This window comes from Rattus norvegicus, chromosome 12, assembly GCF_036323735.1.
Source record: "Rattus norvegicus strain BN/NHsdMcwi chromosome 12, GRCr8, whole genome shotgun sequence".
Classification (NCBI taxonomy): Eukaryota; Metazoa; Chordata; class Mammalia; order Rodentia; family Muridae; genus Rattus; species Rattus norvegicus.
The window spans coordinates 29,388,470-29,460,558 of NC_086030.1; the positions used below are offsets into that span (position 1 = coordinate 29,388,470).

General features: G+C 44.2%; 1 non-coding gene and 1 pseudogene across 1 annotated transcript; both read right to left on the reverse strand.

The window, feature by feature from the left end:
• Positions 1-27,834: 27,834 nt before the first annotated feature.
• On the reverse strand, positions 27,835-27,953 carry Mir6322 (microRNA 6322). Its single transcript, NR_106694.1, has one exon. It is a non-coding gene; the product is annotated as a microRNA 6322 (primary transcript).
• A 19,694-nt stretch (positions 27,954-47,647) lies between these two features.
• Positions 47,648-47,971, reverse strand: Rps29-ps4 (ribosomal protein S29, pseudogene 4; annotated as a pseudogene).
• Between the last annotated feature and the right edge of the window lie 24,118 nt (positions 47,972-72,089).

A 72,089-nucleotide genomic window follows, 5' to 3' on the forward strand; every position in this document is an offset into this window, starting at 1 on the left:
TTCTACAACATCATCCATAGGAGACCTCAAAGCCTGTCTACACCGAAATGCACTTCCTCCAACAAGGCTACACCTACCACCTACTCCAACAAGGCCACACCTCCTACTAATGCCACTGCCTATGGCCAAGCATTGAAACACATGAATCTATAGGTGTCAAACCTATTCAAACCACAGGGACCTACTTCCCAGACACTGTGAATGTCTGTCTATGAAAGGAGGGGAGGTGGTACCCAAGCCTCTGAATGATCCGTCCCAATTCTTAGAAAAGACACGACGGTCATCCCTTTCATTAATCTGTCTCTTACTTCATTATTTCTCTTATTGCTTTGTTTTGTTGGGTCTAACATAACCTGCTCTAATTTTGAATTCACTGTGTAGCCTAGGCTGGCCTAAAACTCCTGATAAACCCACCTCAGTCTCCAGAGTGCTTGAATTACACTACCCTGAAGATATATTTTTCCCTTGATTTTATCCTTTATTGAATATGAGCTGACCAATCTTCTTCCTCCTCCTCCTCCTCTTCTTCCTCCTCTTCTTCCTCCTCCTACTCCTCTTCTTTGCCTTTATTTCTCCCCCAAGTCTATGCCTCTGACATTGATTTTTCCAGGGGGGAAGAGCTTCCAGACCTGAGTCTAAATATAACTTCCTTTGGGTTTCTTTTTTATATAATTTCCCTCCAAGCAGAGCATCCACATTCCCTGCTCTCACAAATTCTTTGGCAGAGGCACTCAGGGGGAATCTGCCTTAGAAGGCAGAGTATGGAGCAAATGAGAGCTGGAGGTGGTGACACTGTGGATTATATAACCCTTCCTTCCTGCTGCTAAGAGCCCAGGCAGGAGGACCGGGGATGCCAACTTGGCAGTTCCACTGTGGGCCCTGTGCCTGCCGGGGAAGGGCTCCAGAGTACCATCTGGGCAAACTCGGCAATCGTGGCCTCCTCCCAGAGCCTTCTCTGTTCCCAGTCAGATGCTTCCCTTGTTGAAACCTCAAGGGTTCTCAAGGCAGGGTTCCCTAGGCTCACAGCAATGGTTTGTGCTAGGGGTGGGACATGACTCAGTCAGTAAAGCTTCTTGAGGCACGAGCATGAAGAACTGAGTTGAACCACAAAACTCAAGACAAAGAGTCAGTTGGGGTGGTGTGCACTTAAAATAGCAGCACAGGGAATCAGAGACAAGAGAATTGCTGACCAGCTAGAGCTCACTGACCAGCCTGCATAGGCGGATCAGCAAATACAACTCTGAATTCCATGTGTAAACATACTGTGTGCATGTGCTGCATATGTGCACACATACACACACACACACACACACACACACACACACGGAGTGGGTGTATTTGTATTTGACCTTTAGAATCAGAAAATGTAGGGCAAGGCCTAGCAGTATGAAATTAGCAAGCTTTCCAGAAGATTCTAGAACATGGCAGCATGTGAGAACCATTACACAAATGGAAACCCTTGTCTACATATCTAGCCATACATGTAACTAGACTGGGTCTCGTTCCATATGAAACATTCTTGACTGTGCAGTTAACCCATATCTAAAGAGAGATTGGCCAATAGCTGGAAATGGTCAGAGACACCTAAGGGAACAGAGAGAAAAGTGTGGATCCCTACCAGGTATACAAGGACAAGTTCTTATCCCAGCAGAAACCACGAAAGCAGCACCTCTCGATGGGACAGAACATGGGGAAGCCAGAACTGCGGCCACTCATGTCAGTAATGACTCAGACATCATCTACAGCTGACTTGTGCATCCCTTTCAGTCAGGACTGCCTCAGGAGCTGGTAGGGATACTGAAGTTTGACTACCTTGGTACGATGGTTAATACTGAGTATGAACTTGACAGGATCTAAAATCATGCAGGAGGCACCCCTCTGGACATACCCACGAGGGGATTTGTAAATTGAATTAAACTGAGAGGGGGAGTCCCACCCCGAATGTGAAACAGATGGACTGGGGTTCTGGAATTAATGAGGAGAGCTAAGAACCAGCATTCAGCCCTCTGCTTCCTGACTGTGGACACAATGTGACCAACTGTCTCACTCTGGTAGTGAGTGTTTTCCCTACCATGAGGAAGTGTAGCCCAACATGGTGAGCACAAGTCAATCCTTCCTCTCAAGTTGCTTCTATCAGGTGTCTTGTCTCAGTAACGAGGAAGCGACTAACACATTCAGTTTGACAGAAAGCACCATGTTTTTCCAAGGGGAAAGGCTATGAGGAAAGAGTGGATGGATCTAATCTAATCTTGCAGGTTTACCAACCCAAGGGCCTTGACCCCCACAAGTAAGAGCTCCTTAGAGCTCACCTAGGCAAATATATCTGAGCAAGTGAAACAGAAAACCCTGAAAGTGAAAAAGATCCCCAAGACATCACAGAAACACTCCAAGGAAACAATGTTAATTAGTGAAAAATACGTGGGATGCATTTCTCTGAAAATAGACGCAGTTCTAAAAGTCAAGGGAAGAAAGCGGCTGTGAAGGGCTGCTCTGGAGTTATTCCTGTTAGATTCCTGGGTGGTTTTCCTCCACCTAGATTCCTTGGGCTTCCACAGTCCTTAGAGCCAACGGAAGCCAATTCCTGTGGACTGGAAGTGTGACTCAATGCAGAAAGCACTGGCTGAGAAGTGAGGGCCCGAGTTTGAGTCACAGCAGTTCCAAAAGAAGCCAGGTGTGAGGATGCGCATCTGTAATCCCAGAGCTGGGGAGGCAGAGACAGGAGCTCTGTCAGCCCTAACTACTTGGAGAGGTTCAGGTTCGTGAAAGACCCTGTCCTAAAAAACATAGATGGCTCCTAATAAAGAACACTTAAGTTTGTGCTCTGGTCTACACATACACACACACACACACACACACACACACACACACACACACACACACCACACACACACACACACACCACACACACACCACATATACACACACCACACACACACATGTACATGTGCACAACACACACACATACACACACATGCATGCATGCATGCACATACACATATATGCACATACACACGTACACACATACAAACATACACACACATACACACATGTACACACACACATGCACATATGCACACATACACATACACACATATGCATGTGTGCATGCACATACACATATATGCACATGCACATGTACACACATACAAACATACACACATACACACACACAGCACACACATACCACACACACACACCACACACACCACACACACCACACACACCACACACACATACACACACCACACACACACCACATATACACACACCACACACACATGTACATGCACACAACACACACACATACACACACATGCATGTATGCATGCACATACACATATATGCACATGCACACGTACACACATACAAACATACACACACATACACACATGTACACGCACACACATACACATGTGTGCATGCCTGCACATATACATATGCACATGCACACGTACATGCATGCATGCAGAGTCGTCTTCAAGGTTCCCTTTTTAACATACAAGAAAGCTACAACACAGGACACAGCACACTGGAATCCAGTTCAATAAATGAGCAATCCCAGACCTTAGAGTTCTTGAGGACCAGGTGGGAGACAAACTCACTAAATGGTGAGCCTTCCCTTTTCCCTGCCTTTGGTGGGGCATGCAGGACCCACTTGTTGGTATGTGGTCCTCCCTTCTTCCCTGGGGCTGTTGGCCACCAGCACACAAGGACAAAGGGAGCAGAGTTAAAGGTTTGGACAGTCCTTGAGCAGGACAGAAATGACAGACTTATCTCTGGGATCAGCTCCAGAGAGGCAGCTCAGCTTTAATCAGGGTGAATCAAAGACGATATAGTACTTGGGAGTGGGGTAGGGATTTCTGGGATGGGTATGTATCACTAGCTACAGCATGGGGTACTGGATAATGCCTCGCTTGCATGGAGAGACATTCCAAGAATTCCAGGTGTTTGCTGGGCAGGTTTTTATCAGGAGAAAGGAAATAGAACCTGTAATCTCACCAAAGCTACGTGACATTCTGCAGGTAGAGGGTGTGGGAGTTTTGGGCTCCCCGGACAGGGCCAGAGAAGGAGAAGCCTTGCTGGTAAAGGGGGTCTCCTATTTGTGCTAAGCTCAGAGAGCCTTCCAGACAATGGTAGACTGCAACCTTCCTTAGGAGGGTTGCCCCACATTGATACATACCTACAGTCACCATATCTCTGAAGTGAAAGTAGGAAGACTGCAAGATCATAGGAACCTACCTTAGGTCTGAGAAGATGACAGAGAGGCTTAAGGGTTTGCCACAGAAGTGGAAAGACCAGAGAGTGCATCCCCAGAACTCAAGTCAATGCCAAGCGGAGCATGGAAGCTTCCTGTAATTCTGACCACAGAACAAAGAAAGGGGAACCCCACAGCAAGCAAGCTGGCTAGCAAGACTACCCATGGGCTCTGGACTTCAATGAGAGGACCTGCCTCAATGAATGAGGTAAAAAAGTGATGGAGGATGATTCCTGACAACAACCTTGAGCCTACACACACACACACACACACACACACACACACACACACACACACACACACACACACACACACACATTTAATCAGAGGATAGAGGGTTGGAGAATGGCTCTATGTTTAAGACGACTTGATGCTCTACTCACAGGAGAAAGAGAAAAAGGGGGAGGGTAGGAGAGAGAGAGAGAAAGAGAGAGAGAGAGAGAGAGAGAGAGAGAGAGAGAGAGAGAGATATTCATTGTAGATGACCTATTATAGCTCATAATCCTAGCACTTTGGAGGCAAAAGCAAGAGGATAGGGAGTTCAAGGTCATCATATATCTTCAGCTGTAGAAATCTGTAAATGTCAAGTGGGTGTGGCAACTGCCTATGATTCCAGCCTCAGACGAACATGCCTGTGAAGCTGTATTAGTTAGCATTCTTGCTATGAGGAAACAGCTGACAGAAACTACCTAGGGGAGGAATTTTTATTTTGGGTGTTTCACAGGGTTCATTCAGTCCATCCAGGGCAGGTAACACCCTTTTTTTGACCTCTGAAATCACTGTGGTTGTGTGTGTGTGTGTGTGTGTGTGTGTGTGTGTGTGTGTGTGTGTGTGCGTGTGTGTGTGTGTGCTGTTAATGGATGTAGAATGATTGTAATACTATCCCAGCAGACAGCAAGAACCCCAGGTCTCTGAACATTTCTACCTTCCACATAACAATCTCTGCTATAGCTTACTAAGAAATGTTCTCCATGAGACCATGACTTAAGTGCTTGCTCATTGGTAGTACAGCTGTTTTAGGAGACTGAGGTTGACTTGGAGAAAACATTTCCCTGGGGAGATATTTTATCTCTCATGGCTTCCGTCTCATCTTCTGCTCCCTGTCAGCCATGAAGCAAAACATCTTCCCAGTTCCCCCTGCTTCTACCACTTTGATGTGAACTGCTCCTCCGTGCCCTCCCCTCTACGGCGGACTGAACCCATCGAAACAGTGAGGCAAAATAAACCCTTCTTCTTTCGGGTTGTTTTTGCCTGCTGCTTGTCTTGTCACCACACAGAGAGAGTTAACGACTGCAGATCAGGGAAGTGAGATGAAAGGCAAAAGGCATTTGTTTTAAGAAAACAATCGTATTTGGATTAAAGTGCTATGAGGGTGAGGCGGGGTTTGCAGGAACGCATCAGAATGTTTAAGGTCGCATGTTGCACCAGTAGACCAGTAGAAATCCAGATGTGTTTTATTGGAGGGAGCCATTTTCCAATAGCCCCAAAACAAGAGAAAGAAGTTAATAGCTACCTTAACATGTAATTATATCTTAATATATAGACCCAATTCCCACAATCCCCAGTAGTTTCATTTAGTGTTGGAGAACCCTATTTAGCACACACTGAACCATTGCTCCTAGGGAAATAACACACAGATCTACATCTCACAGAGATCACCATCTGAAACTCTAAACACAACTCATGCTGGTACATTCTACTTTATTTTACAAGTGAGAAAATGAGTTTCAGGAGGACTACGTGACTTCCCTGAGGCTCCTCTCTCACCACTATCAGATTAGACATTCAAACCTTGTCAAGCGGGTCCCAGAGCTGAGCCTTCTACCTATTCCGATCCCAGCTTCCAGCCTTGATTGTAGAGGATCTGAAGCAAGCAGAATACAGCTTTGTTTGCCCTTGTGAAAGTCTGAGAACAACTCTAAAAATACAGAAAGTATTGATTTGGGGAATTAAAATAAACTTCAGCGAGTTGTCAAATTTGCAAATATAGAATTTTCCTTTAATGGGGGTTGACTGTAATGTATGATCCTAAGCCTTTCTATTAAATTATCCTAGGTAGTACCTATATGAGGTCCATTTACATGTGTGGGTACGAGTGAGTGTGAGGAAGCCAGAGGTGGACACTGGCTATCGGCCTCAATCACTCTACGCTTATTTTTTGTGACAGGGTATTTTGTCACAATTTTGTGTATTGAATTCTGGGTTTGATGACTTAGCTAGACCCAGTGCTCTGTGAAACCCAGAGCACTGCCTCCTGCCTCCACCTCATCAGTGACAGGATTAGATGTACATGTTACTGCACACAATCCTGAGGATCAAAACTCAGGTCCCTATAGCAAGACAGGAAGGTCACCGAAAGTGTCCAGCATGGGAGTGGATACAGCTCCGTGGTCAGGAGTACTTGCTGCTCTTTCAGGGAACCCAAGTTTGGCTCCCAGCATCCACATCAAGTGGTTCACAACTGCCTGAAACTCCAGATCTACGGGATCCTGGGCCCTTCTGGCCTCCACCAGTACCTGCACTCCCACACACAAACCCGTAAACATATACCCAGAATTCGAAATAGAAGTAAGAGTCTTTAATAGGCATTGCAAGATTCCCCCCCCTCTCTCCCTCTCCCTCTCCCTCTCCCTCCCCCTCTCCCTCCCCCTCCCCCCTCTCTCTCTGCATGTGTGTGTGTGTGTGTGTGTGTGTGTGTGTGTGTGTCCATGTTGCTTGGAATACAACAAAGGGTCTTTTGTATGGTAGACAAGAGATCTATCACTGAGCAACACACACTCAACCTCACCCTGGAGGACTCTAGGAAAGTGTTGTATTCAATGAGCAACACTTCAGAGTTTGGCAAGAAGCTCCTAAATTATGAACTAGGCTATACTCCTTTCAAAAGAGCAAGTCACCACTGACAGAGGCTCTTGAAGTCTTGCTCTTTCCAATCCATGAAAGTCTACATTGTGCAACATGTCACTCGTTTCTGCTTTCAGGAACTCTGAGCAAATGCATTTAAAATACAAAGTTTAGTGTGTACGACCATTTTCATACAACTGTACTGTGACCTCCTCTCCCATAGCCCTGCCCTGTAGCTTTCTGTTTAATTATAATTACATATCTGTTAATCTTCATATTCTTTCATTCTCCCCCTCTCTCTCTCATAGTTCAAGACTGCATGCCCCCATCCCACTCTACTCCAGAACCAGCTTCTTAGATCCCATATACAACTGAGATTGTGTACTGTTTGTCTTTTGGTCTCTGAATTATCTAGCCCAATTTATATAATGCCTCCCAGATCTGCCAAAACTATTCATCTTGAATAGTATTCTACTATGTATTTTTACATTTTTGTTTCTTTCTTTGTGTGTGTGTGTGTGTGTGTATGTGTGTGTGCATGTGTGTGTGTGTGTGTGTGTGTGTGTGTGTGTTATTGTCTACTTGTTCAGTCTCATTGTTAATTGTATTGTCTGGTGATACAGGCATGCAGTGGTAAGTGTGTTGACATCCAAGAAGAACTTTCAGGAATTAGCTCTCTCATTCCAACATGGATTCTCGAGTTAAAACTCTGGTCATCAGGCTTGAAGGGCAAGCACTTATTCCAGATGAACCATCTCTCTGGCCCTTATTCATTTTCTCTGTGTGGAGGTCTCATGTAGCACAGGCTAGCTTTGACCTTTGTATATAACTGAGGGTGTCCTTGAACTCATGGTCCTCCTGCTCCTACATCCCAGGTGCTAGGATGACAAACTTGTAGCGCTATACCTGGATTTACCCCACATTTTCTGTATTCTTTCATTGATACGTGGACGTTTTGACTGTTATTAGTTGTGCTGTAATGAGCATGTGAGAAAGGCTCTCCTCAACATTCTGTGTCCATTTACTTTGGAGACGTAGATACAGATCTAGTTGGTACATGTATCTGACATATATCTGTATATCACCCAGGATACAGCAGCCAAGATAACCAGCAACATCCCAGGGCCATGCCATCGTAGACACACATGCCCTACAAAAGGGTAGAGCGAATACAAGACTTAGCACAGGGCTGGGATGATGGTTCACTGGGTAAAGGGCTTACTGCACCAGCATGAGGACCTGAGTTCAAATCCCCAGAATCTATGGAAAGCCAGATCTATTTGTATCCCTATAGTGAGAAAAAAAGGCAAAGACAGGAGAATCTGAGTCATTTAGCCCAGCTTGCTCAATAGAGAACAGAGACACTGTCTCAAACAAGGTGAGAGATTGAGACTCAAATCTGAGGTGTTCTCTCATCTCCATGTGTGAATGCATCCCAACACACACATCTCCATGTGTGTACACCTACCACCACATACATACAGGCATGCGTGCACAAAGACCACAAAATAGCAATACAGAAACCTCAATTATGACATTGTGTTAATAAAGTAAAATGGCCATCCAAGGCTGGAGAAGCTAGGGACATTCATTCACCTGTGTGTACCACAGAACACCCCCAATGTACACCCAGCTGCCGGTGGTCCCATCTAGTTCCCACTTCTCTGAGCCTCCAGACACGTGCTGTGAACCCACATGTACTTCTGACTAGACTCACACCGGCTCTGCTATTTAAATAACACCTGCCGGCTTGCCAAAGCCAACTGCTTGTTTCCTGTCCAGGTCCCCTGCACAGTCACCAAATGGAATGACTGTGCTCAGTTCTTGGCTCAGGCAAGTACTCGGCGTTCTGTCTCTTCCTCCCCAGCCCACAGGAATCCCACGGAGCCAGTCCATCAGAGTGGTGCAAGGAGGAGGTCTGTCTGAAAATCCCACCCAATTCTTCCTCATTCCTCACTCCCTAAAAAATATCCTGATCACCCACATTCAGTCAAGTCTCCTCCATCAGACTTAGGTACACTGATCGCCTGCACAGTCAATCCTCCTCCATCAGACTTACCTCATCACCTGAACTCAGTCAAGTCTCCTCCATCAGACTTACCTGATCACCTGGACTCAGGCAACTCTCCTCTATCAGACTTGTTCATAAAAAGAGAAGAGAACTATCTAGAAAAAGAAGAGGAGGAGGAAGAGGAAGAAGAAATTCCTAATGAATTATGAACATCTGAACATGGATGTTCATTCACTCATTCAACAAAATTTCTGAGTAGCCACTCTGCGCTGCGTGTAGAGAGCACAATATTGGGGAAGAGGGGGACAAGCATTGGGGCTGACTCCTCCTTGATGAGTAAGAATCTTTAATATGCAAGCATGAGGACCTAAGTTCAAAACCCCAGGACCTATAAAGATGCTGAACATGGTCATGCTCTTGTAACTCCAGTATTATGAGGGATAGAGACAGGAAGACCTCTAGCCTATCGCCAGGTACAGTGAGAGACCCTGTCTTGAGGGAATAAGGTGTAGCTTGACAAAGCAGAGTAACGGGTGTGCCCCTCTATCCTTATATGAGCACACCCACCGTACACATAGTCACAGAAATGCATCAACCCAGTGGTGACTCATGAGTGCACTGCCAGCTCTTGGGAGGCTGAGGCAGAAGGAGCCTTGTGAGTTCAAAGCCAGCCTGTACCGGGAAAGGAAGAGGAGCAAGAAAGAGAAAGAAACAATGAACAGAAAAGAGGAGGCAGAGGAGAAGGAGAGGGCAGAGGAAGATGAGGAGAAGGAAAGAGGGAGGAGAAAGGGGGAGCAAGAAGGGAAAAGAGGAAGAGAAAGACAAAGCAACAAATGAAAGAAGAGAGGAGAAAAAAAGAAAGAAAGAAAGAAGGAAAGAAAGAAAGAAAGAAAGAAAGAGAAGAGGAAGAAAGAGGATGAAGAGGGTAGAAGAAGCAGAAGGAGAACAGAAAGAAAGAAGAGGACAGCTAGGAGAAGGAGGAGATAGAAGAAGAAAGGGAGGAAGGAAAGCAGGGAGAGAGGAGAAGAGAAAGGAAGGAAAGAAGGCGAGGAGGGAAGGAGGGAGAATAAAAATGAGAAGGGAAAGAGGGAGGGAGGAGGGATGGAGGGAAAGAGGAGGGAGGGGAACTGGGGTAAAGATGTAGAAAATGCCGGTGACTGCTCTGCTCCTGTCTTGAGTGGTAAAGGCAGTCCAGACAGGCTCCTGGGCATCATGCCGGCCAGACAGAAGCCTGGCTCTTGTCCACCTGTGGAATTTCCACAATCTTGAATTCCTTCAAGTCATGCATTTTCCAGACTGATGCTGCTAGCTCTGTGTGTCCCTCTGGGCACAGCGCTATAAAATCATAACCAGGTTGATTAATAAGGCGTCGCTTCCCTGCCCCCCCCTCCTTCCTTCACTGCCATTTACAAGAAAAACAGCTGAAGTGGGTGGCCAAATATAGACCTGTCAGGGTCCTGCGTTCACTGAAATAAAGAAAAATGTGAAGCTGTCAAACCTCGAGTGTTCTATATCAAGGGGAGCATGATTGTGTCCTCTATGACATCCCTCAACATCCCATAATGCCTCTGTCAGTGGAAAAAACACTGATACACACAAGCTACTTCCGGGTTCGTTTTCCTGTATTTTAGAGACTGAATCTCAATAGCATAGTTACACAGAGTACTCCTGCCTTCCTACCTGTACTAAAAAATAATTTATTCACCAAACCAGACAGGCTAAAGTTTGTCACTACACTATAGAAGAGTTCCCACACTATTGGAGGAAATTTAATTTAATTTGTTTTATTTTATTTTATTTATTATCGTTGTTACTATTATTTGATTTTTATGCATATGTGTATATGTGCCTGTGTAAATGTTCTTGCAAAGACCAGAGAAGATCATCAAGTGTTATTTGTCAGTGATGTCCAAGTCAGGGTGTGGTAGCATCTTGGAAAACAAAGATGACTGGGTCAAAGGGACTGAATAGCCTGCCTGCCTAGACTGCTTGGTGCATTCCAGGATAAAGAGAGACCCTGTCACAAAGGAGGTAGGCAGCCTCCCTGAAGATGACACCTAAGGTTGCCTTCTTCCTTCCACATACAGGCAGGTAGGCACATGTATGTGAATGCACATGTACGCACGCGCACGCACACACACACACACACACACACAGGCTCATCTTTTGAAAGAATAAAATGTGCATCTCCCATCCCTAAAATATAAGATCTTGACATGAAAATAACTGTTTGTTTCTGCATCATTAAAAATAGTTACTCCACGAAGTTTGGGAGGAGGGAATGGGTTTTGAGACTCATCAGAATACAGTTGGGATGTTGACTGTGTAACAGATGGATAGCCGCCCACTGTAGAGATTTGAGTCTTGCAAACAGAAGATGGCGTCTTAGGAAATCGGAGAGGCTTTAAACACTAAACCGTAGGTAGCACCATCATTCAGCATGAAGAGACAAATGGGAAGGAAAACCAGCAACAATGGCAGAGAGAGGTTTAAGATGCTTACACTGTGGGACTTGAGGGGCGGTACCACTCATGCAAGTGCTTGCTGCACAAGGTCTAAAAAACCAGTCAAGTGTGATGTCATCCTAGTCCTGGGGAGGCAGGGACTGGAGGATCGATGGAGATGGCTATGGCACTGGATTGGCAAGCTCTAGGAGCCGCGAGAAACTTTATTTCAAAAGATAATGTAGAAGGTGGTGGAAGAAAACGCATGGCATGATCTCTGGTTTCCTCGTGCACATGCATAAGAAAACATGCACACACACACACACACACACACACACACACACACACACACACACAGGCACACACACACCCCACATGAACCAAGCACTTTAAACAAAAATGTCCAATGAAAACCAAGTTGTAAGAACTGTACAATCAGTAACAATGAAAAAGCTGCAGAGTCCAGGCCAACTGAGCATTGTGTTTCCCCAAACTCTAGTAGCAAGGGATTCAACTCAGGCAACAGAGTGCTTGCCTAGTGTGCATCAAGCTCTGGGTTTTGTCCCCAGCACTATATAAATCAGGCATGCAGACTGACACCTCTAATCCCAGCTCCCAGGAGCTGGAGTCAGGAGGATTACAAGTTCGAGATCAACTTCACCTACACAGAGAGTTCAAAGTTAGTGTAGGCTGCATGAGACCCTGTCTCAAAGGAAAAAGAAAAAACAAACAAACAAACAAACAAACAAAACCAAATACCTGGAAACCAAAGGCTTCTGATGACTCAGAAGCTCGTTCCCAGCAGGGGTGTGGGTCCCAAATAAATTGACTGCACCAAAGAATAACAGAGATGCTTTTTTGTGGAAGACACGGAATGAGAAAGGGAATTCCCTAACCCCAAAATGAAGATCCAGACACGGTGGTGCACTCCTTTCCTCTCAGCCATTAGAGAGCTGAAGTAGGAGCGCTGTGAGTTCAAGGTTAGCCTGAGTTACATCTGTGACCACATCCACAAAAGCAAATGTGGCTGGAGATATAACCACAATCTTAAGAACACTTCTAGCTATTGCCAAAGAGTCATCGCAGGAGACCCACAACCACCTGTAACTCCAGGGAACCCAGCACCGACTTCTGTCTTCTGTGGGCAAATGCACTGATGTGCGCATGCACGTGCACTCGTGCGCACACACACACACACGTGCAACACACACACATGCACAGATACAAACATGCACACACTCATACAGAGTTAAAAGTTACATACTAATTGAACCGTATCTGTTCTTTGTGAAGAAACAAATTTCATGCAACTTACTAATTGAGTAATTATTTTCCAAGTGAAATGTCCTCAATTGGGCTTCCTTCCCCGAATACTATGAAACTAAACCCCCAGATTCCATTTTAAAGTAATAAAAAATAATTGGCATTTGTGTATGACTTTGGAGCTTACAATGCTTGGGTTCATACCCTTCTCTCTGATGTTCAGCCCAAACCAATTTACACAAAAACCCCAGACCAAGAATCTTCTTATACTGAATCTCAGACAAAGACTCTAAAGCCCCTTTCTTTGATCGGGAGCTGAGAGCTCTTGAGGTGAACACCCTGGTAAATCCTCCCTCTCTGCACCTCAAAAAGAAAGGCAGGAACACCGATCCAAATACCAAGAGCTCTGCCCTTTGAACCAAGCGACCCACAGTGCCAGGCTAGCAAGGAAAGCAAGCACCCACATGAATGTTTTCCCCAAAGACGTAAAGGAGAACCAAAACAAAAAAGACCGCTTCTTAACGTGTTCAATGGGGCTTAGAGAATAAAGCCCTTGTTCCATGTCACGCTTCTACTTCTTGAGTGCCAAAACCTCTGCCCCAGTGACATAGCACTTTGTGATGTTCTGATGGTTTTCATTTCTGTTCTTGCAGTGTTAAAAAAAAAATAATTCTTGGATGTGGCTCAGTTGGTTGAATGCTTGCTTAGCCTGCACCTAAGTTCTGGGTTCTGTCCCCAACGCTGCATACAACTGGATGTGGTGGTGTATGCCTTTGATTTGGGGGGTAGAGGCAGGAGGATTGGATGTGCAAAGTTGTCCTCGACACCAACTCAGGATACAGGACATCCTATCTTTCAAAAGAAGAGGGAAGGAGCTGGGAGAAATGGCTTAGTGGCTAAAGCACTTGCTACAAAAGCACCAGTGGATTGAATCCCTAGCACCTAACCTAACTACTGCCTGACATGGCTGCCCACCTGTAATCCCAGCACTTGGGATGCAGAGACCAAGGAGTCCCCAAAGCCATCTGGGCAGCTGGACTAATAAAACTGGTGAGTGCTGGGTTGGGTGAGAGGCTCTAAGTAGTGAAAAAGTGAAGAGTGACTGAGGAAGACCTCTAGCCTCTGAGTACATTAGCAAACACATCTGCACATAGTGTGCCCTCTGACCTCTGAGCACATAAGCACACACATCTGCACATAGTGTGCCCTCTGACCTCTGAGCACATAAGCACACACATCTGCACATAGTGTGCCCTCTGACCTCTGAGCACATAAGCACACACATCTGCACATAGTGTGCCCTCTGACCTCTGAGCACATAAGCACACACATCTGCACATAGTGTGCCCTCTGACCTCTGAGCACATAAGCACACACATCTGCACATAGTGTGCCCTCTGACCTCTGAGCACATAAGCACACACATCTGCACATAGTGTGCCCTCTGACCTCTGAGCACATAAGCACACACATCTGCACATAGTGTGCCCTCTGACCTCTGAGCACATAAGCACACGCATCTGCACATAGTGTGCCCTCTGACCTCTGAGCACATAAGCACACGCATCTGCACATAGTGTGCCCTCTGACCTCTGAGCACATAAGCACACGCATCTGCACATAGTGTGTCCATATATATGTGACACATTTGCACATACATAGACACAGTGCACACAGGCACATATGTGTGCGCACACACACACACCTAAACTCTCATATGTACTAGGCACATTATCTACTACTGACCTATACCTCAACCCTAACTGTTTTCACACACCGGTGAATATGGGGTGGGAGGAGCATCATGGAACCCATCCTACCTTTCCATCCTCATAGCCCAATAGCCAGGAAATACTAGAGCAAAAGGGTCTTGCCCATTTAGTTCATATTGTCTTCCCCTGTTAGAGCAGGATGCCTGATAAAACCATCCTTAATCTGTCCCGATAAAACCAGTGCCTTAGCTAAGGCCTTTGTTGCATTTTATCTGAAGACTTAGGCTCCCAGATAGATAGATAGATAGATAGATAGATAGATAGATAGATAGATAGATAGTCTAGCTTAGATTTTTCTCTCCTCCTATGTTGTCTGTTGCTGAGTTGGAAATTATCATCACCAAACGCCATGTTTGACAACAGTAGTAAATCCCTTCTATCAGCCTAGATTGTACTCAGCTGTTCTTTCCCATGTGGCATTAGCTGGGGTGACTAAGGTGAAGAGCTGGAGGGCCTACTTCCTGTGACGGGTGAGAGAGAGGACCTGCTTCCTGGGCAAGGCTGGAGGACCCACTTCCCATAACTTGTTTCCTGTGAGAGGCTAGTAGACCTGTTTCCAGTCACTGGCAAGATAATACGATTTCTGGAGATGCTAAAGGACCTACTCCCCAGAAGGGTTAATGATGGCTGGAGGATCTACTTCCTGTGGAGGACCAATTTCCTGTAAGATGCTGTTTGACATACTTCCTGTGAAGGGCTAGAGGACCTATTTCCTGTGAGGGGCTAGAGAAATCTACTTCCTGTGAGGGTCTTGAGGAATCTACTTCCCATGAAGGGATTGAGGATAAACTTCCAAGATGGTGCAATCAATAGATGGTAAATTGGTCCAAATTCTTGGTGGTCTTGTTACCTGTTGCTCTTAGCTAGGACCCTGATCACTGTCCATGTGGTAAGCTCAGAAAACAAACAAACAAAAAAACAGTTGAGCATCCAGAAAACTCAATATGCGTGTTCCAAGAGTAAACATTCTAAGGGTTCTAAATGCATATGTCACTTTCCATCAGGCTTGCGAGCCACATCCTATCCTAAGCCCACTGAGACACTTCTCAGTGGAAGGATCACCATATAATATTGTTAGAAAAGACTACAGGGTAATATATTAGTCAGTTTTTCATCTCCAGGACATCCTGACAGAAAAACAAGATGGTGGAAATCTGCTCGCCTCAAGGTGGCCAGGAAGCAAAAAGGAAATAGAAGGGGTTCAAGCCAGGTATCTTCTACATACATGCATGCACACAAATAGAAAGCCATTTCTTACCACTAGGTCCCACCTTTATTGGGAGTTTCTAGTACCTCTCAATTATGTTGTCAAACTGGTGATCCATTGATGAGGTCCATGCCCTAGTGATCCAGTCACCCAAAAGTTGGATCTACCATCTAGAGAGCAAACCTTCAATGCACAAGCATTCTGTTCAGGGCCAAACATAACCAGTGGTGAATGGGTCTGTCATCAGTTACATAACCTGCCAAATTCTATTGAACCATCTTCCCCCAGTGCGTCCAGGTAATTCTCTAAAACTCATGCTAGGCTGTGACACTTCCTACCCAGCATTCTCTTTTTACTGAAATGAGAAATTATGTTCTCTAGGGAGGACAAGAAGATTATGAAGGGCAAGAATGTCTTCCATTGTGCTGCTTCCTCTCACTGGTTTCCCAGGTCTGGTTCTCTCATTGGTCTTCCTGCTACCCCCCACCTGTTCATTTTGTGTCTCTGATCACATGTCCGCACCTGGCGGGAGAGGTCATCATCCCTGTCCTTTCTCTACCACCACCACCAGGGCTAGGTTTTATGCTGGACTATCTTGAGACTTTGTGAAGGGATCATTTCTCTTCCAATCTATCCTTGAAAATGCTCTTCTAGAGATAACAAGTCTGTCATACTCGTGTCTGTATCCCAGTAACTGAGCTGAGAGCAAAGCTCAATGGTAGAGCCCTTAACCTGGAATGTCCAAGTGAGGGGCTGGGAACATGGCTCAGTGGTAGAGTGTATAAGTATACATAGGGAACCCTTCACTAAGGAGCTTCACTGTGGCTCAGGGATAGAGTCCCTGCCTAGAATCCCCCAGTGAAGGGTTGGGGCTATGGCTCAATGCTAAAGCACCTGCCTAGAATCCCCCAGTGAGGGGCTGTGGGCGTGGCTCAGTGGTAGAGCCCCTGCCTAGAATCCCCCAGTGAGGGGCTGGGGGCATAGCTCAGTGGTAGAGCCCCTGCCTAGAATCCCCAGTGAGGGGCTGGGGGCATAGCTCAGTGGTAGAGCCCCTGCCTAGAATCCCCCAGTAAGAAGCTAGGGGCGTGGCTCAGTGGTAGAACCCCTGCCTAGAATCCCCCAGTGAGGGGCTAGGGGCATGGCTCGGTGCTAGAGCACCTAGAATCCCCCAGTGAGAAGCTAGGGTCGTGGCTCAGTGGTAAAACCCCTGCCTAGAATCCCCCAGTGAGGGGCCAGGGGTGTGGCTCAGTGGTAGAGCACTTGCTATTCACAAATTCGTCCCAAGCACCACTGTATTCATTTTCTGTTGCTGTGACAAAGCACCTTGTCTTGGGACAACCTTTAGAAGAAGAATTTATTTCAGACTTACAGTTCTGGAGCAATAAGTGTCTATCACCATTGGTGAGAAATCATAGCAGCAAGCAGAAATGGTGGCTGGAGTTATGAGAACCCCATAACTTACATTCAAAGTATGAAGCAAAGCCGTCACTGGGAGAGGTGAGAGGCCTTGAAACCTCCAAGCCAGTCTTTAGTGACGTACTTCCTGTAGTAAGACCACACCTCCTACATCTGTCCAAACAGTGCTGCCAACTGGAGACCAAGTATTCAAACACCATGCCTATGGGGGTCGTTCTCATTCACACGGCTGAAACCACAAAAGGAATACTCCTGTCAAAGCGTACCCCGAGAGTTTATAACAATAACAACTATTACTATGTGAAAGGACAACAAACAGCAAATGCTGTGTCCAATATCACCTCACATGACGGGACGAGAATTTTAATTTAAATCTTGCTGGTTCCAAGCCCTTTATCCTCACAAAACATGACCCACATATTTTCAAATCTTTTGCTAAGATAACATTGAAGAGATAAATCAGGATCACACTTTCTTCAGTTCTCACAGCTGACAAAATAAATTTTAAAGTGAATTAAAACCCGTATAAAAATAACCAATAATTTTTTAAAAAAATTTCAGGCAGGAGTATTCAAGTACATGGTATCACTCTCTTTAGAAATTTAGATAAAGGTCTAGAAATGATCACTTCTTATCGTAACCCATCTTCCCTTGAAAAAAGAAAAAGATGATCAACAAACAACATGGTTGCGATAATTTCTAGAGAAGTCGACTGAGCGACTAGAAGCGAAGTCACAGGAAAGAAGCAGACAATGGTTCACACAGGAAATCCCTCCCCTTGCCATTTTCAGTGCCTCACCTCGACTTTCTCCTGGCTAGGAGGAAAACTAGAGAGGGAATAGAGATGATTCTAATTGCTCAAAGCTAATTACCTCCAGCAATAACAGGGATTTAGCCCTGCAGTAAAGAAAATAAATAAGACAAGCTCTCCCGCGGGAGGAAGAGACTGGGAAGAGAAAGAAACCCAGAGATTCTGTATTTTCCTTGCCTTCATGCAGATCAAAACACCAGAGCCCAAATCCCTAGGCTGTGTGTCCTCTGTCTTTTCAAGCTTGGGAAGTAACAGAAAGACAGCCACTGGGGAGCAGCGGGGTGGGAGTCGGGTGGGAGATCGGGGTGGGGATGTGGAGAGCAGAGAAGGCAAGAAAGACACCCAAAAAACTGTCCTGTCAAAGTACAGGTTACAGGGCTGCCTGGAATCTCAAAATCCACTCAAATCCCAGGTGTGACCTCATCAAAAGTCCTAGGATAAGAGGTTTTAGCAAACCTGGAGCAGTTATAATAAAAATACCCACTCATCCAAGAATTCCACCTCTGAGCCGGTGAGGGGTCTCCTCAGTTAAAAAGCACACAACGTGTAGCAGAGGATCTGAGTTTAGTTCCCATCACCACATCTGGCAGCTCAGGACCATCTGTACCTTCAGCTCCAGGAGCTTCTTTTTGCCTCTGTGAACGTCTGCACTCACACTTGCAGACACACTGACATACACAGTGACACAGACACACACACGCACACTCACACCCACACGTGCACACGCACACACAAGCACACACATATATACATATGTCCAAATAAAAATTAATTTTAATTCCACATCCCCAGCTCCCTCCTTGGCACCCTTGTATCATTTCCTGCCCCCCCCCCTTGCACCCTTCACTCACTCTCACACTCTGAAGTTATGGAGAAGAAGATGAATGGACAGCGGCATCAAGGGCACCTTACTCAGATTCCATGGGCATCAAATACCATCGCCCATGTTAAGCCCAAGCAAAAAGGTCTGATGACTCACAGTAACTTCACAATACATAAAAGGGACCTGGGGAGAAGGTTCAGTTGATAAAGTGTTTGCGGCACACAAAGTGAATAAACTGAGGGAAAAAATTTAATTAAGGTAACAATCTGAAATTTATTGGTATGTAATATAAGACTATACTACTAAAGTACAGTCTTGGGAAAGACGGGGAAAATGCAGTATGGTCTCCTACTTAAATCAAAACGCTAAAATGTCTAAAAGTTGAAGTAGACAGGGTGGGGCCAGTGAAAGCGCCGAGCTGGGTCAGTGATGGAGCACTTTCTTAAAGCAAAGAAAAGAAGTGCAGGCTGACAGGAACCGGATGTAGATCTCTCCTGAGAGACACAGCCAGAATAGGGCAAATACATAGGCGAATGACAGCAGCAAACCACTGAACTGAGAATAGGACCCCCGTTGAAGGAATCAGAGAAAGGACTGGAAGAGCTTGAAGGGGCTAGAGACCCCATATGTACAACAATGCCAAGCAACCAGAGCTTCCAGGGACTAAGCCACTACCCAAAGACTATACATGGACTGACCCTGGACTCTGACCTCATAGGTAGCAATGAATATCCTAGTAAGAGCACCAGTGGAAGAGGAAGCCCTGGGTCCTGCTAAGACTGAACCCCCAGAGAACGTGATTGTTGGGGGGAGGGGAACACCTATAGAGAAGGGGAGGGGGAGGGGTTGAGGGATGTTTGCCTGGAAACCGGGAAAGGGAATAACAATTGAAATGTAAATAAGAAATACCCAATTTAATAAAGATGGAGGGGAAAAAAAAGCCCTAGTGAGGGGCCGGCTGGGGGTGTGGCTTGGCGGTAGAGCACAGTCTAAATGTCTCAGTAAGGAGCTGGGCATGTGGCTAGTGGTAAAGTGTTTCTCTAGAGTTCCCCAACAAAGGGCTTGGAGCTTGACTCAGTAGATGGGCACTCCCCTAAATTTTGCAAGTGGGGAGGTGAGAGCACGAATCAGTGGTAAAATGTTGGCTGAGCATCCAAAAATAAATGGATGGAATAAAGGCTCCATCGTCAGTTTCTCTAGGAGGGATTTCAGCTTACCTACTTTACAAGGTAGGTTTTTATCTACAGTCAGAAAGTGAACCCCACAGAATTGTTTTCAAGTGAAGTTCAGGTTCAGAGAAGTGGGAAGCAGGAGGAAGAAAGGGTGCCATGCTGCCATCTCCAATTAAAGTACTTTAGTATTCAAATATGATAGCTTATTTTCAGACAGCTGGGTGGCTTCCTTTGATTTTTATTGATAAGAAAAAATTAATTGCATAAAACCAGAATGCTTGAAAGTAATTTATCTAATCACACACAAGAGTGGTATGAAAAAGAGATATAATAGAAAATTAATTATTTTGGATAGTTCTCTATGTATTATTCTACATTTCATGTTCCTGAATCACTACATCTCATAAAGAAACACAAGGATATTATTATTATTATGTGCTAAAATGGGACATTTTATCCACAGATTTTTTTAAAAGTGTGTGCGCGTATGTGCCATGTATGTTATATGTATGTGTGTGTCATGTGTATGTTCCCTGTGTGCTGTGTGTATGCACGTATGTGTTTGTGCCATGTGTTGTGTGTGCTGTGATATATGTATGTGCTATGTGTGTCTGTGTATGTGCTATGTGTGTCTGTGTATGTGCTATGTGTGTCTGTGTATGTGCTATGTGTGTGTATGTGTGTGACCATGTGTATGCCATTTGTGTGTTTGTATGTGTGCCATGTATATGTGTGTACATATATCTATCGTGTGTGTGAGTGTGAGTGTGTGTGTGTGTGTGTGTGTGTGTGTGTGTGTACCCACAGAGGCCAGAAGAGTGTGTCAGATTCCCAGAGCTGGAGTCACAGTGGTTGTGAGTTGATAGGGTGCTGAGAATCAAACTTCTAGAATAGTAATGCTCCTAAACACAAGCCATCTCTCCAGCCTTACAAAATTACTTTCGATTTATTATCTATGTGCCCCAGAAAGATACGAATATTTATTTATTTCAGGTTTATTTTATAAAATGCAAATATTTTATAGTATAAGGGTTAAGACCGCAGAAATCATTTCACAAAATGAGTAAGCTTGGTGTCACTGGAATGGGAATATTTACATTCATTTTTTTTTCAAGCAATGGGCAATCCGGTTTGGAGTTCACTGAAAACAAAAAGTGATACCTTGGAACTAGTTCTGACAGGATTCAGTCAATTAATGTGATTAGTTCTGGTTTATGGTTAAGTCGAATTCTGGCTCCTAGTAAAAGCGGTCTTATTTAATGTAGAAGAGCAGTGTTCCTGTGTGTGTGCATGCATGCTTTTACATCTTTCCGGAGCTAGAGAGATATCTCAATCAGTAAAATGCTTGCCCTATAAGCATGAAGACCTAAGTTCAGTACCCAAGAACACACACACACACACACACACACACACACACACACGAGAGAGAGAGAGAGACAGAGACAGAGCAGACAGACAGACAGACAGGCAGGCAGGCAGACAGACAGACAGACAGACAGACAGAGGGAGAGAGAGCAAGAGCGAGTGAGCCAGGTGAAATAGCATGCACTTGTGACGTAGCAACTTGACGCCATAGACAAGCAGATCCTTGGACCTCGTTTACCAACCAGTCTAGCCTACTTGACAAGCTCAAGTTGAGTGACAGACTCTGGAATGTGACCGGGTTTGGAAGGGCAGCCTCCTCACCCTCAACGGCAATGCCCTTAATACATCTCCTGTGCCCCGGGTCCAGGATTAAATCCTTAAAAACTCAGATAAAGTCAATATTGTTCTTTCCAGATCTACCCTTCTGGGTCTACCCAAGCTGATTGACATAGACTCCTTCAAATAAGTGTTGGGGGGGGGGAGATGGGGAACGTGGTTCACTGGGCAGAGTGCTTGCCTAGTATTGTGAGTCCTGAGTTCCACCCCAAGATTAAAAAACAAAAGCAAAAACAAACAAACAAACAAACAAACAAAAACACCAAATGCCGTAGTGGAATGCTGTAATCATAGCTACGTGAGATCCTGTCTCAAAGCACTTATTCAAAAAACATAAATATCTGATGTTGTTCCTTAGTCTCCTCCACAACAAATGTCTCCGAGACATATTAGGAAGGTGTTTGTTTACTTTCTAGAGTGCATTTAAGTATGCATTTGCCAAGGGTGGGATTTTCATAAAATGCATAACCTCCCTCGCAATCATTCCACTGGACCCTTTGGGGTTGTCCTCCAACAGAAAGGTGAGAGCGAGGCCTGATGGATACTCTGGGCGCCACTCTTCATCTCCTATGAGAAAATGCGTGTTAAAATATGTACACAAAACATCACAGTTGATACTTAGGATTTAGAAGTGCCCACCATAGGCTCATGGTCCCTGTCTACCAAGCGGCACCATTTGTGAAGGTTGTGGAACCTTTAGGAGATGGAGCTTCGTTGGAGGAAGTGGGTCGCTGGAGGTGGGGCTTTTGAGGCTTTATGACCCGACCCCACTTCCTGTTCATAGTCTGCTTCCTGAGTACGCAGTGTGACTAATTTGCTTCCTACTCCTGCTGCCTTGTCTTCCTCACCGTGATGGGGTGTTTGCCCTTGAACTGTGAGCCTCAAGAGACCCTCCCGTCCTTAAGTCGCTTCTCATCACGCATTTGGTCACAGCGATGAGAAGAGTTATGAATTTGATACTCAAAACTGCCTCTTGGAATACGTTTTCTTCTTACGCACACAGAAACTAAGACTTGGCAGAGCAAAGTAGCATGCTCAGCCGTCTTAGTGAGGATTAATAGCTCAACCTGTAGGTCCCAGTTGTACCTTCCTTTGGACCTCACTGGTTGTGAGGATTAAGACAGTTTAATTTGGAGTCTTATATACACTCGTCAGTATTTCCTGTTTGATATTAACTCGTTCATCATTAATTTGTCAGGAGCCCTTACCGCAGGTCTTTAGTGGCTCCCACATCACCTTCTCCCTCTTCCTTTCCCATCCCTCCCTTGGTTTATTTCCGATCAGTATCACTTTGACTAGGATCTGGGCTTCTTTTCAATAAATAATAGAACTCCCCGAATCACCCCTACTTCTGCCACACCCCATCCCCGCTAAAATACGCCATCTCTCTGAAGACATAGGCTTTCTAGAAGAGGGTTTTCACCCTGTGGAGGTTTCAATGACCCTCATCTTTGAGGTCTACTTGAGGTCACCTGACCTGCACAGCTCAAAATGATCTGCCTACCTTATACCGTAAGCTGAGGAAGATTTGGGTTCACCATGGTGTACCATCTAATTCATTATACCGCTGGAGGTCATAAATCACAGGACTCTGTTTCCTTTATTCCTTTCCACCACGAGAGTGCTTACACAAAGTGTATTTACACACCATGGTTAGTCAGTTTACCTTTTCACTACCCTTGCCAAAGGCATCGTTAGGATTTCCAAGGCAGCTCTGTGCATATGAGAGATGATGGTGACTCACTAAGCTTATTTAGTCATTGTGGCCCATTTGGGGGTCCCGTCTAGTCATATGTTAACTGGAAGCTTTCTGCTCAAGGACATGTAAGTTCTTGCTGTGTGTTTAGAAAAATCACAGAGGCATGAACAGCTGTATATTAGTCTCCGTCAACATACACTATTGTAAATATTTAATCTCAGCCGGTGAGCTATCCCACCATAGCTCATTCAGTGCCCAGATAAAAGACAAAACTTTTGTATTTATGATAAGCCTTAATCAGCACTAGAGATGGGAGAATATCTACCCTCTAAGTTATTATAATCTACTTCCCTGTCAATAACCTGCAATACGACTGGCCATGTTCTACCTGGGTCCCTCGACTTGGCTAACCCTCAAGGCCAGTTCTCATAATCCCTTATCCCATCATATCTTCTTCTCTCTCTTTCTGCCTTCTGCCTCTTCTCCTCATATGGTCCTACCTCAGGACCAAAACTCTGCCTACCTCTTGTCTGCCCAGCCTTAGACTATAGGTGTCTGTATTTAACCAATAGTTTTAAATTAAGGGACAAGGTTACATAGCATCACTTGATATACAAATGATGTCATCATCCCTGGGGGCAACCAGACCTTGAGGGCCAATATTTAACATTACAATACATAGCAACAAACCACAACTCAACAATATATAATCACATGCACACACATGCAATCATAAATACATGCACACAGGCATAATAACACATACATACACTATATACATATATGTACATACATACACATACACACAATCACCCACAGAATCTCACAAACATATATACATGCACGCAGGCATAATAACACATACATACACTATATATTTATATATGTACATACATACACATACACACAATCATCCACAGAATCTCACAAACATATATACATGCACAATCACATATACATACACGATCATACATACAAAGGCACAGATATATGTTTACCTATACAAAATTCCCATGAAAGAGTCTAGTTTCATTGCCAATATTACAGTTTGCACCAGAGACCCAAATATTTGGTCTCTGGACCTCCTCAGTTTTGTGAAAGAAGAAAGCAAAGAGTCTGCCCATCCTTTTTTAAAAATCAGAAACATAATTTCCAGGCATTCAAACTTGGCATTCGTGCTGGATCCTAGAAACACGATTCTGAGAGGAAAAAGTAGAGAAGATGGGCTTGATTACAATTAAGCTCCACTTTCTGGGTTTCCATTATGAGCCTGTAACTTAACCTCTCTGATCCGAGACCACAAAGCGGTTGTCAGAACATCCACTCCCTCCTAACAGAACACCCACTCCCGCCCAACCCTCCAGTCTATTTAAACTAATAACACAGAGGAGGTAGCTGGTACTGGCTACGGAGTTCATGAATTGTAAAACTTGTGAATTTTGGGGTTGCTCTGTAAAAAAAAAAGAGAGAATGATTCTTTCTTTTCTTTTCTTTTCTTTCTTTCTTTTCTTTTTAAATGGTCACAGCCCAGGATCAGTTCCTTTAAGCAAGGAAATAGCATGCTTATATCACCAGCCATTAGACTTGCAATGAGACTCAACAGCTCCAACATCAATGAAAACGAGGCTGAAGTGAGAGGTATGGAAAATCAATTTATCTATTTCCCAACCCAACATTCAGAAGCTGACACTGCGAGCTGAGAGTTACCCAGTCAAGTAGCAGATGCTTATGCAAAACCTGAAAACTTGAGGGCTGCCAGGATCTGGCTTCTGAGGATTCCAAACACCAATTTCAGCTCCAGGTCAGCCTCCCCTCCCCACCCGCCCCTCTGCACTCATGGAGTTACACTGAATGCTTTTCACCTGTGTTTGGTGTAAAGGAAAATTAACATGAGACTGATGTGTCTGAATGGTTTTGTGGTATAAATGCAAACCTAAAGCAACAAAAACTATTAGCTTAAAGACATGACATCTGATTTGTCTCTTACACTGAGAATTCTGGAAGAGGGTAGTGTGACATCGACGTGACAACTCGGTGATTGCCATGCAGAAACCAGAAGTCGGGTACAGATAAATATTTAACCCTTGTTCTGACACAGGTTACAGAGCACAGAAGAAACCCTAGTGCCATATCATAATAAAGCAAGTTCAAGCTACTCATGATGGTTCACAGCTGTAATCCTAGAACTCAAGAGGCTAAGGGAGGGCTATCGCTTTGAGTCTAGGGCCATGTTGGATTATCGTGAATTCTAGACTAAGTTAGGCTACACCATGCAAGTGTGTCTCAAAAAAATAAAAGACAGGGCTAGCGAGACGACTCTGTGCATAAAGGCACTTGCTGTTGTGACTGGTGGCCTGAGTTTAGTCACCAGAACCCTCACGATGAAAGGAGAAAAGTGGGTCACTTGGGTTATTCTCTGATGTCCACACAAGTTCCATGACTGGGCTTGTGCGTGCACATGCACACATGCGCACACACACACATACACACAATAAGCAAATAAATGCATAAATTTAATTTTAAAATTTAAGGCATTTATTTTATGTAGAGTGCTCTATCTGTATATACACCTGCAGGCCAGAAGAGGGCACCAGATCCCATTACAGATGGTTGTGAGTCACCATATGGTTGCTGGGAATTGAACTCAGGACCTCTGGAAGAGCAGACAGTGCTTTCAACCTCTGAGCCATCTCATTTGCCCTTTAATAAAAAGAAATTTAAAGATAAAATGGAGTGAATATATAATAAATAAATGACCTCTTCCATAAATACAATAGTGGACATAACCTCTGGAGCGTTAACAGTAAAGTAGTAACGAACACTAAGAAGATAAGAATTTGGAGTATTGGGGTTGGGGATTTAGCTCAGTGGTAGAGCACTTGCCTAGCAAGCTCAAGGCCCTGGGATCAGTCCCCAGCTCTGAAAAAAAGAAGAAAAAAAAAAAGAATTTGGAGTATTGTCTTTGTTTTGATACTATGTAACTGGGTGAATAAATTGGATAATTTTAATAGTGGCTGTGCATAACAGTAGGCATGCGAAATTCCTAAAAACTTAATAGCCGAATCCTATTTTAGATTAATTTTTAACTACACGAACACGAGTGTAGGCGCTCATCGAGGTCAGAAGGTAGCATTGGAGCTCCTGCAGCTGGAATCGTAAGTGGTTGTAAGCCACTCAACATAGGTGCTGGGGATAGAACTTGGGTACACAGGAAGAGCATGTCCATAACCACTGGACCATCTCTCCAATGGTTAACAACCAGTGCTTACACTTCAGCACAAGTGGTTTCCCACACGTCACTGAACACAGGCTCCAGTCCTTCTGTTCTACCACCCTTAATGGATACACATGTGCTTCATAGTCACGAGATGGTCACTGACTTAGGTTTCTCTTTACTGTGACCAAGGTAACAATAGGTAACAAGAAACAATTTAAAGGAAGAAGGGACTATGTGGGCTCAAGGCTTGAGTCAATACAGTCTATCATATCTGGGAAGGCATGGCGGCAGGCAAAAATATGAAGTTAGGATTACTTACATGCTCATACCTAAGAAGACTATGAGTCAAAAAGTGGGGCAGTATTATGATCCTCAAGCACCCCTTCTCTCATCATCAACATACTTCCCCAAAACACTCCACTCCCAAGGGTTTCACAACTTCCTAAATTACCACCAACTGAGCCAAAATTCTCAAATACATGATCTAATGGTGTAGTGGTTTGATTATGCTTGGCCAATGGGAAGTGGCACTATTAGGAGGTGTGGCCTTGTTGGAGTAGGTGTGGCCTTGGAGGAGTTCCATCACTGTGGGAATGGGCTTTGAGGTCCTATGCTCAAGCTCCACTCAGTGCAGAAGAGACCCTCCTGCCGTCTGCCTGCAGAAGCAAGTCTCTTCCTCGTTGCCTTCAGATCAAGATGTAGAACCCTCAGCTCCTCCAGCACCATGCCTGCCTGCAGACTGTCATGTTTCCCACCAGGATGATAATGGACTGACCCTCCGTTAAGTCAGCCCCAATTAAATGTCTTCCTTTATAAGAGTTGCCATGGTCATGGCATCTCTTCACAGCAATGAAACCCTGTCTAAGACACATGGGATGCATTACACATTGAAACCATAGCAGCTCATCTACGCACACCAGGCTGGATGAACAATCACAACAAAAAAAGCTAAGTGGGTGTCTTAGTGCATTTTCTGTTGCTATTAACAGAATTTCCGAGGCTGAGTAGTTTGTAAAGAATAAATATCTATCCCCATGGCAATTGGCAAAGAGATGCCTTGTTGGTGGTGGTGTTCTTAGTCAGGGGCAGAATAGATGGCAGCTCTTTGTTAATCCTAGCTTGTTGCCTGACTTGGTGACCAAAGTTGTTTTATGCCTAAGACATATAAAAAATCAAATCTAATCAAATCTAGTGTGGCACAGGAGGAGGAAGACAGAGACCTGTGTTCCACCGTGCCATGTGGTACAGACAGGAAAGATGCGTACAGACCTGCACTTTTCCCCACAGCACAAGTGGACCGTAGGCACACAGAGCCCTGCCTACCATCATGCCTTGCAGTGGGGGTTGAGGAAGACAGACAAAGACCTGCAGACCATCATGCAACACACACACCTGCCCTCAGGGCCTGCCATCCATGGGGCTAGCCTGCAGTGGGAGCCAACACAAAGTGTGAATATGTGGTGGTCAGACAGGAGAGAACGAGAAGTGCAGCACCTCGAGCCTTATGAAGAGGGATGGGACCGGAGACTCAAGGGTTGAGAGGAGGAGCCTGTTGTGAATGGCTGGCCCTATCACCTGGGGCCATGGTGAGGACCTGGTACAGGCTGCTGCTGAGGGCCATAGGCAGGGATCAGTATTGTGTCCACGGCTCATATTACCGCTAGAGTTCATGGGAATGTCCATCACTGGGGCTACTGCAGGAGACCACAGGGATGTCCAGGGGAGCTATGCAGAACTGGCCTTGTTCCTCACTGGTTCTGGCACTCTAGAGAGCTGGTACCACCCCTCCCCTAAAGCAACACCTGGTAGAGTAGGGAAATAGCTTTGCTCCTGTTTCTCACCCAGGCAGCACAGTAAAGCTTAGTGGCAGGGGACTGGGTGAGCCATCCTTAAAGATGTGCATGTAGGAGAGCTGACACCACCACTCATCTGCTGCAGAATGGCACAGGAGCAAAGAGAACACCTCACTCCATCTTCAGTGGTCATAAAAGCTACCCACAGGGTCATGAGCACTAGAGAGCTATCCCTGCCCCTTACCAGCTATGGTATTCTGGAGAGTGGACCCTGCACCTCACCTAGACAGCACAGCAGGACAGACCCTGGTGAGCCAGAGCAATGGGAGTGTGACAGAATAGGAGAGTTAGTTCCTCCTCTTTCCTGTTGAGATGTTGTGGGTGTGGGGGGAGGGTGATGCCCATGCCCTTCCCTACCTGGATCCTCATGACCTGTGGCAGTCAGGAAAGCTGATCCTAGGGTCATGCTAGCAGGTGAGCTGGCCCTGTCCCTCTCCAGCTACAACACTCAGGAGAACGAGTCCTACACCTTGACTGGACAACAGTGAGCTGACCTGATGGCAAAGGTGTGATGAACCAGCCTCGAGGGTTTGAGAGTGAGAGAGCTGGCCCAGCCCCTCACTAGCTGCAGTGCTTGGGAGAGTAGCCCCCCCCCCCCCAGTGACTGGGCAGCACATTGAAACCAGGAGAGCTGACCCTGCCTCCTGCCAATGGCATCATCGGGTGGCCTAGCCCGAGCAATACTGGAGAGCTCCCCGTGGTAGTGCAGATAAGGGACAGCTTCCCTGCTGACCAGTTCAGCTGCCACCTAGGCTCATATCCAGGGCTCCAAGTTGGCCCACCTTAAAATCTGTCATCTGTAAATGGTTGGAACATGTGACAGGGCCAGTCCTGCTGACCCAAAACTGAAGGATCTCCATGACACACCAACAACAGCATAACCTGAAGGAGGCCCAGTGAAGATCCAATACTGATGGTGTCACAGAAGCTGGAGATCTTGAACAAGACCAGTGACTCATAAAGCTGTATGGACAGAGGGACATACTGTTGGACACACTGTGACACACTACAGCTTCCACGATGAGATGTTTTCTATGCTTTGTTCTCTCTCTCTCTCTCTCTCTCTCTCTCTCTCTCTGTGTGTGTGTTTTATTTTGGGGGAGAGGTTGCAAGAGCGAAGGGCAGATATGAGGAGATGGGGAGATGAGTGGCACTGGGGTGCATGTTGTGAAGCTCACAAAGAATCAATAATTTTTTTTTTTGGTTCTTTTTTTTCGGAGCTGGGGACCGAACCCAGGGCCTTGCGCTTCCTAGGTAAGCGCTCTACCACTGAGCTAAATCCCCAGCCCCTAATCAATAATTTTTTAAATCGTCTATTTGTCTCTTGTTTCTAGGAAGTGAGGACTCCAATGACACAGTGATGGAATCTTTTTTCATTCTTTGGGTGCTTTATAACATGACCGGAAACCACGAGGTAAATGTCTTAAGTGATAAAACGCCCTGACAAAAGCAACTTAAGGGAGAAAGGGCTTGCCTTAGCTCACAGTCACAGTTTACAGTCCACCTCGGCGGAGAGGTCAAAGTATCGGGAGATTGAAGCAGCTGGTCACATTACCTACCTAGTCAGAAGAGAGCAATGAATAACGTGTGTGTGCAGGAGTACAGTTCAGCTTGCTTCTCCTGCCCATAAATAAGAGGTGTCCTCTCATATAATTTACGATAATCAAGATAATCCTCCATAAGCATACCCAGAGACCTTTCTTCCAGCCAATTCTGGGTTGGGTCAACTTGGAAATAAAACTAACCACACACACCACAGTAAGCAACTGTCTTAGAAGGAGGTCCCTTTCATACCCAAGACGCCCTAATGACAACTCATGCAAATGACGGCGTTATCCATCTACTCATTCAGAGAGAGTTTTCATGACTCCCAGCTGACCTCATCCCTCAAGATCCCACACTAGGGAATTAAGCTTTCAACATTTAGAAATTACAGGGAATGCATTAAACCATATTTTCAAAAAAAAAAAAACTCATTTCCTCCTAAATCATAGGGATTATAACTCACAGGCCAGAGTCATGTCACCTTGCTTAAGTCGAAGATGGCTAGACGGAAGAGAATCATGGATGCAGGCTGAGTTGGCCGACTAAATGGGACCGCTGTAAGAATCAGAATGTATCTGTGGGGTTCAGATATACATGACCAGGATCAGCACAACAAGGTGCAGATGAAAAGAAGGGGGTTCGAGACTCAGGGCTTGGCCTTGTAATTCTAGATAAAACAAGTACACATGGAATTCCTTTTTGAACTACAAGTTTAATTTATTTTTTGAAAATGTTATATGTGTATACATTGTATTTTGATCTTATCTATACTCCCACCCTTACTACCTCCCTTTAATCCTCCTGGGCCCCCCTAATTTGCATGGGCTACAGAAAAGAACAGAGAATTGTCAAAACAAATACATCCCTTTAATACCACACAGAGAGCCAAGTGTACGCTCAGAAGTTGGATGGCAGAGGATCATCATGGGTTGTGGTGGTCCTTTTACTTCTGTTTTGAAATATGTAGTGAAGTACACGTTGTCACATTTGTTTAGTTGGAGGGGAGTGATATTTACACAAGCATCCATGCATAAGGAAGTCAGAGGACAACTTTGGCTCCTCCACGTGGGTACCAAGAATTGAACTCGAGTTGTAGGGCTTTGCAGCAAGCCTTTACCAGCCAAGCTGTCTCCCTAGCCCTTCCTTTGTTTATGTTTGTGCTTGTGTTTGCTTAAGACAAGGTCTCTCTTTTTCTAAAGATTTTTACTTTATGTGTATGAGTACACTGTATCTGTCTTCAGACACACCAGAAGAGAGTATCGGCTCCCATTACAGATGGTTATGAGCCACCACGTGGTTGCTGGGATTTGAACTCAGGACCTCTAGGAAGAGCAGTCAGTGCTCTTAACCGCTGAGCCATCTCTCCAGCCCAAGACAGGGTCTTTTTATGTAACTTAGGCCAGTCATGAATTCTTGATTCTTTTGCTTCTGTCTCCTGAATGCTGAGATTTTGGGCATGTGCCCAGTGATTGATTTCAACCAAAGGATTTGTCACTGAAATAGAAGTCTACTCTAACAAGTCACTGCCAGTGAGTTTATAAATTCTGTCTCATTTCAATCAGAAGCCAAAGGTCAACCTCAGCTCTCATTCCTCAGGGGTGATCCTTCCCACACTATTTTTATAAGATGAGGTCTCTCACTGGCCTGGAGCTCGCCAAGTAGGTGAGGCTGGACACCAAGCCCCAAGATCTACCTGTCTGCCTCCCCGAAATAGAATTATAAGGGTGCGCCACCACACCCAGTTGCTTTTAACACGTGTTTCAGAAATTAACCTTGGGTCCACTTTATTGCATGGCTAACATGTTACCAACTGAGCTACCTCCCCAGTATTTAGTGTTCCACTCAAGGAAGCTCACCATTACAATGCTTCAAATCAGCACGCCGATGCTAGAAATGTCTGTCATTTGCAAGGTTGAAATCATATTTCTTTACATTGAACTCTCTCCTGCCCCTGGGCAGGATGGGAAATCCCCACTCTTAGCGTGAACAGGAATGAAGGTTGCTTTAAGTTGCTGAGATCTACAATCCGTGGGGGCTGTTGAATCAGGCCATCAATTTCGCCTGCTATAAAAGGTTACTCTCTCCCTGCCTCTCGGTTTTGCCCTTTCAGCTCCGCACAGGTCACCACTGAATTCCTGCCTTTAGAAAAATTTAGCATAATGGCTTGTCTGGCACAATGATAGGTCTGGAAAGTTCAGAGAAATTCTTGCTACAAGGTCCTTCAGGACCCGAGATAGACAAAGAATAACTTCCTCCTTTCCCTGGTAACTAGAAACCTTTCCTCCACCATCCTGTCTCTGTCTCCACATGACCCAGTTTGCCCAGTATACAGATTATGAATGAATCAGCTGTCGCTGCATAACAAATATTCCCAAATCAAATACCTGACTGCTGCAAGCATGTGTTTCTCTTCTTTCTCTAGGTGCTAAGTTAGTGGACTTTTAAGACAAAAGGCCCAACTCGAGAAGCCTTAATAGGCTTTCCTCAGTCACCTGGGTCAATATGCCAATTGATGAGATAAAAATGGCGAAAGACTAATCAGTCAGTTGAGCACTTGCTTCATAACCTGAGGACCTGAGATTGACTACCACCCAGGACTAAAACAAAAACATGGTAATTTTGTGAATAACATGTAATCCCAGTGCTGGGAAGAAAGAAACCAGAAGGGTGCTTAGGGTTCACTAACCAGCCAATCCAGCTGAATCAGCAATTTCCAGGTTCACTGAGAGACCTTGTCTCGAAAGAACAAGACAGAGTGGTTAAGAGACTGACTGCTCTTTCAGAAGATCTGGGTTCAATTCCCAGCACCCGCATGACAGCTTACAGCTATCTGGAACTCCAGTTCCAGGGGACCTGATACCCTCATAGAGACATACATACAGGCAAAACACCAATGCACATATAAATAAATAAATAAATAAATAAATAAATAAATAAATAAATAAATAAATAAATAAATTCCTCACCCAGACATGCATGCAGGCAAAACACCTGTGCAGAAAGAAAGAAACAAAGGCAGACCTCACGCAGACATACATAGAAGCAAAACACCAATCAATCAATCAATCAATTGATCAATAAATAAATCCGAGAGCAAAACAAATGAGAAAGACACATGACCTCTGCCTTCCCTACACTGGTACACACATGCACACATGAACATCTGCATGCTTCTCACACACAAGGAAAGCACACACAAAAAAAGATGATTCATTAAAAATAAAGAAAGTATGTTAAGTTACTTTAAACTTTAATTTATTACTATCGTGGGAATGCATGTGTGAGACATAGGGTGCCCTCTTCCTATGGCATGTATGCAGAAGACAGAGAACAACTTTTGGGAGTTATTTCTCTCCTTCCACTGTAGGCTGGTGATGGAATTCAGGTCTTCAGGCTTTGGCAGTGAGTGCCTTTACATGCTGAGCCATTCCGCTGGCCCAAGAAAGGAGACTGAATTACCATAGCCATTTTGGGAAGCACCTCATTTTGTGCTGAAGGGAAAAAAATAATACGTTTCAGCTGCATTCACCAACAGGGTTTCCCCCACTAATGTATGAATTAATCTTAAATAAATGAACTATTGGGTTTAGGCAGGCAAGTATAGTCATTGGTCTTTGGAACCAGAGATCTTCCTGAGGATAATGAATTGCATTTCCCAGAAGGTAAATAGAGGCACTTCATGGGGCTGAGACAATGAGGTTTAACTAATAGCCAAACACTGTGTCCCAAGGGTCCTGGCATGGAAAGTCTGTCTTCTGGGAGCCCTCTTTTTGTGGAGTTATCGTACTTGATGGTTTTACTTTGTTACTTCAGTGTTATGAATTCTATTATTTCCTCCCAGATCCTTAAAGACATCCTAACCCAGCTTTGAGTGATAAAAGGATAGGAAAAAACATGCATAGCATAAGGAAAATTTGAGGCCAGACTGAATTGTCCTAGAGATAAAAGTAACACTAGACAAGCATTCAACTTCTAAAGGTAAATATGCATTAGCCACAGAAGTGCTTAAAGCAAGGACAGCATAAAAAGTGTTTTCCTCTCTCCTTGTCTTGTAGCTTGAGATGTTCTTAAGCAGCAGAGGACATCACTGATGTAAGCTGTCATCCAGAGCCTAAGTGATTCTATCCTTCATTCTCTCTCTTGTGAGACCTTTTCTGGGAAGATGCGACTTAATGGTGTACAAAAAATAATAGTAAAATAAAAAAAAGGATTCCATGGAAGTCTAGCTTAGTGATCTTGTGAGTTTATGGTGGTTAAGTACAGAGCTATAAGCCAAAGCCTGCCCTCACATGGATAAAGACTATTGAAACTGGAATCCTGGAGCTCCCTGAAGATTTGGAGTTAGAGCCATCAAAATGATCGCTGTCTGCTGTAAAGAGGGACCTTTTCTGTCTGGTAAATGCCAAGAGCTTCAGCAAGAAGTTAGATAGGTTTATGAGTATCCTATAGCAGTTTAGTAGCAGAGAATTTCCCCCTTCCAGCAATTCTGCTTGCATAGCCCTGTGAGTTTTGTAAGTTTCAGTTCTCTGAGACTTGTAAGTTTTGTTGACTTCCAGTAGCCTCCCTATAGGAAGAAATGTTTCAAGGCAGAAGAATTGTTACATTACACCCTCTCTTAGAAAGAGGCTAATTAGAAATAAAGAGCTCAGCCTTTCAGCCTGGCTAAGCCACCTGCCTCTCAACGGTTACACAGAAATCCAAACATAAACCTGAGGTTACTATCTATTAAGTTATTATTACTATTAAAGACAAACAACTTTGTTAAAATAAATCCCCCATCCAGATAATGAGTAAATGGCTGATACTTAAGATTATCCTAGGCCCTGTGGCCAATCTCATTTGTTTTTTTAGTTTTGGTGTGTACTTGCTTGTGCAAACATGTATGTGCAGAAGTGCATGTATATGTGTGTGTATGTATATGTGCACAAGTGTGTGTGAGTGTGTGTGAGTGCGTGAGTGTATGTGTGTGCAAGTGTGTGTGAGTGTGAATGTGTGAGTATGTGAGTGTGTGTGTGAATGTGTGTGAGTGTGTGAGTGTGTGTGAGTGTGTCTGTGTGAGTGTATGTGTGAATGTGTGTGTGTATGTGTGTGTGAGTGTGTGTGTGAATGTGTGTGTATGTGTGTGTGAGTGTGTGTGAATGTGTGTGTGAGTGTGTGTGAGTGTGTGTGTGTGAGTGTGTGTGTGTGTGTGTGTGTGTGTGTGTGTGTGTTTGATTGTTATGGGTTTCCTTGATTGGTTGGTTGATTTGTAACAGTAAATGGGTATACATTTCAGGCTCCTCTTGAAATCTAAATCCTCCGGCCTCTGACTCCCAAGTGCTGAACTCACAAAGCTATATATAGCCAGGCCTGGCTTACAGCTCCAGTTTGTAACTGTCCTTGGCCAAGACTCAACCAATATTAACTTTTCCATCCTACACACACTTTAGTAAATCTTATTAATGTCAATCCTCAAAATGTGTCCTTGCCCCCAACAACACTTGAGCAGAAGTCTGATGATGAGGACCCCACAGAAAGCTGTATAGAACATATTTCAGGCCTCTTCATCAAGGATGTTCAGCCAGGAAGTGTTTCCTAGGTTTAGGCTGCAGCATCATGAAGATAAAGTGACTAGTTACCAAACCAAGGCAATTAATTTTGTTCAGAGTCCCCTAAACTGGATTCATTGCTACAGAGTGCAGGCAGTCAACTATAATAGACTCAAAGAATTTTTAATGGAAATGAAGTCCCCTCAGAAACATCTAATGGCTATACAGAGATAATGGCTGTAGTACAGTCCATTCCTGGGGTGAACTAAGGGACTAGGAGACACAAGGACCACATGGAAAGGTCTTAATATGCTAGGTATGAAGAGGAACATGCACCAACTTTGTATGTTTTTTTTACAAAGCCACTAATACACAGAGCTGGTATAAACCTATAACCCCAGAATTGAATCAAGAAGATCACAAGTTCTAGGCTAGCCTGGGCTAGGAAGACCATGTCTCAAGAAACAAATGTAGCTTAAGGGTAGTGTACTTGCCTAGCAACTCCCTAATTCTCCCTTCCCCTCCCCACCCCTCTCAACCCCTGCCTCCCTCTCTCTGTGTGTGTCTCTCTCTCACTCATGGACACACTCTCACTCTCATTCACTTGCACACACACTGGCAAGAGGGACCTTGTTTAACAATTCCACCAGATGCCATCAGACCACAAGCTCCAGACAGAGACCTCCCGGCAGCCACCAGAACTGACAAGGACAATTCAGATTCCTAGGGACTCTGCCTCCAGGAGCCTTCTTCCTGGAAGGATGCCTGGTGGGTTCCCCTGCAGGACTCATCCTGCCATCCTACTCCTAACTGTAGGCCTTTGCAAACTGTCCAGCTGGTCCTAATCAGCTGCTTACGCCTAAAAAGGAAAGAGCCGAGGAGTTATGGACTTAGTTTCAGAGTTGGGTTTTTGTTTTGTTTTGTTTTTTTCCTCATCAACAGAGGGTTCAATATTTACAGCGATATTGATTCGATTTATCTGGCGTTGTAATGTTCCATTGGTTGCTAGGCAACAAAGTTCTTTCTTCCCCACTTTCTGAGTGGCTCATGGGAGTTTGACTACCGAAGAGATTACTTTGTGTATATGAAACTAAATGGACCGTAGGTGCCATACATAAGTGGAGGAAGACTGTTTTACTGGGCAGTGTTAAGACCAGGCTTCCTATAACATCTCTGTAATTGGGAGTCAAACTCCAGAACACAGGCCATTCATATTCACATTCCCCTACAAGGTACCCGCTGAGAACAATTTAACACGAAGTTGTGCCAATGCATAAAACCCTATGTTGTGTGTTTGCGATTCCAGCCTCATAAAGCTCAAACGTGCACTGGAGCAAAGATAGATCCATTCGTCCCTGCTAACGGTTTGAATGTGAAGCGTCCCCCACAGGTTCACGTGTCTAGACTTACTCCCCGGCTGAGGGCATTGTTGTAGGAATCTGCAGACCCTTTAGGAGGTGGGCGGAAGTGAGTAAGGGAAGGGAGGCCTTGAAGGACGCCTCACCTTCACTTCCACTTCCACACCCAACTTTCTGACCCACCAAGACGTCAAGGAGCCAGGCGCAAGCCCCTGCCCGCAAGAACCAAACGACTCTAGCCACATGACTTCTGGCACCGAAAAGTTTTCTAGTTTCTTTTCTGTTGTATTACGAATCACTCTGACCAAAAACAACTTATGAGCATATGATGGTTAGTTTTGTCCAGTTTCTTAGGAGCTAGAATCCTTTAGAAAGAGGGAACTTCTACTCTCATAAATGCTTCTATGAGAGTGGCCTGTAGACAATCCTGTGAGACATTTCCTTGGCTAATGAATGATATGGCAGGGCCTAGCCCAGTGTAAACAATGCCATCCCTGATTAGATAGTCCTGCATTGTACGAAATGTAGGATGGATGAGTCAGTAAGCCATGCTCTTACGTGGCCTCTGCTCCAGTTCCTACTTCCAGGTTCCTGTCTTGACCTCCCACCATGATGTATTTGTGATCAAGATGTTTAAGTCAAATAAATTCTTTGCTCCTCAAGTTGCTTTTACACATAGTATTCCACGGCAATGGAAAGCACTCTAAGATGGGAGGGAAATGGCTGCTTTATCTTATAAGTTAAAGAGAAAAATTGAGAGAAGAATTATACGACACTTTTTCTGGAGAGACATGAAAAGCATCTGCTCATCCTAGGTAGTGAGCCAACAACAGACCAAAGTGTTGATATCAATAAAGTCCACATTGGTGAGCCACTGAGTTTATTGAGGTTACTCATAGGACTATGGGTAAAGGGTATTATGACAGCATAAAAGGGTCAAAGACAGCTGTAGCACCAAACTGCACCCCAACATGGGCGACAGCTTACAAAAAAAAAAAAAGGAAACCTGGAACTCACTGCACAGAACGTAGACAGCTCAACTCTCTTCCAGGCATCTCAGGTGATCTGATCTTCCTCCAGGCAGCCTGGCTGATTTGAGCTTCTTCTAGACTTGTCTGAGACTATCTCTCAAACAGTCCTTTACTGCTTATATACACTTAGAAATGAAGGAGTCTGGTGTATCTAGTCAGCTTCAGGAACTTCCTGAAACTTTTGAGTTGTTTTATTCCCCTGAGTTAATAAGCTTCCTTGAAAGACAGGCTGTTTCACTTCACTTTAGAACTTCTTGTATCTTAATGAGCTTAATGGGCTCCAATACAGAATATTTTATGTTTCAGGAAATTACTACAAAAGAGGAAGTCAGGGTAGGAACTCAAGCAGAAGCTACAGAGGAATGCCACTTGCTGGCTTGCTCTAACTTCTCATGTTTAGCTAGGTTTCCTATATAGCCCAGGACCATCTAACCAGGGAATGGAGTCACCCACAGTGGACTAGGCCCTCCTAAATCAATTAACAATTAGGACAATTCCACATGCACACACATGCCCATAGGCCGAGTTGATCTGGACAGTTCTCAATTACGCTAAAAACAACATACTAAAACTGAGGAAAATAAATCCATTATGTCAGGTGTTTTGGCATAGCAAAGAGACAAGCAACCAATATACTCTGTTCAAGTTACCTCCAAACCTCACAGTAATAACGAAAATTAAAAACATAAACAATGACAGAGGCCAAATGTTGGTTGAGTTTTCTTCATCTTTAAATCAAATATCCTCCCCAGTAGAACCTGCTTTATAAGAGTGGAGGTCTAAGACAGCAGAATGAGCAAAGTCATTGTATATGTACATTTTCAATTGCTGTAACACACATAGTTGCCCTACCTTTTCTTTTCCTTTGAAATATCTTACACCAGTGTACACTGTCTCTTTAAAATTCTTAAGACAGAAGCAGCCGGCAAATATGGTCCTGTCAGTTGGGGCTGTACAGTTCAGTGACTTGGCTTTGATGGTGTTTAGTTTGGAACCTGTGTGGTAGCCTGACTTATTCTAGGATCTTAGCTTTCACTACAGTTCAACCTCCCCCACCCCTTTTTTTTTCAATTAGCAGGGAAGAAAGGAGGGAATGTGAAGAGACTATGGGAAGGGAAAGAGTGAAACCTGGAGCTCAGTCCTCTTGGAGATACACAGAGCTCCCTGAGTCGAACATAGCATTTAAACCACAGTCACAAGCCTTGCTAGAAAGTCACTTTACAGCCATTCTTAGCCTGGTTTCCTTTGGTGTGGCCATGGGATATATAAACTAACAGTCACATGCAGCTTTTGGAATTTTCTGTCTATGAGAAGACCTATCCAGGAGAGAAATGATCCCATTCTTCCAAAGAGAGAAGCTATCTTGAAGAGAGGAAAGAATTGAAGGGAGGAGGGAGACGTGAGCTTAGGCAAGTAGCCAACAGCGTGCATTTATAGAGGGTAGGAATGTAAAACAGATGTTGTTCAGGAATGTAAAACATTGCCCTGGGAGCCCCATCATTGGCCTCTGGAGAGAAGGGCTTCTCAGATCCAGGCAAATAACACAGTAAGTCACAGAAAGTTGCATACTCATCAAAACCAGCCCTAAGCTATGGCTCTCTTGGGTTGCCCAGTGCCCTGTTTCCCCATATTTTTTGTGGCCGTGCATTATCTTGCATTGCTCTGAATAGATGCTATTCTCTAACTAGAAATGAAGTAGTCTCAGAAGTTCTTTTTAAGATTTATTGTTTTTAGTTTTAATTATATGCACATGGAGGATGTGTATTCATGCAAGTGCAGTTGCCCATGGAGGCCAGAAGAAGGTGTTAGATCTCCTGTAGCTGGAGTTATAGGTGGTTCTGAACCACATAATGCAGATGCTGGGGACCAAGGTTGGGTCCTCTACAAAAGCAGCAATGCTCTCAACCACTTGACCATCTCTCCAGTCCCATGTCAGTCTTATTTTGCAGAAGCAGAAAGATCTGGAGCTCTGACAGCAACATGGTGTTCTAAAAACCACTTCCTAACAAACCCAGTGGATTCGTTCTGTGAGAATGGAGATCTAAACTAGCAAAAGGCCAAGACCATTGTATAAGTCCGTTTTCAGTTGCTATAACAACACCAGAAGATAGGGAGGTTTATAAAGAAAACAAAAAAATCACATATAGCTCATAGTTTCTGTAACTAAAAGCGTAAGATTAGATAGTTCCCATCTTTCTAGTGTCTGGTGATAGCCCTTTGGCTAAGCCATGGCATGGCAGAGAAAAGGAGGATTGGCAGAGGGTAGAAGACACCAAACATATAAGGACGCTCACTTCCAAACAACCCATTCTAGCAGGAAATGATTGTACCATGACAACATGATTAATCTTTCTGGGTGTGAAGTGTCTAATAATCTCATCATCACCTAATAGACTATAGTTCTTCAAGGTTCCTTCACCTTCCAAATTCATCCACCACATGAATCTGTGGGGGTCTGTGACTGTTCCTCTTGCCAACGTGGCCAGATTTAGAATCACCAAAGAGGTAAGTCTGAGTGTGCATAAGGGGCTTTCCAGGAGGGTCTACATAAGAGAGTAAGTCACACCCTGAATGAGGAAAGGGTGACCCCATGTGCTGGAGACATGTGATGAATAAAAAGTAGAAGGCAAGCTGAGCACAAGCCTATAAATCTATCTATCTATCTATCTATCTATCTATCTATCTATCTATCTATCTATCTATCTATCTGCTTCCTGACTACAGATCTATAGAAGCAACATGGCCAGTGGCTTTGCTCCTGCCTGCATGCCTTTCTCACCATGGTATACTGTGCTTTGAACAACGAACCTTTGCTTTCTTCCATTGTTGTTTTTGTCAGTCATTTTGTCACAGCAATGAACAAAACTTCTAATACAGAGGGAGCACACTCTAACAACGCCCAACCTTTGCAGTCATTCCTTAAAAGCAGTTTATGCACCCACTGAGAAAATGCTGAGGTCAAGGCCAATGGCTGTGGCCACTGCTGTGGACACCTCAAGAAATGTCAACAGAGGACAGCTGAGATGCCTCCGCAGGTAAAGAAGCTTGCTGCTGAGGCTGACAACCTAAGTTTCAGCTCCAGAACTCACGTGATAAAAGGAGAGAACTGACTCCTACAAGCTGTCCTCTGACCTCCACATTTGAGCCATGGTAAATGCACCCTGCCCTCCCAACCCCCACAAAACATAGATATTAAAAAAAATACCCAATAGCCACTAAGAAGAGTCTATGCTTACACCACTGGGGTAAACCAAGACAAGGTAGCAGGTTTAGGAGCCAACATTGTGTAGAGGAAGAGACACTACTTTGTCCCCCCAGCATATGTCTGAGTTAGGGTTTTACTGCTACAAACAGACACCATGACCAAGGCAACTCTTATAAGAACAACATTTAATTGGAGCTGGCTTACAGGTTCAGAGGTTCAGCCCACTATCGTCAAGGTGGGAACATGGCAGCATCTAGGCAGGCATGGTACTGGAGGAGTTGAGAGTTCTACATCTTTATCTGAAGGCCTCTAGGAGAAGACTGGCTTCCAGGCAGCTAGGAGGAGGGTCTTAAAGCCCATGCCTACAGTGACACACTTCTTCCAACAAGGCCACTCCTACTCCAACAAGGGCACACCTTAAAATAACGCCACTCCCTGAGTCAAGCATATACAAACCACCACAAAGAAGGTATAGTAGTTACCAAAGCACCTGAAGAGTGCTTCGAAAAGTTTCAGGGTAGACTGTAAGCTGAGAAACAGAAATAAGAACAAGAAGTCCAGAGTCAGGCACAGTGGCTTCTAATGTGACTTAGGAGACTGAGGAAGGCAGAAAACAATGAGTTCTAGGCCAAACTGAACTGCATACCAAGACCCTGTCTCACAAAGAAAAATGAAGGCTGAGGAGATGACCCAGCGGTCAAAGTGCTTGCTGTGCAAGTGTGAAAACCATAGTTTCACATAAAGGCAGAGCTTTTTCTAATGTAGCTATTTGTAATCCCAGCATGAAGGAAGTAGGAAAAGGTCCCTGGGGACCAACTGGCTAGCTAGACCAGCTAGAACTATAGTCTTCAGGGGGTGAGTGAGATACCCCACCTCAAGAAATAAGGGAAGAGTCAATGGAAGATGCCTGGCGTAGACTTCGATGTCCTGCGTATGTGTGAACTGTGTATGTGTGAACTGTGTATGTGTGAACTGTGTATGTGTGAACACACCTTCACAAATGTGCGCACAGCACATACACACTCAAAGAAAGATAAAAGGGCCTGCTGTGCCAAGTCTTAGTCAGAGTGACAAATTCAGTCTACAAGTGCCCCCACCCCCAATAACCTAGCCCCCTAAAGAAAGCCTTGAAATGGATTAGTTAAATCAGCCATCTCTATACATTGAAAATTATAATAAACAAAAACCAGTGATAGGTCTTTCTCTAGGCACTTTTCTCCATCCACCCATCCTGAGTCTTCCTTTAGAATTTTGCAAGGCAGGCACAGAGAAATTAAATATCTTGGGCCTGTCTTAGTCACTTTTCTATTGTTGTGAAGAGACGCCATGACCAAAGTAACTCATAAAAATAAAGTGTTTGCTGGGACTCCCAGTCCCAGAGAGTTAGAGTCCCCAGTCATAAAAGTAGAGAACATGGCAGCAGGCAGGCTGGCAGGCAGGCATGATACCAGAGCAATAACTGAGAACTTATATCCTCATCCATGGGCACAAGGGGGAGAGAGAGAGAGAGAGAGAGAGAGAGAGAGAGAGAGAGAGTATGAATCATCCCCAGTGCCACACCTTTTCATTTCCTGGTCCTTCCCAAACAGTTCTACCAACTGGAGACCAAACATCTGAATATTTGAACCCGTGAGAAGCATTCTCATTCAGACCACCATAGAGCTTCAAAGTATTTTCAGGAAAGTGAGCTCTATGATGCAACTATACAGATACTGGCAATGTCAGAGTGTGTGTGTGTGTGTGTGTGTGTGTGTGTGTGTGTGTGTGTGTGTGTTACAGTTCCTATACGTGTGGAGACCAGAAGTTGGTGTCAGGCATCTTCATCAGTTACTCTCAACTTGCTCTTTTTTGAGACAGAGTCTCTCACTGAACCTTGAGCTCATTGATTCAGCTGGACTGGTTGGCCAGTGAGGTCTAACAATCAATTCAAACATCCCCACCTTCCAGAGTTGAGACTATAGACGCATACAGACACACCTGGCTTTAAATGTGGGTGATAAGGATCCACACTTGAGTCCTCCCACTTGGACAGTAAGTGTTTTTCTGGCTAAGTCCTGGGTTTGGAAAGTAGAGATATGATTTGTAGTGAATGTTAGCTCTTCCTGCTTTGTTTCATTCTCCTTCTACTGTGCTTGACGACTCTCAGTATCTACAGCTGGGGGTGTGGATGGCAGAAGCTAAACATTGCAAGGGATGGAGACAGCATGAATCACTTCCCCATCACTTGATCGTAAACATGTGAATCTCAGCCATGGGAAAATATACTGGGTGAGGAAAGGAAATACCACAGCAAGGAAATAAAGAAAAGAGTTTGGCCAAATTTCCAGCTAGCATTTACAAGGCATTCTTGGGCCAGGCTAATAACCCAACACAATGTCTGGCTGCTCGCTCTCTCGCTCTCTCTCTCTCTCTCTCTCTCTCTCTCTCTCTCCTCTCTCTCTCTCTTTCTCACTCTCGCTCTCTCTTGCTCTCTCGTGTTCTCACTCTCTCGCTCTCTCACTCTCTGCCTGCTGCCATATTCTCTACTATGATGATTGGAGACTCTAACCCTCTATATATCAGTATGTGCACATGTGTGCACATACATATGGAGGTCTGGGGTTGACATCAGGTGTCTCCCTCCATCACTCTCTACCTTATATAATGAGACAATGTGTCTCACTGAACCCAGAGCCCTCAATTTCTAATTCTCTAGCTGGCCAGCCTACTCCAAGGATCCCATCTCTACCTCCCATGCCCTTGGGTTGCAAGCAAGCTGCCTGCCACCCATATTCAACTTGTACATTGGTTCTGGGGTCTGAACTCTGGTCCTCATGCTTATACAGCAAGTGTTTTACTGGCTAAGCCATCTCCTCGGCCTAACATATATTGCTTTTGTAAGTGGAATCAAATTTAACAAAGGAACACTGTGCTTTAAAATGAATTAGGATAAATTAACTCCCTAATGAAAGATGCTATCAAGCATGGGGGAAAAACTAACAGAGGAAAGTATTAATGGGCTGATACGGAGGAGTAATCCTAAGGATGTCGGTTTATAGACACTAACACTGTGTCTATATACACAGATGGCTTTGAACGGCATCAACCCTTCCAACGGTTGGATTACAACCAACCAGTTGGTAACTGCTTGCTTACTTGACTGAATTCAGTGGGTTTGTTTTGAAAATAGCCTATTCTCTACCTAACATCGCCACTTTTTCCCCCCAACCAATTTGCTGAGTGCTAGCTTCAGATGTCTGCATGAGACGCATGACAACTGCATGTTTAAACTGGGCTTGGGAAATTGGCCAAGGAAGGGAGTTAACAGAGAGGCTGACACTTAGGAGGTGATCAGGCAAGGGATGCTGGATGACAATGAACTCCAATTTAAATCAATCACTGAACTTAGGGAGAGCAGCAGAGGGAAGGACCAGGCAATTCTGGAAAGTTTCATCATAAAACCTCACGAGGGAGGGTAGTATTTCCTAGGTACTGGTACACAGCTGTTAGGCTGTGGAACAGGAAGGAGAAACCGATTACCCAACCTACTGTCTTGGGGTAGATATTTGGCAAGGTGGGGGTATTATTTAATACAACAATAGACCCCTCTTTCACGTAGAATAGCACTCCTATTTTTTAAAGATTTGTTTCCATTCTTTAGTTAGATCTGTGTCAGGAATGTTAGCTATACACGCAGCAGTACAGGGCATCAGATCTCCTGGAGCTACACATGTTTGTTAGCCACCTATTGTGAGTACTGGAAACTGAATTCTGGTTCAAGAACAGCAAGGCTCCTGACCACTGAGCCATCCTTCCCATCCCCAGTTGCTTGTTTTAACCAGCTGGGATGGAATTGTGATGAGTTGGACAGAGACGTCATTTTCTAGAATGTCTCGTGAGTCACTCAGCTCCAGGAAACCTCTGAGGGTTGCTTGGTTCCTTCCTAATTCATCTGAGAAGCTTTGGATAAGAACCCCATGGTTTCTTACCCCAAAATATCACTTGTCGCAGGAGCCCTGCAGTGGACCCCGGGTGAGATGGATGGGCGGTGCCAAGTCTGTAATCTCCTAGAGGGTGTCCCTGATGATTTAGGTGCCTGCGGTGGCCTGGGCTTGATTCTTCCCAGAGATTCATCTTTCTCAACAAGCCATGGCTCCCGTTTTGTAACACACTTCCATTCTTCTCCCCTGGAGAGAAACTGTGATGAATGACAGGTGTGGGGAGACAATTCTAGTTTTGTTTTGGTTTTTTTGGGGGGGGGTGTTCCTTCTAGAATTAGCCTCAGTAAGACAGGTGCAAATCAGCTGTCCAACCCATTTCAGGAAAGGCTGCACACAAGGAGAAAATAATGCCCCCTATATCAATTATGTCTTTTGTGTCATTTCAGCCAGTGAGGTCAGAATTGTGAGCCAGGGCTGGGGAGATGGGTCATTGATTTGGTATACAACCATGAGGACCTGAGTTTAGATCCCCAGCATAAGACGATCAATCTAGGGGGGATTTAGCTCAATGGTAGAGCGCTTGCCTAGCAAGCACAAAGCCCTGGGTTCAGTCCCCAGCTCCTAAAAAAAAAAAAAAAAAAAAAAAAGACGATCAATCTAGGCATAGTCACATGTGCACGTGTCACCCCAACATCGTGGGATATGGAGAGAGACAATTGGGGGCTTACTGGTTCATTCTAGCTAAAAAAAAATAAAAGTGAGTTCCAGGTCCAGGAAGACACTATCTCAAGGAATAAAACTGCATAGTTCACAAAGACAAACAACACACACACACACACACACATACACACACACATACACGCTTATCACACACAGACACATAAGAACCATGAACACTTATATGAACAAAAGAATGGATTTTTCACCTAAATATTATTTAATATTAAAGACAAACAAATTTGCCCCCTTTAAAGGAAAATTATACACTAATTCATAAATATTTAGATTTATTAATATTGAATCTTACATTTCTGACCCATAAGTTACTACTAATATTTTGACTTTTGTTATCTGTCATCTATCCGGGCCTTTAACAGTCACCGTGCTGTTATGTTCTGGATTTCTATCTTACTTTGAAATGACATTTCCTATGTTTTATTACAGAGCCCATCCACCAATTTTAGAAATAAGGAAAGTTATTTCTAAATAACTTTGAGGTTGGGAGTGGGGTCATCCATTTTCAAAGATTCTCACCTGTGGTTGAGAGAAATCTAGGACCAGTACCCATGACCTTTGCTTCTAGACTCAACATTCTTTCCACTAACCACACTCATTTGGGTCCTGTTTGTTCAGACCTGGGAAACACAAAGAAATCGCAGGATGCTAACATTGGATAGGGTCCTGGTAATTTGAAATCCAAATCTTAAAGAGCCCAAGTGCAAGGCATGTTGGGCAGATTTGTCCTCTAATACAAATAAAAAATTAGCAAGTATCATGGTCTCCAAATTATAGAATGCTTTGGAACATTAATGTTGATATTAGAGCCTGCTAATGGGAAGGCACCAGGCGTAAGCTCTGATATCTCTCCATGTTTTCCTCTAAAAATTTTTGTCACAGAAATATGAGTGGGATTTCTACTCCCTGTAAGCCCCATAGACATACAGAGAGAGAGATCAACTAGGGGATTGTGTATACTACATTTCACAAGGAACAGAGCCCAGGTTCATAAAAGTAGAAAGTATGTGGACCTTTACTCATTATCTGTGCCTAGGAACTATAAGACAACAGAAACAGAAGGCTCCTGTTTTCTCACTGTGAGAAACTTGAATGGTACTTCATTCAACATCTAGAAACTATAGCCTCCAAAATCCCAGAAGAATCTCATTGTGTGTGTGTGTGTGTGTGTGTGTGTGTGTGTGTGTGTGTGTGTGTGTGTGTGGTGTGTATGCACTCGTGCACACATGAATGTGTGCCTACATGTATGCATGCACATATATGTGTACACATGCATGTGCAAGCTCATGCATCTATGTGTGTGCTTATGAGACCAGAAGACAATCTCTTACCTTGTTCCTCAGGAATCCTCCAACTTTTTTCTAAGACAGGATCTCTCACTGGCCTGGGACTTACCAAGTGGCCTAGAGTGGCTGGCCAGAGAGCTCTAGGAATCAGCCTGTCTCTGCCTTCACAGGGCTGGGATTACAAATAAGCACTATGCCTGGCTTTCTTATGTGGGTTCTGGAAACAGAAATCAGGTCTTTGTGTTTCCAAGGCAAGTAGTTTACCAACTGAGCTGTCCTCCCCAGCCCTGGAGACTCTTGTTCAATATGCCAGAATCAATGCACCTTGAGTGACCTACATTTTGTAGATGGACAGCAAATGGGACAAAAAATAAGCTGTTTCAGGTCACTGGTGAGTAGGTTGGGTGAGCTTGACTTAGTTTTAGTCTGGTAATGCTATCTACCTCTTAGATGGCTCTGACAGAGCGGTGGCCCAGCGCACATGCATTTGCTTTCCCTGTGAGGTGCACTCCTTCTAGTTGACTCTTTAGGGTCAGAACTAAAGTGGACATTTTTTCTGCCTTGGCTTAGGTGGGTCTTTAACTTGGGAATCATTCTGTTCTCTTTTTTTCCTTTTTTAAGGTCTTCACTTTTTTATTCTTTGTGCACAAAACATAATTGATTCCACTGGGTAGTCAGTTGAATAATCCATTCAAGGTTCCTTAGTCAAACTTAATGAGGCCTATGTCCTTCGTGTACTGATGGGAGCACTGACAGCACATGTTCAGCCCATATTTACAGGTCAGGCCATGGTGGTGACTAGAGAAGTCTCAGCAAGAGAGAGAACCCTGACCGAACTTCCGTGGGTAACTCCAGTAGAGCTACTTGTGACCCATCTTGCCTTCAGATGTCCAACAAGGAAAAAGGTGGAATCATTCTTTAATGGCCACCCATGAATTGATAATTGGATAGGTAAGTAGATAGACAGTAAGTAAGCAAGAAGATAGACAGATGATGATAGATAGGTGATAGATGGATAGATGACAGATGGTAGATAGAAAGATAGATAGATGATAGATAGATAGATAGATGATAGATAGATAGATAGATAGATAGATGTAAATATATAAATATGAACAGACAGTAAATAAGTAGGTGATAGATCTATAATAGATTTCAATATCATATGATTTGCCTATTTAAACTGTACAGGCCATACTTTTTAGTATATTCCCACATTTAGTATATTTAGTAAAATGCCACCATTATCACACTTTTAGAACTGTATCGCCACCTCAAAAAAAAAATTCTGAAGATTGGGTGTGATTATAGCTCAGTTGGCAGAGTGCCTTCCTAGCACCTAGACTCTTGGTTTGGTTCCCAGCATAAACCATAATGGTGGTGTCCAATGTCATCTCAACACTCAGAAGATGCAGCTAGGAGGCCCAGTTCTTCTAAACTCTATTCTGGGTTTGAGGCCCCCTGGTATACATGAGAAAAACCCTATGGAAAAAAATGAGAGGGAAAAGAAAGAGGTGGAGAAGGAGAAGGAGGAAGAGGAGGAGGAGGAGGTAGAGAGAGACAGAGAGAAGCACAAAGAAAGCCTGTACCTTTATTTCTAACCCTCTATCCCCATTCCTACACAGTCCCCAATATGCTTCCCTCCCTCAACAGATTTTCCAGTTATGAAAACTTCATATGAACAGAATCATATATTATATGGGCTTTTGTAATTACCTTTGTCCACTTAGTTCCACTGTGATGACATTAGTCTCCAGATGACGAATGACCCCCCCAGCCAGTGACTCTTTGATCTGAGGCCCAGACCATATGGGTCAAAGACAAGCTATCTCTATCCAATTCCTGACCCATAGAATTCATGAGAGTAATAAAATGTTTGGCTTCCAACACTAAGTTTTGGAGTGGTCCATTACACAGCCGTGGTAACCAGAACAGATACATAGACCTGTCAGCACAGTTCCAGCTCATTCCTTCAAGGTCTATCCATTTCTGTGAATTCTCACCAGTTGTATTGGAGCCTTGGGGTTATTTGGATAGGAGTTATTGGATCTCATTTCTTTTTCCATAAAGCTAGGACCAGCTGCAAGCTCCCTGAAGGCAGCAATGAATGTGTCATTTTGACAATTATAGTTCCACACTGGCCACAGTGCCTGGAGCATATGAGTGGGCTGTCCCAGTTATCTATTGTGTCATCGAGGCTACCCCAGAGAACTTGGAGGCTTAACACGGTGGTTAGAAAATTGTGGTCTATGGACAGATATGGACAGCTCTTTGTGTAAATTAAATGTTAGGAGCGTTCAACAATTCCCATTCATTTACACATGATCTCTGACTGCCTTTTGGTAGACATGAATATTTGCAATAAATATCTTAAATCCTTTGTGCAAATATTTATTACCTGGTCTTCACACAAAAAGGTGCCAATCCCTGGCTAAACACAATACATTGATGAGACAGTATTCACGTGATAACTTGGTTGGTACAAGAATAGCTAAGATGGTCTCTGTGGTAGTTAGTTTTAACTGTAACATTGACACAACTTGTAATCACCTACAAAGATAATCTCAATGAATGATTATCTACATTTAATGGTCCTATGTGCATTTCTTTGGAAAATTATCTTAAGCTAATTGATACAGGAAGACCAGTCCACTGTGGGCAGCACCATTCCCTAGGCTGGAAGGCCTGAACCATATGAGTTACTAAATCAATTTGAGCATGAGTAAGCAAGCAAGTAAGCAGACAACCATGCATTCTTTTCTCTCAACATTTGTCTATGAATGGGATGTGACTAGCTGTTTTAGTTCCTGCCTCCCTGAATTCCCAGCCGTGATGGACTGCAATCTAGAATTATAAGATAAAATGAAACCTCTGTCCCCTATGTTGCTTTGGTCATGCTATTTTATCACAGCCACAGAATGCTAGAGCAGTATTACTTACATGATTCTGCCAAGTCAGTTTCACGTGCTGTGACTGATAGCTGAGAGAAACAATGTAATAGGAAGAATGGCTCATTTGGGCTCTTGGTATCAGGAGTTAGTCTATGTTTGTCTGTCTATGCTTGTGTCTGGGATAGTGTTGAGGATGAACATCCTGGTGGGAGGATGTTGTAGAGCAGAGATTCTTACCTGAAGATGTCGAGGAACCAGAGAAAAGCTAGAGAGGGCTAGAGACAAGATACCCTTTGTGGTTGTTGGAATGAAAATGGTCCCTGTAGGCTCAAAGATTTGAATATATGGTCATTAGGGAAGTAACACTATTTGAAAAGATTAGGACATATGGCCTTGGAGGAAATGTGTCACTGGGGGTGGACCTTAAAGTCTGAAATTATAAGCAAGCCCTGAATTAAATGCTTTCTTTTATATAAGGGTTTCCTTGATTGTGGTGTCTCTACACCATGATAGAACTCTAAGACATTCTCCAGCTATTCCTTCCAGCTGCCTCCCAGCTCTACACCTCCCAACGGATCATCCCACTCATTGGATCTACTAAGAGATTCAAGTACTGACTGTAAGACCCATCATGATCTGACTATCTGTCAAACTGTCCTCACAGACAGATGCAGAAGTATGTTTTAAAAGACTTCTAGTCTGGAGCTAGTAATAGTGCTCAATAGAGAAAGGGGATTGCTGCTAATTCTGACAACCCAGATTCCGTTCCCAGGGCCCAAGTGATGGGAGCACAGAACCAATTCTAGCAAACTGCCTTCTTAACTCCATATGCACTCATACAGACAGACACTAAATAAGTAAATAAATAAACAAACAAAGGCAAAAAATGGGAGAGAATCAAAAAAGATTTGAACTGCATGTTAGATAACATTTTATTTTGTTTCTTCACAGGAAAAGAAGATATCTAGCTAGGAATCTGTGCAGAGACCCCTTCCACTGTGGCCTCTGCCCCTTGCCCTCCTGTCAGAGTTACACAAGGCTGGGTGCACACAGCCTTTCTTGTCATTCAGCAGTAGCAACTGCAGCTGGTTAATTACCAGTCACCCAATCTTTCATTCACACCACTCTGGAAGCAAGGATCCCACACATCTAACTTTACTACAAGCCCTGTGTTCCTTCCTGCCCTGCAAGGGGGTAGGGGTGGGGAAGGGTGGCAGGTTTCAGACTTCACAAAAGCGCCAGTTTAAAGCCCAACAAAGAAATGCTTCACACTCAATGAAAATGAGGGACTGAAAGAAACAAGGAGCTTAGTCTCGATTTTCGACTTCTTTCTCTCACCATCCCCTACCAAAGAAGGCAAGGTAAAGCCTCCTGACACCTGCTCTGGATGGATAGCCAGGAGGGACCATGCTGTAACAAGTGCTCATATTCTCTTACCTCTGAGGTTGTGACTTGGATCTTACAGCCCCTTAGACAGCTAATTAACCTCTCCTTCTGCCCCTCTGTTTATTTTATTAACTCTTCGCAACTTACTCCCAAAGAATACTTCTGAGGCAGGAGAGAGATACAGATGGGAAAATGAAAGCAACAACAAGACCATTTTAGTTCCAGGCAAGTGTTCTACCGCTGAGCCACGCCCCCAGCCCCTCCCTGGGGGATCTAGGCAGGGGCTCTACCACTGAGCCACGCCCCCAGCCCCTCCCTGGGGGATCTAGGCAGGGGCTCTACCGCTGAGCCACATCCCCAGCCCTTTGCTGGAGGAGTCTAGGTAGGCACTCTATCACTGATTATCCCCAACCTTTCCTTCATAACTTTTTGATTGCTCACAACTGCCTGTACCTCTAGCTCCAGTGTATCCAATGCTTTCTTTTGGCTTCTGTGAAATTTCACGAATGTAACACACATGCACATACATGTACACACACACACACACACACACACAGAGGAATAAATCTTTTTTTTTTAATTAAAGAACTTTGAGACACCGAAGAGAGATAGATTACTTATCCAACTATGCCTCTCAGCACCTACATTAGGCAGCACCATCATGTGTAACTCCAGGCCCAGAGGGGATCTGATGTCTTTGGCCCCCATGGATACTTGATCTCATGAGCATACACCTCCACCTTACATAAGCATCATTTAAAATAATACTTTTTAAACCATGAAAATAATATAGTGTTATACTACATGTATAAAACACTAGGGTATACACCAGTAATCTTATTAAGGATCAAGGAGGTCCATTGTGGGGGCTGGCTAACATGTAACCTGTTCGAAGGATGTGTATTGATAAATAAACTCATGATCAACTAGTACAAAGATGTCTTAATTACTTACACTTGATTTCTGTCTCTGACAACTGCTAGCTGCAAGTTTGGGTATACAATTTAATTTCTCTAAACCTGTTTCCTAATCTTTAAGGTTCTATTAATTTGCATATTCAATTTAGAAGCATTTAACAGGATGTGAAAGATAAGGAATTAACGAACGTGCTACATTGTGTATGGATGTTGTGCGTCGGTATGTGCACATGAGTGCAGGTGCTCCCAGAAGCCAGAAGAGGGCAGCAGAACCCCTAGAGCTGAAGTCGCAGGTGTTTGTAAGGCGTCTAACATGATGCCTTATATGAGGAAGCCAACTTTGTTCCTTTGTGAGAGGTACACATACACTTAATCATTGAGCTAGTTTCCTGGTCTTCAAGGTTGTCATATTAAATTACATAGTCAATATAAAGGCACTTAACATTATATGGATGATAAGTGATCAATAATCATTGGCTATTTTATTATCGTTTTTAATAATTCTTGGGCAAAGGCTCTTTATAAATTATTCTCATAGGATTTTTATCTTTGAAGAAGGAACGTTGACTAGAGAGAAGAATTTCTAAAGCATTTACCTGAAAGCAATGTAATTGGCAAAAGATTGTATTAAAATTTGTTAAAAGGGTGATCAAGGACATTGAGGGAAACTGGTGTTGAGGAAAGCAACAATATTACCAGAATAATGAAGGGGTACCAACAGAAGACCAAAGATTCTTAGGGATTCATAAAATAAAGGGACTCAGTGGGCATAGGTATATAATGTGGCAGTAACATATGATAAAAGCCATTTTGAAGACAATGAATTCATAGATAAAACTTATGTGGAGCTCGCCAAAGGGCTCAGCTGGTTTCACGGTCAGGCCTGATGACCTGAGTCTCATCTCTGGATCCCACATGGTGGTAGGAAAGAACCAACTCCTGAATGTGACCTCTGACCTCCACATGTGACATAAATGGATGGGTGTTCACTCATATATACACATAATAAATATACACAAATAAACAAATAAGTAAACTCTTCTTATACTAGGAACCTATCTTCAGTATTGTGGTGTTTTGAATGAGAAATGCCCTCCCCCCGCCCCCCGCGCTCATAATATTTAAATGCTTGCTCCCGGTGAGTGGCACTGTTTGGGAAGGATAGGGAACCTTCAGGAAGTGGGTCCTTGCTGGGGGAAGTGAGTCACCGGGGATGGGGTTTGAGGCTTTATAGATCAACCCCACTCCTGGTTTTTCTCTCTGCTTCCTGTCTGTGGATGCAATGCAATTAGCTAGCTTCTTGTACCTCTTACCATGACTTCCCTGCCTAGAAAGACTGTCTCTCTAGAACCATAACCCAAAATAAAACCTTTACTTTCACAAGTCACTCTTAATCCTGGTATCATATCACAGCAACAGGGAAGTGTGAAAACAAAGATGTCCATTTAAATATGCACACAAAACTGCATTTAGAGAAATTGTTGACAGATATTTTCAATATCCCTTGAAACATCTTTCTACAATTGCAAAAAAAAAATTATAAGTAACCCTAAAGTCTATGAAAATTATATTAAGAATTGTAAAATATCCCCATAGGTACTCATGTGAAAAATATCACTGTGAAAACATTGCTTTTAATCGTTCCTGTTTGGTTTGGTCTTCGTATGTGAAATTGAATTTAAAAAAAGAGAATTGCAGAAAAAACGCTCATGGTGCCACTTTTATCACAATAATGTCAGATATTCATGTTTTTTAAAAATTTTATTATACTCTGTGTGTGTGTGTGTGTGTGTGTGTGTGTGTGTGTGTGTGAATGCATGTCACTGCATGTGTGCGTGGGTCAAAAGAGAGCATATAGGAGTCACTTCTCTCCTACGATATTTATTCTGGGGATTGGACTCAGGCTATTGTGCTCTGCAGCAAGAGCCTTGCACACAACGAAAGAAAAATAAAAGCAAATACTTTTAAAACACCTCGTTAAGAGTGTTAAAGCCCAGATGGGAATGAGGAATCACATAAAAAATTAAGTTGTCCACTAAGAATAGAATTGTTAAGTAATAAAATTATCACAGGGAAATAGCTAGAAGAAATTGTGATCATACTTAGGTTGGAGGAAACAGATAGAAGCAACCAAGATCATTAAAACTGAAGAAAAATGTAGGGATGGTAGCCCAGCCTCTAAGACTCTGATGTTGGTGTTACTGAAGAGACATGATGATCCTCAGGACAAAGCCCTGGAAGAACTGAACACTGCATTCAGACACTACCGAGACTGAACTATCACAATGAGAGAAATGTGTGTCAGTGGAGGGACAAGAAGGTATTAGAAAGCCGTAGTAAGCCCACAGAAGTCTCAAGGAAGAACACAAGAAATCCACAGGAAGTCACAGAACATTCACGGGGAGCATATGGGAGGTCTGCAGGAAATATACATGAGATCCACAGGAAGCACAAAGGAAGTCTGCAGGAAGTCATGGGAGGCTCACAGGAAGCACAGAGAAAGTCTACAGGAAGTAACAAGGAGGACCACAGAAAGCACACAGAAGAACCACAGAAAGCATAGAGGAGGTCCACAGGAAGCCATAGAAGGTCTACAAGATGTCAGAGGAGGACCACAGGAAGTACATATTAGATCCATAGCAAGCACACAGTAAATAAGCACACAAGAGGTCTACAGGCAACATACAAGAGGACCACAGGAAGTACACAGAAGGTTCACAGGAAGTACACAGGAAGGAGAAATTTTCCCCTTCCTCTTCTCAAAAATTCTCCCTACCAAACTTGTGACCAACTCTTACAAGGTCAGATATGGTTTGTATGGTCCCTGTTCTGGGACCACAGAGACCCTGTAGTAGAGTCAGTGGCAACACAAAGTCAGTATCCCAAGGACAAGGGGCCTTCCTGAGATAATGTTGACTTCGAGGTCATGAGACTTGGCGCACGCGCGCACACACACACACACACACACACACACACTCACACGCACACACATACACACACGCACAGGCACACGCTCACACACATGCACACACACTCACACGCACGCACACGCACACGCACTGAAAAATGGCTACCAATGCAACCTTTGAGCTATTATTCAGAAGCAAGGTAGAGCTTGAAGTTAGTGATTCAATTACTAGAGGTAACACCTTGCAACTCAAAACAGCATATATTTCCACTCCTGTGGAGCAAGAAGAGTCTTTTATGCTTAATTTTTATCAAGCTGTGAAGTGAGGTTTTAGCCATAGGTGTCTTATTGATACCAGCGGTGCTCAGAAGGCTCTGACTCTCAAGTCTCTTCAAGATTATCCTCCTGCAGTGTCCCCACGGGCTCGAGCACACAGCCCAATTGAGAAAGCAACTTTTTTCTTTAGAAGTTTCCTTGAAGTTTTTTTTCTTTCCTGCTAATATTTTTTTTCCAACCTCTTTCCTTATATTGTGTCAGAAAGCCTCATTCAGTACCAGGGTCAGTACTCACCAAAAGCATGAGGGAATTAATAAAGCTTTCATCGAACCAGCCTGCCTTTTGTCACCATGGAGGAGGGGGAGTGGAATAGACACAGAGCAAATATATAGAGACATAAAGATACGTTTAAGAAAATTCAAGTCAACACCATTTCATTATTTACATCTGTATGTCTGTGTGTGTATGTGTGATGTATTTGTGTGTGTGTGTGTATCTATGTATGTGTATAGTATATGTGGTGTATTTGTGTCTGTGTGCATGTATAGTGTGTGTGTGTGGTGTATTTATGTTTCTCTGTGTCTGATGTATTTGTGTCTGTGTGTGTGTCTGTGTGTATAGTATGTGTATGTGTGTATGTGTGTGTGTGCGTGTAGTATGTGTGGTATATTTGTGTCTGTGTGTGTATCTGTGTATGTGTATAGTATATGTGGTGTATTTGTGTCTGTGTGTGTGTATGGTGTGTGTGTGTGTGTGTGTGTGTGTGTGTGTGTGTGTGTGTGTGTACATTCTCAGAGGCCAGAAGAACATATCAGACCTGTTGGAGCTGGAGTTAGAGGTGATTGTGGGGCACTAAATGTGGAACCAAACTTGGGATCTCTACAAGAAACACAAGCCTGCTTAATCACTAAACCAGCACTCCTATGTGGATTTTAAAACAAGAAAACTCCTGCCAGGGCTAAAGATTATTCAGTCGATGAAGTGTTTGTCTGCAGCTATGAGGGAGGATATGAATTCAGCTCTCCAGAACCTACATTAAAAGCTGTGCGTAACTATGGGCACATATGATCCCAGAACTGGGGAGATGGAGACAGGAAGATCCTGGGACTTGCTGACCAGCCAGTCTAGCCAAATTGATGAGCTCCAGGTTCAATAAGCGAGCTTGTCTCAAAAATAAGATAGAAAGAGATACAGGATGATACTCTGACATGCACAGATATGTGCACATGGGTGCATACATGCCCACACACACACACACACACACAGAGAGAGAGAGAGAGAGAGAGAGAGAGAGAGAGAGAGAGAGAGAGAATGAGATGATTCTGAGGTCACAATCACACCACCAGACAGAAGACACTTTATTCTGAGATGGAGTTCGAGTGTATGCTTCACATTCAAACCCTCCCACTGCAGGACAAGTGGTTTTGCAGGAGTCAGCTTTCTAAATCCTGAATTTTCATACCTGTGGAGTCAGGTTAGAGATCTCCATCTTACAGGGTTGTCACCGGAAGTAAACACAATAACAAAGAAAAGAGATTTGGCAAAATGCCTGGAACATACACGGGTTGCAAGTATGAGAGTTTATTTATCCTCTCTAAAAGTTTATGAGCTGGTTATAAAGACCAGACACATCCTTTTTGTAGGCTGAAGAGGAATTTTTAAATCATCCTATTGAAACAGTAGAAAGAACCAAACCCTATAAACACTGGATTTTCTCCCGTAGATACAAAGCTATAGGAAACTTTACCCTGCTTCTCTCAGTGTATTACATTAACGTTGACCTCACACTTTAGTCCAGTAAAAAAGGAAGTCGCTTAACCAAGATATTGCCACAATCAATATGGTTAGCAAACGGCTATTAGGTGAAGGATGAGAGGGTAGCGTATACCATGCTCTGGATAAAGGATGATTCCCATCTTGGGAGATGAAGAGAAACGACACAAGATTTTATCACACTCCTCAGAACCATGCACAACTTAAGATTCCAAGTTATTTATGAAATATTCAATATTTTCAAGTCACAGTTGATAAGGATGGCTAAAAGCACAGAAGATAAACATGTTGATAAACATATATAGAAAGAGATAGATAGATAGATAGATAGATAGATAGATAGATAGATAGATAGATACAAATATGGAGCCTATTTGTGAGTGTATATAAGGAAATATTACAAGTGAGTAATTATAAGTGAGTATGATATTATTTTAACTGAGTAATTATATATAAATGTATGTGAGCATTACTGTAATGGTTTTCATGGAAAAACAACAGATTTCTACAACGAGCTCCTTATTTTTAAAAATAATATCTCTCTCTCTCTCTCTCTCTCTCTCTCTCTCTCTCTCTCTCCCCGCCCCCTCTCTTTCTGAACTGGAGAAATGGCTCAGTGGTTAAGAAGGTTAAGAGCATGGTTGCTCTCCTAAAAGATCTAAGAGCAATTCCCAGCATCCCCATGGAATCTCACAACTATTTGAAGCTCAGTTCAAGGGGCCTCTGACACCCTTTTCTGGCCTTTGTGGACATAGTGTACATATGAGGCACAAACATAAATACAACACAATGCCCAGACAATTTTTAAAAAATTAAATTAAAAATCTCTGTCTCTGCCACTTTGCCTCTGTTTCTCCTTATCTGTCTCTCTGCCTTTCTCTGCCTCTGTCTCTGTCTATCTCTGTCTCTGTCTCTCTCTGTCTGCCTCTCTCTGCCTCTCTCTGCCTCTCTCTGTCTCTGTCTGTCTCTCTCTGCCTCTCTCTGCCTCTGTCTGCCTCTGTCTGCCTCTGTCTGCCTCTCTCTCTCTCTCTCTCTACTCTCTCTCTCTCTCCTCTCTCTCTCTCTCTCTCTCTCTCTCTCTCTCTCTCTCTCTCTCTCTCTCTCTCTCTAAGTGAGGGGCTGTAGATGTGGCTCAGTGGTAGAGCCCCTGTCCAGAATCCCCCAGTGAGGGGCTGTGGGCGTGGCTCAGTGGTAGGACACCTGCCTAGAATCCCCCAGTGAGGGGCTGGGGGCGTGGCTCACAGGTAGGGCTCTGTCTAGAATCCCCCAATGAGGGACTAAGGATCAGTGATAATGTGCTCTCTCTCTCTCTCTCTCTCTCTCTCTCTCTCTCTCTCTCTCTCTCTCTGTGTGTGTGTGTGTTTGTGTGCCATCCACATATGTGCAATACCTTACCTATGGAGGCTAGACTGGAGGATTGGCTGTGCTGGAGCTATTATTAGAGATAAATATGAATTGTCCAACATGGGGTGCCAAGCCTGCTGAGCCATCCCTCCAGCCCAACACTCTCCATTTTTCAAAAATGAAAACATGATGTCTGTAAAAGTAGAATAAGCTTATCAAACTGAATAATAGAGGACCTGAGAGATTGAAAAGAGGTAAATGACCTTGAAAGTATAATTAAATAACCCAGAAAGAAACTCAACGGATGAAGGAAACTCTCAGGATTCTGCTCAGAAAACCCCCTATAGGAAAACCTCTAAAGCATATAACTATAATACAAACAGGGCAAACAGAAAACCATGCTGGAAGAAAACAGGAGACCAAAATAAAAGGTAATTGATGAGAAGGCAGGGGAGCAAGGAGTACATGAGATTCGGAGTCATTGGCTCTGTCACTTAGTAGCCTTGTCATCGTGCTGCCATCTTGGCCAGCTTCCTCCATCTGCTTCATCTCAACAGTGGTAGGGACTGAACCTGTTTCCTAGAGAAGTCTCTGGGATTGAAGGAGGTAGCCCTATTTTCTGTTTTCAAAAAAGTGAGTACTCCAGAGGGAATAAGATGGGCTGAAGGGAACAATGCTGCAGACCGAGTGATGATCTGGACTTGTACTGACAAGCAGGGGCTCTACCACTGAGCGAAGCCCCCAACCCCTCACTAGGGGATTCTAGGCAGGGGCTCTACCACTGAGCCACGCCCCCTGGCTCCTCCCTGGGGGATTCTAGGCAGGGGCTCTACCACTGAGCCACATCTGTAGCCCCTCACTGGAGGATTTTAGGTAGGGGCTCTACCTGACGGAATGGGGTGGGCTGAAGGGAACTCTGCAGACTGAGTAATACTCTGCACTTGTACTGACCTCTCGTCTGTCAGCTCATTCTCTTTATCTGTGCTGTCTGTAATTTGTCTCTCCATAGGACTTTTGCAGAGACCATCCGTAGCTGACAATTTAATAACTACTAACTGAGGCCAGCAAGAAGGGGTAGTGGGTAAAGACACTTGTAGCCATGCCTAACATCCTGAGTTTGAACACTGATAGAAGGAGAAACCCAACTACCTCAGTTTGACCTCTAACCTCCACATGATGGCCACTCAAGCATGCACACAACATGCACACACGTGCAATTTAAATTTTTTATTTAAAAATGAAGATATTAGCAAGAAGTGAGTCTGATGAGAAACCTCCAATCCACCCTAAAATCATGGTTCAAAGCAGAGCTACAGGTTCAAAAGCATCAGGAAAACACAAATAATTTGATTTAAATAGGTTTAATTACAAAACTCTATTAGGGTGATAGGGAAAGTTTGATTCCAATTATATTTGAGTATAATAGAAAAGCTCAAAGCATTTAGCAGAAATAATATTTGTGATAGAAGGAAAGCTAAGAAGTTCATTCAGTGGAAAAGAAGATGTGTTGGAGGAAAGGGATAAATACACCGATTATAACATTAAGCATAATAGGCTGTGTTCGGCTTCTAGTTTTAAATATCATCTACTTAGTGGTCCTGAAGCGGCCTTTCTCAACTCTTAATTAAAATACTCCTTTTAAAACACAGAATGAAATAAAATCCACAACTCCACAAGAAAGCAGGACAAATAGCCTATGGTAGAGCTAGAGACCATTTCCTGTCTGCAGCTAATAGAACTAGGATGGTTCACCGAAAGGGCTACAAGTGTACCTCAGTGGCAGAGAGCTTTGGAATCAGTAAGAATCTGGAATATGGCTCAGTGGTAGAGCCCCTGCCAAGAATCCCCCAGGGAGGGGCTGGGGGCATGGCTCAGTGGTAGGGCACCTGCCTAGAATCCCCCAATGAGGGGCTGGGGTGTGGCTCAGTGGTAGAGCACCTGCCTAGAATCCCCCAGTGAGGGGCTGGGGGCGTGGCTCAGTGGTAGAGCCTCTGCCTAGAATCCCCAGTGAGGGGCTGGGGGCGTGGCTCAGTGGTAGAGCACCTGCCTAGAATTCCCCAGTGAGGGGCTGGGGGCGTGGCTCAGTGGTAGAGCCCCTGCCTAGAATCCCCAGTGAGGGGCTAAGGGTACAGCTCAGTGATAACACCTGCCTAGAGTCCCCCAATGAGAGGCTGGACATGTAGTTCAGTGGTAGAAGATTTGCTTATAATATTCCAGTGAGAAGCAGGAGTGTGGCTCAATCCTTGCTTTAGCATGCCCTTTACTAGTGTGTTTGAACTATCTGCCCTGGAAAATGTACTCTTGAAAGGCAATATCTGTCCTATCTGACCCAGAGACAAAACAATGTAAAAGGAAAAATGAGATAGAGATGAGAGAGGATGGGGAGGGAGAGGGGGGAATTATTAAATAAAATCAGAAGAATTTGTTGGAGAGTTAAAAATGTCACTGAGAAAAGGACACGACTTTCTCCCTGTGCCAAGACAGAACACAATATCTGTTTGCACCAACTGGTACCTATTTTTGTTTAAATCTGGATTTTGCTCCATGGCCTCCTATGCTATATGTCTGGTCCATAGCCTTTACAGTCACGAAGGCTGTAAACTCTGACTTGACTAAAAGAGGAACTTCAAAGCTCACATGCACCCCTGCTTTTTCCTTCCTGGTTTGCTGCCATATAAAATAAAGCCCTACTAAACACTGCCACCATGGGCAGATCCATTCCCTTTGCTTTCCCTGACATGATGGACTGAAATCCATGAGTCAAAACAGATCCTCCCTCTCTTGAGTAATTTCTGTGTGGTATTTTGTTACACCAATGCGAAGGGCTGCAATATTTGCAAAGAGAAGACACGGGAGGGTCAATGTTTTCCTTACTAAGTACTACAACATGTGGTCCTTCTGTGAAAATCAGTCCTTTGTTAGCAAACAGTGCGTCTTAATTATTACCCTGACAACCAATAATCAAATCATTCTTGTGATGATTTGCCTTATGAATAACAAACACTTCACGTTTCTGATAAGTTGGATGGAGATGGAGAAAGAGGAACAGCTATTTAACAACGTAAAGCTAATTAGAGCATACAGAGAAAAGTTCCTGATTTGGACTCTGTTGGAGTTATGCCCTAAAGAGCAAAGGTAGGGCTGGAGAGATGGTCAGTGGGCACAAGAGCTTGCTAGGCAAGCATGAGGGTCAGGGGAGCTGAGTTTGAATTTCCAGAACCCAAGAAAAGTCAGGCTCAAGCAGACAATCCCAGGAAGATGGGAGACAGAGGCAGGAGAATGGTGGCATACACAGTAGAAAATCAGTCAAGAGTTTCAGCCTCAAAGAAGACAGAAAGTGAGGACCAACACCTAAGGGTGTGCTCTAACCTCTACACTGACACCATGGCACCCTGCACTCATATTCACATGCATGTTTGGATGTATACACATAAAGATAAATTAATTTCACAATGAGTTGAATTAATAATTTTCCTAATTCTGAGGAACATCTAGGGCTCTATAAAAATAATTAGGAACAACACCCCCTGTTAGTATCTGTGTGTGTTCATAATGTTCTAGGCCATCATCAGTGTCTCTCTACCATATTGGTCAAAGGTTTTAATGTATAATTAACAATACTTCATCCTGCTCAATGCATTTCCATGCCTATCATATCATTAGATCCACATAGTCTCCAGGGAGGAAATTGGGAGTCTGTCTGTCTCCGGGCTGAAGTGACAGAGGTCAGTGTAGCTTCCCAGAATCTATAGTGGGAAGGACTCCCATTTTGCTCACAACATGTTGTGCTTGCTACAGTTGCTATTAAGCTCTAAGACACATCGACTGGATTTTGCCCTTGAGTCATGAAAAGCCTCATGGAAGAGGCAAACAATGGACTCCCATCATCCTTTGCGGAGATCTGTAAATACATGTGAAAAAAACAAAACAAAACCTTAAGATGTCTCAGTTACTTTGAGAGGAAGATTCAGAAGGAACACAGAAAACTGATTACCCGTTGTCCGTCTTTTTTTCCTGACCTCTGCAGCTAGTGAGTATGTTTGAATTGAGATTTTTTTTAGCTGGAAGTTTGGAGATGTGTGACCATTCCTGTCTCAAATGTACGTTTCAATAGAAGTGGAATAAGGGGCTGGAGAGACGGGTCAGGGGTTGAAAGCATGTATGTGTACTGCTCTATCAAAGGACAACTTTGATCCAAGCATCCAGGTTAAGCAATTCACAACCATCTGCAACTCCAACTCTACAAGTGATGCCCTCCTCTGGCATCCATGAGCAACTGCACTCACACATACATACACACGCAGAGAGAGAGAGAGAGAGAGAGAGAGAGAGAGAGAGAGAGAGAGAGAGAGATACAATTAACAAGATTAAGGGGAGGCTTTTGTGTTTGCTTTGTTGTCATCGGTTCCTAGCTTGTTTTTTTTGTTTGTTTGTTTGTTTTGTTTTGTTTTTTATTTTGGTTTGGTTTGGGGTATTTGGGGGAGTGTTTTTCCTTCTTTTTAGATGCTAAAAATTAAACCATGAACCTCCCACATGTTAAGCATGTGCTGTGCATGTAAGCTGTGTCCTCAGCTCCTCCCCAGGAACTTCTACGCAGGTGCTCTACCACTGAGCCACGCCCCCAGCCCCTCACTGGGGGATTCTAGGCAGGTGCTCTACCACTGAGCCACACCCCCAGCCCCTCACTGGGGGATTCTAGGCAGGGGCTCTACCACTGAGTCACACCCCCAGCCCCTCACTGGGGGATTCTAGGCAGGGGTTCTATCACTAAGCCTCTCCCACAGCCTTTGACTGAAGGATTCTAAGCAAGTGCTCTACAATTGAGCCATGCCCACAGCCATAGGATATTACAGACAAGCACTATAGCACTGAGCCACATCCTCTTTGATTTTGAACAGAGTCTAAGTTACCTAGAATGACCTTATAGTCACTTTGTCACCAGCCTTAAACTTGCAGCCCTCCTGCCTTAACTTCCCAAGTGGCTGGAATGGCAGGCCTGTGCCAGAAGCCTGGACACAAGTGGCTTTTTAGGGGTAGGTAACTTTATAATCCCATACTTGCTTTGGAGTCTCTTGCTGTCCCTTGGCTCCTTGAATTCTTTTTCTCTCCCTTACCAGGGTGAATTGCCCTACTTGTTAGAATTGTACTACAGCAAATGTTGGTAAATGATGTGCCTAGTGGTGGTGATTAAGTCAAATCAAACACATTTGTCACTGAAGCGATGGCCTCCAGCTGTTTATCTAGGAAATATAATTGAATACTAATGGGTAAACACTACAACTTGCTGGTTTCTTCTCCACTAAAGGTATGGGCTTTGGAATATAAACTGAGTGGTTAGAGAGATGACTCAGTGATTAAAAGCATGCACCACTCTTACAGAGGACCTGAGTTCAATTCCTAGCGCCCCCACTGAGCAGCAAACAGCTGTCTGTACCTGCACCTCCAGGGCAGGTTGTGGAAACTGACACCATCTTCTAACATCTTTGGGGGCACTTGCATCCACACACACACACACCATGCACACCACTCAGACACACCCACACCAGCACACTACAAAATAAATCTTTTTAAAGGATAAGATAAAAATGGAAAATTTTAAACCCATGATAATTCTTTCAAGGAATCTAATAACGCTATCAAAGATCAATTCATTGCCCCAGTAAACCAAAGTAAAACAAACACAGACGATGCCCTTACTGGCATGGTGTCTCTTGTAATTTATTTTCTCCCCAAATTTACTGTATTCACCATTTATAAAAGAGCTTATTTTCCCATGTCTTGTGTTACATTTTTCTCCATTTGTGATTTCTAGAACTACATGTCATAACTCTTACTGTTGAACCAATACACACAAGAAATAGTGGTCATTAACATATGGACAGAAGTAAAACCTGGGATCTGAAAAACGGTGTATTTACTTACTCAGAGATGGGGATCTCTTGGGGTCCAGTCTGGTCCTGAAATCACTGTGTAACCAAGGATGACCGTGAACGTTTGACCTTCCTACCTTCAACCTCCCAAGGCTAGGATTGTACCATTTCTGGGGGTAGAGCCCAGGGCTTCGTGTAGGCTAGGTAAACACTGTTCATTGAGTCATATTACCAACATGTGAATGGGTATAGTACCATGTCCAAGAGCACATATGATGTGCTAGTTATTCTTGGCCGTCCACTTGACTACATCCGGAATTAACTAAAATCTAAGTGACTGGGTACACCTGCGAGCCATTTTTTTATTGTTGTTTTGCTTTGTGTTTTAAGACAGCTGTCTTAGAGCTCACTGTGTAGATGAGGCTGGCCTCAAACTCACAGAGATCTGCCTGCCTCTGCTTTCTGAGTACTTAGACAAAGGGTAATACAAATGCCACTATGGTAGGTGCTGGGTTTTTCTTACATCATTCAAAGCAGGAAGACTCTATCTTTTGAGATGGGAAGGTCCACCTTTAATCTGGGCCACACCTTCTGCTGGTAGCCTATGTAAAGGACATGGAAAAAGGAAGCTCTTTCTCTTTGCCTCCTTCCCTCCCTCGGTGGCAAGACCATTGCTTTACTATCATTAGAGCCTCCTTCTTTGGGGTTCTGGTGTACACTGAAGAGCAGCTGAGACATCTAGCCTCATAGAATTGGACCTTTTTCCTTTGGTAGACCACCACTGGTGAGCTAGCTGGATCAAAGCCTGTAAGCCACTCTAATAAATTCCATAGACATATTCATTCTATCAGTTGTTCCTCTGACCCCTGACCCCTGATTAATACGGATCATCTCTCAGGGGCCATGCCTCTAAATACAACTGGCTCTCCCTCCACCGCAGCCATCAGTTGCCAACAGCTCCTCGTGTAGAGGACATCTCGAGCCTCTCACCCATCTGCGCTGGGGTTTTGTGGGGCTTGATTTGTGCCAGTCTTGCACAAAACTCTCTCTCTCTCTCCGTATACACAAAGGGTGGGGGAAGGGTACCAGCCTGCATGGTAACGATTCTGTGTTCATTTGTCCTGGAGCACAGCCTAACAGAGTCACCCTGTTAGGCTTTTTGTTTTATGCTCTGTTCTGTTCCATAACACATACTTGTTATCCTCGTGCTTGGCAAGCACAGCAGAACCGAAGGGATTATGTAGTCAGCATCTGGAAATATTCCACAGTCATCACAGAGCATGCTCTAGGCCCCAGTCCTTCTCCTTCCTATAACAAGCAGGTAAAACACGAATGAGAGGAGACTCGGAGTGCGCACCTGGAGCCAGCCCCTCTCAAAGGGATCCAGCTGGTTAATGGGGACCCAGCGTTCTCAGGGAGGGTGACTTGTGTGAACGCAGCTCACCTGTGACATGTAAGCCGGGAGACGCTTGGAAAGACTTAGGTGAAAGGCTTTTAACGCCACCAAGGGAAACATTCAGACCCTCAAACTCACGGACTCTGTGCCAGCATATAAAAACTGAGCGTGGGGCTGGGGATTTAGCTCAGTGGTAGAGCGCTTACCTAGGAAGCGCAAGGCCCTGGGTTCGGTCCCCAGCTCCGAAAAAAAGAACCAAAAAAAAAAAAAAAAAAAAAAAAAAACTGAGCGTGACTCCTAACCTTTAACTAGGCAGAGCCCTGTGGAGACCAAGCGAGCAAGCCATGTGCTGGGCTCAGTGACATCATTATCCCCATGTGAAGTGGGGGCGGGGGACAGATTTCCTGCCTCTGCAGAATTCAGCAAGCCAGAAGGACATGGGGACACCCAAGAATAATCAAACCTGAAAGAAGGTTATTGATACAGACAAGATCTTAGCACCATGATCCTTATTTTGTATTTTGTGTATATATATATATATATATGTGTGTGTGTGTGTGTGTGTGTGTGTGTGTGTGTGTGTGTGGGGGGTGTGTGTGTGTGTGGTGTGTGTGTGTGGTGTGTGTGTGCACATGTGTGTGTATGTGTGTGTGCGTGCATGCACGTGTGTGTGTATGTGCACACGTGTGTGTGTATGATATATGTACACATGAATGAGTGACTACATATGAATGCTTATGTGCTGTGTACCATACAAGATAGCACTGGAGGTCATTCTATCCTATCTTCCTGAGTCAGGGTCTTGTCAAACCTGGAGCTACACTGACAGCCCACAATCTTCTAGGACATTCCTATATCCAATAATACACACACACACACACACACACACACACACACACACACACACACACACATACACTGTGCTGATGTAACTGGCACAACTTACACACCAGCTTTTTATATGAGTATTCAAACCCAGGACCTTATGATTATGTAGCAAGCACTCTCACTCCTGAGCTATTTCCCCTAGCCCTGGGAGCCTCAATTTTTGACCTGTATTGTAATGGCTTTTGGATGTCTAGGGGACCCCTATAAACTGACCTCATCAGTGTCTCTAAAGGTAGGACTCACGGTTTTAGTTATTGTTGTTGCTGTTGCTGTTATTTGTGGTGTGTGTCTGTGTGAATGTGTGAATGTGTCTCTGTGTGTGGCTGCACGTGGAGGCCAGGGATCAATATCAGGTATCCCTCAATCGCTCTCCACCCTATTTTTTGGGACAGGGTCTCTCTCTCTGAGCCTGGAGCTCACGAACAAGTTCTGAGAAGGAAGCCTCCCATCGTTGTCCCTTCCCCAGCACTGGGATTTGAAGCATATGTCACATGCTGACCTTCACCAAGTGCCGGGGACCAGACTGGGGTCCTTCTGCTCACTCCGAAAGCGCTGTACAGGCTGAGCCATCTCCAAGCCTTTGTGTGTAACTAGCTGGGGGCACGAGCAAGTGGTTGAGTGCCCATTCTCAGCAATGGCTCCTCCACAAATATTGGTTTACAGATTCATCACTTCTACATCCTGCTCTGCCATCTGTGATGATACACAGGGCATGATTTCTTCTTTACAGAGGATTCCGTCGTGCTAATATTCCATGGGAGGGCATTTTGCGGTAAATTAAAAGAGAAAGAAAATGCCACAGGCCCATCTCCATGCTGAATCTGCTAGCTCCACGGCCATCCCTTTCCAGACTCAACTCCAGCTGACCCCTAGCCAGCATAGACCAGGCAACGGCCCTACCAACCCTGGGTGTCCAGTTCTCAATGTTCAAATAAATAGGGGGTTGGGGATTTAGCTCAGTGGTAGAGCGCTTGCCTAGGAAGCGCAAGGCCCTGGGTTTGGTCCCCAGCTCCGAAAAAAAAAAAAAAAGAACCAATAAATAAATAAATAAATAAATAGAATTTTCACTACCAAAGGAGAAGCCAAGACCGTACGAGGCTTCTAAAATATGCACATGTGAGTCCGGGCCAAGTGCAATCCATGTTCTGGCCCCAGTTAGGAGCTGGCGGCTGTGCAGGGGAAAACAGCTCAAGCCAGGCAGATCAGGAGCCAGAGCCCTTGCTGCCTCTACCATTTAGAAGCATCTTGGTAGGCCTCAAGCCTTGTCATCTCCACCTGGAAGCAGGTTGTAATAATGTCAGTTGGCTCTTCCTCTTTTTTTAAAACAAGATTTGCTTGTATTATTTGTATTTATGTATGTGTCTGTGTGTGTGCAGGTGCACATATGTATGGGTGCCCACGGAGGACAAAAGAGGGCATCAAGTCCCCTGGAGCTGGAGTTGCAGGTGATTGTGAGCTGTCTATGGTGCTGGAGACCAAGCTCAGGCCCTTGGCCATGCTCTTAACCACTGAGCCATCTCTTCAGTCCTATTGGCTGCTCTATTTTAAGGCAAGAGTCACACACGCCTTCCCTCCACCAGCTTTGAACCACTCATCTTCTCCGCCCCTCAGACTAGGAGGTTTCAACCAGGAAAATACATAGTGAGATTTCACTTCTCTCTCCCTATCCACACCCTGCTCCCTCTTCCCAAACCCTCCTCCTTCTTTTTTTTTTTTTTTTTTTTTTTGGTTCTTTTTTTCGGAGCTGGGGACCGAACCCAGGGCCTTGCGCTTCCTAGGTAAGCGCTCTACCACTGAGCTAAATCCCCAGCCCCTACCCTCCTCCTTCTCTTTCCCTCTCTCCCCCTCTTCTCTCCCTTTCTTTCTGTCCCCTCTCGTGTGTGTGTGTGTGTGTGTGTGTGTGTGTGTGTGTGTGTGTGTGTGTGTTGGGAGGGTTGCATGCAAACAGACTCATGAGTGTGCATACATGCACGTGTGAGAGGGCCTTGTTTTTTTGTTGTTTGTTTTTTATTTTGTTTTGTTTGTTTTGGTTTGTTTTGTTTTTCTGTTTGTTTGTTGTTTGTTTGTTTTTTGTTTGTTTTTTTTTCCCAGATAGGATCTTTTACCAGGACTTGGATTAGAGAAAGGCTGGCTAAACAGCAAACCTCAGTGTTTCCTCTGTCTCCATCTTCTAGCCCTGTGATTGCAGGCATGTGCTGCCACACAGGGCTCTCTGTTGAAATATGGCCCTGGTTCTTCCTCCCAGGCCCATGCTCCCAGAAATAAGACTCAGACTCAAAACATATTTACAAATGCCTTGGCCATATGATTCGGCTCTTCTCTGACTAGATATAACTTTAAAAAACCCATTTGTTCTAGCTTGCATTCTGCCACGTGGCTGGTTACCTGTGCGCGGGTACCAGGCATCCATCTGGTTCCCTCTTTCCAGAGAACCTCCATGTCTCCTTCTCTTCCAGAATCCTTTCTCCTCCCAGATGTCCCGCCTTCTCTTTCCTGCCTAAGCCACAGGCTTTTTAACTGACAGGGGATGCATCCATACAATGCACAAGACGTTCTCTCTGAAGCTCTCACACACATGCTCTGGCGGGGGGGCGGGGGGGTGGAACTCAAGTCTTCATGTATGATCAGCAAACATTTTAGCAACTGAGCCATCCCCCCACCCCATCCTCCCTCATGCCTAAAAGTATGAGTGCTGGTGCACGTGCGTCACAGCCCTCTGGTGGGGGTCAGAGAACAACCTCAAATGTCAGCCCTTACCTTCCACTTTAAGACAGGGTCTGGTGCTCCCTGTTACACATGCCAGCCTAGCTAGCCCATGAACTTCCTGTCTCCACCTCTCAGTTCCTTGCAGGCACACTGAGATTTCAGACTGATACTACAGCATCCAGATTTATGTAGGTTCTGGAGGACCTAACTCAAGTTCTCACGCTCAGAGGGCAAGTACTTTGCTGACTGAACCATCTCTTGTCCCCAGGGCTTCATTTCCAAATTCTGTGAGCAACCATGCTGATCTCAACTTCTGCTGCGCTCACTTTGAGCCTCTCTTGCCCATGCACAAAGAACACCAGTAGCTTAAAATTCAGTCTTGGATTCCCATCGCTGAGGCTCCCCTGCCTCTCCTCTTCTAGCCCTATTTGGCTCTCCCAAACCAGTATCCACCTGAAGCCTCCCCCGTCCACATGAGTTGCTTCAATACAGCTCTTCGTCACCTATTAAGTATTCTAGTCCCATCTTAGAGTGAAGGTAGCTGCTTACTGTAAGCCCTCACCATGCCCCCATGAGTAACCCTTCACCCATGGGCTATAAGTAACCCCTCACCCATTATCTTAGGGTTTCTATTAATGTAATAAAACACCATGACCAAACGCAGTGAGGAGAGGAATGGGTTTATTCCAAGTTATACTTCCAAATAACAATCTATCCTTGAGGGAAGTCAGGGCAGGAACTCAAGCAGGTCAGGAATCTAAAGGCAGGATCTGAAGCAGAGGCCACGGAGGAATGCTGCTTACTGGCTTGCTCTGCCTATCTTATACAGCACCAGCAGGCCAGGGCTGGTACCTTCCACAGTGAGCTGAGACCTCCCGCATCAATCATCTATCAAGACAATACCCCCACAGATTTGCCTACAGGCCAATCTTAGGCATTTTCTCAATTAAGATTCCCTCTTCTCAGGTATGTCTAAGTTTATGTCACCTTGTCAAGAGCCACGCAGCACACTCATACTTCTGTAAAGAAACCTTTTAGATGTGCTCCCGTGAGTAATCCCTCACCCATGCTGCTGCAAATAGCTCCTCACCCACACTCCTGTGAATAATTCCTCACTCACTTGCCCATGAATAACCCCTCACCCATGCTATGATAGGCAACCCTTGGTTGATCCTCTCTAAGAGCAAACTTCTCAGTAAAGAAGTGAAAATAAAAAGAAGGAAGGAAAAAGAGAGGAATAAAAGAAAAAAGGGAGGGAAGGAAGGACAGAGAGACAGAAAGGAGAGAGGGAACGAGGAGGGAGGGAGGGATGGGCTTGAATAAACTCAGCTTACCAAGCCTTAACCAGGTACAATCATTTTTTTGGTCTGTCACCAGTGCCCTATCTGGGAAAAGTTAACAGAGAACCTCCCAAAGGCCCCGGTTCTTAAGAACATCACCATCTGGGAAGGACTTCAAACATGAATAAGGGGTGTAAATACTCATCCACTGTAACTCTATCCCAAAAATCCTTTCTAAAAGAAAAGATAGACAGAAACAGAGAGAAAAGGAGAGTGAGGAGGGATAACAGGAGGGGCAACGTCGAGGAGGGAAATGCCCTGTCCCCCTGCTTTGAAATAACAACATTTTTTTATTTGTAATTTTATTAATTTAAAATTAATTTAGCATATTTAGTCATTAAGTGTGCATTTTCTCTCACGGGATTCTCAGATTAAATTTCCATATGATTAATCCTGTTTACAAACTCTGTTAAATTCCCTCAAGCGTCTTATAATATGTTTATAAATATTTCTCCAAAATATTTGAAGCCTCTCAGAGGAAGATTTACAGATTTAACAAGAAAGGTCGCCAGGTCCTTCAACAACTTGAGGATCCAACCAGTCGAAGCAGGGAACGTAATGGCTCGGGTTCTGGAACACTCCGCATCAGGGTGGCCATGCTTCCTCAAGGGGAATCTTCCCTTCCCTCCTCCCATCTCCTCCCTTCACCCCTGCTTTTCTTCTTTTCTTTATTCAGATTTCGTTTTCCTCTGTCCCTTTTCTTGCCTGCTTTCTTTCCCTTTATTCCTCTGTTGATCCTTTCTCTCTTTTCCTTTCTCCATCTCTTCTCATCGTCTTCCCCCTCTCATTTCCTCCTTACCTCCTTTCTTTCATTTCCTCCTTACCTCCTTTCTTTCATTTATTTCCTCCTTATTTCCCTCTTTCATTTCCTCCTTACTTCTTCCCTTCCTTGATTCTGATCTCCTTTCACCCTCTTCTTCCTTCATGCTTTGCTCTCTTTCCCCTCCTCTTTCCTCCTCTCTTCCTCCCTTGTTTCCTCCTCCCTTCCTCTTTCTTTATACCTTTCCTCTTTCCTTCCTCCCTTATTTACTTACACAGGGCAACATTTTTATGATTCCCGTGCATCGTCGATTCCATTACAATTTCATTCCTGACTGTTAAGTTAATACGTTAAGTACTCCCTCGGATCAAGCAAGGTAAACAAAAAAAACAAAAAAAAAACAAAAACAAAACAAAAAAAAAAACAAAACCAACCAAAACAAGGCATGAACTACCTGCAGTGCCAACGTATTCATTAATATGAGAACTACCAGAGTACCCTACTCGGTGGGCAGCAGGAAAAAGACAGAAGGCTGGGC